Source organism: Lactuca sativa, chromosome 2 (assembly GCF_002870075.4).
Source record: "Lactuca sativa cultivar Salinas chromosome 2, Lsat_Salinas_v11, whole genome shotgun sequence".
Lineage (NCBI taxonomy): Eukaryota > Viridiplantae > Streptophyta > Magnoliopsida > Asterales > Asteraceae > Lactuca > Lactuca sativa.
The window spans coordinates 216,228,545-216,300,633 of record NC_056624.2 but is presented as its reverse complement, the minus strand read 5'-3'; the positions used below and the strand labels follow the sequence as shown (position 1 = coordinate 216,300,633).

The 72,089-nt window shown below is 36.4% G+C and overlaps 6 protein-coding genes and 1 pseudogene across 7 annotated transcripts in view; 4 read left to right on the top strand and 3 right to left on the bottom strand.

Moving 5' to 3' along the window:
* Positions 1-1,200: 1,200 nt before the first annotated feature.
* LOC111905729 (UDP-glycosyltransferase 76G1) lies at positions 1,201-2,837 on the bottom strand. The gene is made up of 2 exons (XM_023901455.3): positions 2,308-2,837; positions 1,201-2,075 (listed from the first exon to the last, which is right to left on the bottom strand). The coding sequence occupies exons 1-2, from the start codon at positions 2,828-2,830 to the stop codon at positions 1,201-1,203; spliced, it is 1,398 nt and encodes a 465-aa protein (XP_023757223.1). The 5' UTR covers positions 2,831-2,837.
* A 3,543-nt stretch (positions 2,838-6,380) lies between these two features.
* Positions 6,381-8,758, top strand: LOC111905781 (uncharacterized). Its single transcript, XM_023901520.1, has 6 exons — positions 6,381-6,834; positions 7,011-7,111; positions 7,162-7,554; positions 7,624-7,873; positions 7,958-8,505; positions 8,576-8,758. Exons 1-6 carry the CDS (start codon positions 6,381-6,383, stop codon positions 8,756-8,758), a joined length of 1,929 nt encoding a protein of 642 aa, XP_023757288.1.
* An 18,605-nt stretch (positions 8,759-27,363) lies between these two features.
* Positions 27,364-28,200, top strand: LOC111905782 (uncharacterized). The gene has a single exon (XM_023901521.1). The coding sequence runs from the start codon at positions 27,364-27,366 to the stop codon at positions 28,198-28,200; it is 837 nt and encodes a 278-aa protein (XP_023757289.1).
* Positions 28,201-31,515: 3,315 nt separating this feature from the next.
* LOC111905730 (geranylgeranyl transferase type-1 subunit beta) lies at positions 31,516-34,105 on the bottom strand. Its single transcript, XM_023901456.3, has 11 exons — positions 33,770-34,105; positions 33,380-33,455; positions 33,216-33,274; positions 32,958-33,097; positions 32,808-32,863; positions 32,643-32,719; positions 32,500-32,545; positions 32,278-32,402; positions 32,139-32,206; positions 31,982-32,069; positions 31,516-31,886 (listed from the first exon to the last, which is right to left on the bottom strand). The coding sequence occupies exons 1-11, from the start codon at positions 33,971-33,973 to the stop codon at positions 31,752-31,754; spliced, it is 1,074 nt and encodes a 357-aa protein (XP_023757224.1). The 5' UTR covers positions 33,974-34,105; the 3' UTR covers positions 31,516-31,751.
* Positions 34,106-55,186: 21,081 nt separating this feature from the next.
* On the top strand, positions 55,187-57,851 carry LOC111905731 (uncharacterized). Its single transcript, XM_023901457.3, has 9 exons — positions 55,187-55,481; positions 55,553-55,614; positions 55,772-55,862; positions 56,078-56,164; positions 56,286-56,339; positions 56,599-56,786; positions 56,862-56,944; positions 57,139-57,239; positions 57,404-57,851. Exons 1-9 carry the CDS (start codon positions 55,431-55,433, stop codon positions 57,623-57,625), a joined length of 939 nt encoding a protein of 312 aa, XP_023757225.1. The 5' UTR covers positions 55,187-55,430; the 3' UTR covers positions 57,626-57,851.
* Positions 57,852-70,064: 12,213 nt separating this feature from the next.
* LOC111905793 (uncharacterized) lies at positions 70,065-71,263 on the top strand (annotated as a pseudogene).
* Positions 71,264-71,842: 579 nt separating this feature from the next.
* The window catches only part of LOC111905732 (uncharacterized), a 1,931-nt gene continuing 1,684 nt past the window's right edge, over positions 71,843-72,089 (bottom strand). For both annotated transcript variants that reach the window (XM_023901458.3, XM_023901459.3), the window contains one exon: positions 71,843-72,089. This exon is cut by the window's right edge. In XM_023901458.3, the coding sequence (XP_023757226.1) occupies positions 72,056-72,089 (34 nt within the window). In that variant the 3' untranslated portion in view covers positions 71,843-72,055.

Below are 72,089 nucleotides of genomic sequence, written 5' to 3'. Positions count from 1 at the left end.
AGTTTAAAAATAACAATTTATTTTGATAGTTTTTGTTTATGTTTGACGATCTAACTTATAAGTTTATATATATTGTTATTAATTATGTAATTGGAAAATCTTCGTGCAATGTTCGCCGACCCGACATGTAGGGATGAGCTTTATTCGTTTTTTCAATCCCAAAATAATCAAGGAAACGATGGGAACGACGATGATGGTATGTAAGGATGAGTTTTATTTGCATATGTTGTCACATTTTGCTACTTGGTAGATTGTAAAAATTTTGTTGTTTTGCTACTCGGATATTATGACTTTTAATATTTAATTGTATTTGGATGTTTGTTTGTAATTTGCATTGACACTATTATGTTTGATATTTAATAGGATGTTTGTTTTGTAATTAGCGTCGACACTATTAGTTTTGATATTTAATCGGATATTGTTATTACCAGCGACACTTTTACCTGCAATATTATCACCGGCAACCAAAATCATTAATTAAAAAAAATTAAAAAATTGAAAAAAAATTACCGGCGACGGAAATTATTACTGGCGACACTTTTACCGGCGACTAGCTTATTAGCGGCGACAACACTCATTAGCGGCGACAGAGTCAATAGCGGTGACTTTTATCATTAGCGGCGACAAACTGATCAATAGCGACGAAGCAGTAGCGACGAGGCAGTACCGGCGACGCGTCGCCGCTATTAGTATTACCGGCGACTTTTGAGACTTTTACCGGCGACTTTTGTCGCCGGTAATGACCTTTTTCCTTGTAGTGTTAAGCCATCAGCTCCTTTCACCATATATTCCATGCATTTTAATTCTTCTTATTATTAGTGATGAGTTGTTTTGTTTGATATTTTTTTTCTTTTTTGAAACGGCAAATATAAATACTCCTAAACTACACCTTAAATCCAATTGGACAGCATCGGATACCGCTAGACTAGAAATCATTTTCTTTTGATATATTTTATATTTATTTTAGTACATTGATCATTATTTATTTCTCAAAGATCTATTCGGTGAAAAGAAAGCTAGTTATTAAAAATATTGTGACTAACTTAATCCATACATATTATATATACTATGTATCTTCTTATCATTAGCCAATAATAAATCATAATATTATATATCATGAATGATCTTATTCAAAATGTAACATCTATGTAGCTTCTTACAAGTAATTAATTAATGCGCGCATGCAACTTATACAAGTAATTACAGCAATGAAATATAATCAATCAAGCTCTTTAATGACTGATGAGAAGATCCACCTTTTTTGAGAGAGAGGTTTACCTTCTTCTTGAGACAACTTATCCTTTCACGCATTTCTTCTCCTTCTTTATCCATCATTACTCTTCTAAATGCCATCTGGATGCCCTTCCTCTCAAACCCATCCTCCAACAGAACACCAATCTTCCAAACATCGCTCACATATCTTGCATTTATTGGTTGATCAGTAAAACTAGGCGAACAAACCATAGGAACACCTTCGCATATGCTCTCCAATGTTGAATTCCATCCATTATGAGTCCAAAAACACCCCGTTGCTGGATGAGCTAACACGTCTTGTTGAGGACACCATTTTACGATATGTCCCCTATCACCCACTTCTTTTTGGAACCTTTCAGGCAAAGACTCGAGCCATTCTGAACCACGAACCACCCTTGGTCGAACCACCCACAAAAACGGTAAACCAATATTCACCAACCCATGAGCCACTTCTTGAAATTCCGACTTGGTAATCTGCGCAGCACTTCCAAAACTTACGTATATCACAGACTTGGGAGCTTGGGTGTCTAGCCATGTCAGAATGGTCTTGTCCTGTTCGATCAAACTGCTGGAGGATGATGAGAAGTACTTGTTTAATGGGCCTATAGTGAAGCTAGGACATGGAAAATCACGGCAGATCGTTTTTAGAGCAGGTTGCTCAAGTTCTTTGAAGGTGTTCCAGATGATCCCTGACGACGATTTCATCTGTTTAAGCATGTTGGTGAGGAAGTCGCCATAACTTTTTGGATTGATTGTCATTTTCATGACGTCTTTGACTTTCAGAAGCGGATATTCCGGCACTGTTGCTTCATAATCTAAATCTGCAGTAAACATTAACATTATTCATGATCCAAAAGTAAGGAAATTAAATCATACGTCTGTCATTGTACGTTTTGAGTTCGTTTTTGAACCAATTAAAACGTCAACCTCATCTCAACTGAACTGATATACTTTAGTAATGAAGAGTATATGTATATGTATCATTAAACTCGTCGCTTTTATGGATACGTACACGATGAACCTGCACTTAATTAAACATCTGAAACTGAGTACCTTCTGTTGTAAGATTAAAGCAACTATTTTTGGATTTAGAGAAAATGGGTAAAACGCCATAAGCAGTGGTGCAAGATAAACTGCCTGTTCGCAGCACCATCCGAGGGAGTTTCAGTGTGTCCGCCACTGCCTGTGTGAAGTAGAATCCGGCGTCTGTGATAAGACAAGCGATCGACCCTTTATTGGATTCAGCCAACAGCCCAGTGAGACAATCCCTAAACGGATCTACACAGCTTCTATTAAGGTAATTGAGGAAATGACCGGGATCCGGCGCCGGGATCGTCGGCAACTGGTGTTCGATCTCATGAAATCGATCGGAGATGGAGTTGAAGGTGAAGTGAGGATAGTTTGAATGAGTGGGGGCGTTGTACTCGGTGTGTATGATGGTTATTTTGAAACCTTGGGTGTGGAGAATGTTTGCTAGCTGAAGCATAGGATTTATATGACCTTGAAATGGTAGGGGAAACAATATTATTCTCCGGCGAGTTTCCCTCGTTTGTGTCGACCGGAGTCCAGTCTCCATGCTTATTAGCGAGGTTTAGAGTGGAGGGAGGGAGGCCAATTACCAGAATAATGGAAAACGTTCCATTTGTTGGTTTTTATAGAATACGAAGATGCATTTATTTTGTGCTGATTGTTATTTTTTTTGTTGATCGATCGACTTCTTTTACGTTTATATCGATATTGTAAATCAAACATGTTTATATACATAGACAAACTATTTGACAGAACATTAAGGATTATTTTATAATTATAACATTTTAAAATGCACAATTTAAACGAATTAAAATAGCGAGTATATGTTTTCATCTAATTCTGATTCGGGTTAAGGTCATGCATATAAGACATATCGTGAACGTATTAACCAACATCTGACGTAGGGGTGTTGTTCGTTTTGGTTTAATTTCTAGTTTTCGGTTAAATCGGTTCTATTTATCGTTTTTATTTTTTTTAAATCTAATCATAACTAAACCAAATAAAGTTCGGTTTCAGTCTATTCGGGTCGGTTAACCGGTTAAATTGAATAAAATTTTGCATATAAAAATAACTGAAGTAAAAAAATACTTACTAAACTATTAGCAAATAAAAAAAAATACACCACTATATCACATATTATATTCAAATTTTCATTATGTGCTGTATTGAAAAGCCAATGCAACATATAAATTGTAGAGATTGGTTAATATATTTTTAGTCTAAAGTTAATTGGCACTTGGTTAATTTATTTTTGCTTTTAATACAAAATATAAAACAATAATAAATTTATAATGGTTAAAATAACAAGTTATGAAAATCTTAGTAATCTATAAACTTATAAAATGTTAATTCATATATATATATATATATATATATATATATATATATATATATATATATATATATATATATATACACACGCACACACACGGAAGGATTAATACGGAAATACAAATAATTTGCGACAACGCGAAAACAATAAAAACATATGATATCGTGTGACATCAACATTATATTTTGGAAAATAATTCATCCAAACTTTGAAATACATGATGATAATTGATAATAGACGAGAAATTGTTTCATATAAGCAAAATATTTTTAACATTTTTATTATGAAAACATGAATTTAAAAATGATTAACGTGAAAAAAAAATTATTAAAATCGTCTTTAAATCTATATTATCATAACACCATCCAATGTAAACTTACTATCTTTAATTTATTGCTAATAAATTTATTTTTTATAGTACATGTGTTTGTTTTTTATAAGATAAAATCTGTTTTCGCGTTTTCGTAAGATATTTATGTTTTCGCATGAACCTACTTCTCTCTCTCTCTCTCTCTCTCTCTCTCTCTCTATATATATATATATATATATATATATATATATATATATATATATATAGAGAGAGAGAGAGAGAGAGAGAGAGCGAGAGAGAGAGAGAGAGAGAGAGAGTTAGGTTAATATGAGGCCATCATATTATGTGAAACATTAGGACGCAATCCTAGTCATTCATTTTGGAGATAAAAAAATATTTTTACAGTGAAGAATAAATGAAAAATTTTGAATTTTTTTAAGTATTATTTTCATCATTTATATTATTCAAAAAAAATGAAAAACAATACCATTTTTTTCAAATATATGTGAAAATATTCCAATAAAATATTGTATTGTACATATTCAAATCGAATTTTTAAGATGTGAGAATATTCTAGTAGAATATTAAACTACAAATATTTAAAAAATTCTAATAAATTATTAGAATACTCTTACAAATCTAACAATTTTAGTAGAATATTAAAATAGAATAAAGTACACGAATGGTCCCTATGGTTTAGTGTAATTTGCGCATTTGGTCTCTAACTTCTTTTTTTAACTCGGAAGGTCCCTATTGTTTGTTTTTGTTACGCGCTTAGTCCCTATCTTACCTAAAAGGACTATTTTGGCCTTGATTTTTTAATTTATATTAAATAAACACACCCCTAAACCCACCCCCTCACCTTACCTTACCTATCCCACCATTTTTTTCCTATTTAAATAATAGTCTTTTTAGGTAAAACAGGGACCAAACGTGTAACAAAAACAAATAGTAGGGACCAAGCATGTAACAAAAACAAACAGTAGAGACCTTTCGAGTTAAAAAAATAAGTTAGGGATCAAGTATGCAAATTACCCCAAACCATAGGGACTATTCGTGTAATTCACTCATTAAAATATTGTAACATATCTACCAATTTTAGTAGAATATTATAATATTTTAACATTTTAAAAAGAACTAATTACGCGAATGGTCCTTTAGGTTTTGGATTTTTCCCTAATCTAGTCCCTACGGTACTTTTTTCCCTCAAATAGTACCTATGAACCATAAGTTGCATGCGTTTGGTCCCCGAGTTGGATGTCCGTCCATTCCAACGTTAAGCTGCTCCATTTGACTTGCACATGAGGGTATTTATGTCATTTTAGCCTAAAGGACCTTTTCTGAACATATAAATTAACAGTTATATCCATTAAGGTGGCGGGGTTTAGTTTCATACATTGACTTTACACTCTATCTCTTTCCCCAAGAAAACCTTTTGATCATCCCATCTTCTTCAATCGTGAGTTCTTATTGTCGTCGGCCGTTACAGTTCAACTGATTGAACGGTGTATCGAGGAAAATGGTGCTCACATTGTGGTCTTTACGTCCACGCTACACCCAACCACCTGACCTACATAAAGAATATGGTAAGCACGGACCTTGTAATGCTAGGTTTTGACGAAATGTAATTTTTCTTTCCTCCATCATTAACATTTTATTGTTCTTGAATGTTCACAGGTTCTATTTCAAGCTTTTGCACATTCAAGATAAATCATGGAGGTTCGTTCACAAATATCTGGAAGGTCATATATAGATGGGCTTGTTGATCACTTTGATTTTGTGGACATGGATGTGTTTTCAATCCACGAGTTAGATGATATGATGGCAGTTTTAGGGTATAATGATGGTGGTATAATGTTTTACCATTTCATGATCCCAGAGACAAACTTGGATAGTGGATTGTTACCCCTTGGCACCGATTAGGAAGTCATTCAGCTGGCAAGGTATGTGCTTAATCATAAGGAAATTAATGTGTACATCAAGCATGGAAATACTAGAGTAGTCCCTTACTTTAAGTCCCCATTGAAGGTTCGTATTGAGGAAGTTGAAGGGAATGATTCTCCTGAAATGAATAGGGTTAGAATGAAAAGGAAATCAATTGGGTCATGTAGTAAAAAGTTGGATTTGAATGAGTCCACTGATTTGTCAAAGTTAATTGTACCCTATGAACTTGTAATCAACAAAAAACACTCAGTTGATCGAGAGAATGATCCCTTTAGGGGGTACAGTTTCAGGATAACCATGGTAAAAAAAAGATGTTGACACAGGGGATGAGCACCAAGCAAAAGGGGATGTTGATCCAGTGGATGATTATGAGGTAATGGGGGATGTGGACGCAGAATATGGTGGGGGAAAAATCTAAATGATGTTGAGTTTTTTGAGGATGAATACAGTGGAAGTAAGGAAAGTGTTAGTGAGGGTCCTTGGAGTGAGGGTAGTAGGAGTGAGGGTAATATGACAGATGATGAGAGTGAGGACGAAGACTTCTTTGTGGATTTAGAAAATATTGTAGATGATGTGGATGTTGATATGAAAGAATTTCATATACATGTTGATGAAGATGTTGAGTGGGTTCAAAAAACCACCAAAGAAGCAAGTGGTAGTGGTGTTGACTTTACTGAAGGTGAAGATTTGGAGGTCATAGACCCAGAATCGTTTGAGTCACCTATTGTAGATGAAGATAACAACAGAGAGAGGATGTTGAGAGACATAAGAAAGGAAAAAAGTTGCTCTGAGGGTGTAGTTCATCAAAAGGCTTTCACATTAGGACAGAAGTTCAAAACAAAGAAAGATGTGAAAGAATATATAAACAAACATGCAGTAGAAACCAAAAGGGATTTACATTTTGAAAAAAATGACAAAACAAGGATTAGGGCTAAGTGTAGAGGAGTGGCCTCAGATATGAGTGGTAGGCCATGGACAAAGTCAAGGACTGGATTCAAGGACAAAACAATAAATATCTTTGGGTTGTACTGGTGTCTAGACCTAAAGAGATAGATGACTAGGTAGTGAACACCCTAGTTAGTGAACATCGGTGTGTGCAATCAAGAACCATTAAAGCTTGCAACTACAAATTCATTGCAGCAAACATTGTGAAGCAAATTGAGAGTAATCCAACCATTCCAGTCAATGCACTTCAAGAAGATCTCATCCAAAAATTCGAGATGAACATGTTAAGAATGAAGGTACATCGGGCAAAGGAATTGGCTCAGTGCATGTTTTTGGGAATTTTCAGAAACAACATGTTATTTTGAAGGACTATGGACTAGAGTTGATGGAAAGAAACCCAAGTACTAATGTAAAGATCGATTGTTACAGTGAGCCAAATTTAAATTCTGATACAAGGACATTTAGGAGAATTTACATTTGTTTAGGAGCATTAAAAGAAGGATTTAAGGCTAATCTAAGGGATTTCATAGGGTTGGATGGTACTTTCATGAAAGGTCCCTATCCTGGTCAAATTTTGACTGCCGTAGGGGTAGATTCCAATAATGGGATATATCCTCTTGCATATGCTCTTGTTGAGAATAAAACCACCAATTCATGGACATGGTTTTTGGAACAACTTGGTGATGATCTGGAACTTTATGCTAATTCAAACTTCACTTTCATCTCAGATAGGCATAAGGTACATATACTTTAATTTAATTTGATATTGTTGTTATTTAGTCAACTAAGTATTGAAATATTTAAATAGGGTATCATTCCTGCAATTGTCAAACTTTTCCCTCAAGCTGAGCATAGGTTTTGTCTGAGGCATATTTATGAAAATATGAAAAGGCAGTGGAAGGATAAAGAGCTCAAAGATTTGGTGTGGGCATGTGCAACTGCTACTACTGTAAGGCATTTTGAGAAAGCATTAGAAGAGCTAAAGAAATTCAAAGTTGAAGCTCATGATTGGCTGATACAGATTCCTCCAGCTCATTGGGCAAGATCTCATTTCTCAGGTTAGTACTTCATCTTTCCTTTATGTTAACATTTACTTGTAATTGTTAGGATTTGTTCTCATTTTGTATTATATGACTAAACAGGGAGGGCACATACTAACATCTTGTTGAATAACGTGTGTGAGGTTCTGAATGGAAAAATACAAGGTGGTAGGGATAAACCTTTCATTTATTATTTGGAGTATATTAGAGAGTATTTGATGAAGAGAATTTGCAATGTCCAAAGAGAGATTGATAGATGCCATGGTCCTCTCACACCAACTGCCACTAGTCTTCTTGATCAAATGAAAAGACAAGCACAAAAGCACAGGTGTATTTTCAATGGGGTTAAAAATCAAGTCATTACTCATTGGGGTGATCAGTTTATTGTGAATTTGGATGAAAAAACATGCACATGTAGACATTGGGAAATTACAGGCATGTTATGCTCACATTCAATAAGTGCAATATGGGACAAGATTAAACATGGAGCAAAGAATGTTCCTGAGTTGGAGCATTGGGTCCACCCATGCTACTGGCTAGTTACATGGGCAGAAGTGTACAAACACAAAATTGAACCTATAAATGGTAGATTGATGTGGCCCAAATCACAATGCCTAACCAAGTTGCTTCCACCCAAACATGTTGTTCAGGTATGTCTTCATATATCAATATAACTGAAGTTTTTTAAGAACAACAATTTAATCTTATGTACATTTGTAGGTGGGTAGGCCCAAAAAGAAAAGGAAGAGGGTATATGATGAACCTTCTACACAGGGGCATAAACTGTCCAAGAGGTGGACCACTGTCACATGTAGAAAGTGCAACAACAAAGGGCATAATTCAAGAACTTGTAAAGGTCAAGGTGGCCCTAATGACAAAAGAACTGAAGAAACAGGAGGATAAAAGTGAGGATGGGGGTGTTGTTGAGAACCATTAGGTCTTTTGATGTAATTTGCACTTTACTTTTATGGTTATGTTAACACCTATGTTTATGTACCAAACAATACTTACTTTGGGCTCCTTATTTTGTATGGCCATGCATGTTGACCTTGAATCACTGTACACATAGGTAAACTGTGAAACATGTCAACTATTGTTGTGATATACAATAGCATTTTTGTTATATTCTTGTTCATGTCAACTAGTATTTGTGATATTCAAAGTGTTTAGTCATGCATGTTGAATTGGTGTTCTTGTCAATAATATTTGATTGCACAAAGCCATGACACAATAACCTTGTTCTGAAATTAAACCATCTTATTACAAAAAGACTATAACATTAAGACAACATTAACCAGAACATAATTTACTGCAGTCAAACTCAAAAAAGACACAAACATTACATAAACCATGGTACAATTTCTTGTCTTCAGACTCAAAGTAAGACCACCAGTACATTAACCCTATAACTACGACACTACTTCTTGCATTCAGACACCACATTCAGAGGCAACTTCGACCATGCTTCAAGTAATGAATTGCAAAAAGACCCCAACTGAAGAGAATGATTAACTTATACATCCTAGCTTGCAGTGTAGCTTGTTGAAGAGATTCTTGGAGCTTGTTCATAGACCTGATTAACCCAGGTATCACTTCCACCGATCTAGGGAACATCGGCTCATCAAACCACCCAATCCAACCACACCTTCTCTCATTATGAAGACAAGACCAAAATCGCCTTCCAGGGTTGCGATCTGACCAGGAAGTGACAATGGCTAGATCACGATTTCCACAAGCACATATCGACATTTTCCCCAGTTTTCTTTCTCTAACAGTAGTTGTGATCGATTAAATTAGGAGGAAGAACAAGAAGAAATAATGTAAGCGTTAATTTATATGTTCAGAAAAGGTCCTTTAGGCTAAAATGACATAAATACCCTCATGTGCAAGTCACATGGGGGCAACTTAACGTTGGAATGGACGAACATCCAACTCGGGGACCAAACGTGTGCAACTTATGGTCCATAGGTACTATTTGAGGGGAAAAAAGTACCATAGGGACTAGATTAGGGAAAAATCCAAAACCTAAAGGTCCATTCGCATAATTTGTTCTTTTAAAAATTCACTTTGATTATTTATAGTGTAATATTCTAATAGAATATTTCACGTATATTTTGAAAAAACGGTAAATTTTTTATTTTTATTTTTTATTTTATTATTTGTTGGATAAACTAAATAACGAAATTAATATTTTTAAAAAGAATTTTCGTATTTTTCCTTTTATTTTGTATTTTACAATTTTTTTTTAATTTTTTTGATCTCCAAGATGAATGGTTAGGACCGCATCCCCATGTCTCACAAAATTAGCATGGTTTCAAATGAACCTCTACCTATATAGGGGAGGCTTCAATTAAGAAAAAAAGTTGAGAACGAGGGATTGAATCTTGGCCACTCATTTCGAATCTCTCGCTTAAGCGCTCCCGTGTACCGGGCCGATGGAACAGATCATATTCATTTATGAATACGTATGAATATGTGTGTTCATATATTAATACGTATATTCATATATGGATAAGTATAACGAAAGTGATTATTCATATATGAATATAACAACGGTGAGTGGTGACGAGGGTGGTGGTTTGTTGTGGAGGTGGTGATGGTGGTGGAGGTCGCGGAGTTGGTTGGTGGCGACGGTGGTGGTGGTTGGTGGCGGAGGGGAGGTGGTGTATTCATATATTAATACACTTAAGTTGGTGGCACAACGTACTCAAAAGTACCCCCAACATACTTGGTTAGATGCCACTTTTCCATTAAGTGCTTATTCTATTAAGTCATTTCATCCAACACTCAGATCTAGACCCATAACATCATTCTAAGTAATAAAGTTCCCACCTTTATGACTTTCCATGTCTAGAAAAGGTCCAAAGCAAGAACCCTAACTTATAATCCATTAAGACATCATAACTCTTGCACGGAAGGGATAGAAGGACTAAGATCACATTTTTATGGTTCCTAATAGCTCCATAATGGATAAAGTTTCCAACTTTATCCATTATAATTAATGGTCCAAACCACAATGATCTAGTCTTTAAGTCTCAAATGGACCAAAAGTGCATCTTTTTCAACTTAATCCATTAAGTGCAAGTCTCAAATCTTTAGATCTAAACCAATATGATGTTTAGATGGATAAATTTTCTAACTTTATACATTACAAGATCACAAACTTTCAAGATCTAAACTTTATGCACTAAAGTGACCAAAAAATCATAAGACTCAAAAATAGCTAGATCAAACAAATGCATCATCAAGATTCTAGTTCTATACATCCAAAAGAAAGATCAAGGTGAACAAGGTATGGATCTACAAGCTCCAATGCAACTAGCACTTCTCCAATGAGTTCCTTCTTCTCCAAGATGCACCAATCACACTCCAAAGCACTCAAAAACACACCTTCTTTAACTCACAAGGCTCAAATTAGGGTTAGGGTTTCACGGGAGGCCGTTGAAGAGGTGGAGGATGAGAATGGTAAGGGTTTTGGGAGATTTAAGGAGCTTAAATAGGGCTTAAAACCCTCAATTAGGGTTTGGGGTATCATGGCATACGCCCAGCATACCATGTTGATCCCCCGCGATCCTCCTTGCCTAGTACGCCCTGCGTACATGGCTTAACCCAAAACTATCCTAACTTCAAACAGTCGTAACTTTTTCATTCTAACTCCGATTTTCGACGATCTTTATATATTCGGAAAGGTATTGAAGAGCCCCACAATATTATCTAGATATCTTGGACTAAAAACTTCTCGAACAAAAATACATATTTCATGCATGACCCTGGCCCATGATTTTCCCTTTTTACCCTTTGGCCCAAAACACAATTCAAAGGTTAAGATCTCGCAACCATCATTACCTCCTTCTATAAGTACTAAACTCCGTCTCCTTAAGGCTCAAATCCTTTGCACAATCGACTTCCAGGTCACGGCCCTGAATCACAAAATAATCCAGAAAAGGGTGTTACACCCCCCCCCCCCCCGCTTAAATTAGATTTCGTCCTCGAAATCATTCCTTACTATCTCCTCTGCCAAACCAAGTGATCCTGAATGAACTCCCTAAATTCCAAATAAGGATGGAGAAGTCATCTCACTTCGACGACCGCCCACCCTTATTGTTGTCGAACCCAAATTAACTGAAATCACAAGTCCTAACAAAGAATGAACCTCAACTTTGCCCTAAGCCAACGAGTGTCCGACCGCTATGCCTGAAACTGAAAACCCTGATCAATGTCTGACTCCTAGACAAACAGAACCATTCCAAACTGTTCCCACAATAATACAACTTCATAACCCAAACCACACAAACCTATCCGTCCTGAACAAATTTACGGATACCCGAAACATATACGCCCTGACCACTTACCGGTACCAAAAAATCCTGATTGAAAACAATATCAACTCCATAATCAAAACTGAACAGGTACGGGTGGTCCTGATCTATCTGTTAACACGACTCCATCAGTCATTCACTCCCGATGAAGTACAACTCAACCAACCATTGCACGGATGATCACCAAGTCCGCTATACCCTAGTGATGGCTACAAACCGAACCGAGTTCTCACATCACATTCGGCCCCAACCCAGCCTATGATTTTCCTAAGTATTACAAATGTTGAGGCCCACTCATAACTCTTCACCCAAACCAGTGATGATCTACATCATCCTAGAGAATGTCACGATCCAAGTCATAGACTTTCATCACTGTTACAACCGCCTACCTACCTAGTGAATGTTACGGCTGATCTGCAGGCTTACAACACTTCCACAACCACATCCTATCCTAGTGAATTCTACGGCTGCTCCACAGTCTTACATCACTCCTACAACCGCACAATAACCTGGTGGATGTTACGGCTACTCTGCAGTCTTACATCACTTCCACAAATGTATACTAACCAAAAACATTTCATATCAAAACCTCGTCCTACTAGACTTTATCAGGTGTTCGGGTCATACTTTAGACCCAAAAGCATTCATCAGACAAGAACAGGCAGAGAGGTCTTGTAACAATGAAGATCTCGACGGGATTGTACACATACATCAAAAATAACGATTTTCATTGTCATGTAATTCAACTCTGATAACATTATGATTTCAAGCAAACAAATGTCACTTAGTGTTTTAAGTTAAAGGTTTTAATCGGTTAATCTAGTTTCAAATGAAAAATCTCTTTGTAATTTTTATGACGTTACAAGCCGAGACCACCCTCGCCCATGATAAATTTGGGTTATGTAAAAAAACACTAATGTCATTTAAACAGAAGAGCACGATTGAAAACCATCAAACTCCCAATCCCAAGACCACCAGCTTCCTTAGAAAAAATAACCTGGTTCCTAGAAATCCAGTGTAGTTTTCGTCAAGAACATCCGCTCACCAAAAAAATCATGCACATAAGTATTCCAAATGCTTAAGAAACGATTTCAGCACCTTATAAATAGACATATAATAGATGGTATAACACCGCAAATTTCAAAATAATTTTTCGCATACTATAAAAACATATTCATTTAATTTTCATAAAAACATCAATGTTTGAAACTCCAATCCATGACATATAAAGAATCCCAAGATCACATAACATAAAAATCTCGTGTGTGTGTGTACTGATCAAGCTGGCGCCTTCCCACGGTCATCACTAGTACCTGAAACAAATAACACCGACACTGTAAGCACAAAGCTTAGTGAGTTCCCCAAAATACCACACATAACACATATTAGCCACTCGGGGCTATAACTCTGTGGGTCCGTGGACCCTACTCTGTGAACCCTCTGGTTCTAACTCTGTGAACCTTCCGGTTCCAACACTATAAACATGCATAGCATAAATCACATAGAAATAATGCAGTGCAACACATAACATACATATAGCATACAAATACTCTGTCACATAACTCTGATTACCAACTCAAGGTAAAATATAGTGAGAAGACTCACCTCGCGTATCTCGATAACTCGCAAATCCCGGAAATCACTCGCGCTCGATCCCCCGAGCTATAATCCTCCTATAACACAATATATCTCTAAGTAACACTTTCACAACTGAGGTTGACTACCCCTATCAAGTCAACACTAGTCAACTCTGGTCAACGGTCAACGGTCAACTCTGACCGGACTCGGCGAGTGCACTAGAGCGACTCGGCGAGTCTATACGTGTTCACTGACTCCCTAGGATCCTCTCTTGACACGTCGAGTACTTCCCTGACTCGACGAGTTCCACCTGGCATGAATCGCGGGGCCACCACGACTCAACTCGCCGAGTCTCAAGAACAACTCGGCGAGTTCCTGCTTGACTCAGTCCACCCGTCAACCCTCTCTGACTCTCCCTGACTCACTGAGTCAACCCCTTAACTCGGCAAGACCACTCGCTGAGTGGTTATGGACAATCTTCATGCTACTCGCCGAGTCTGTTCTTCGGACTCGGGGAGTCTATGCCATGCATAAACTCAAACTCACTCCCGAGGCCAGATCCGTTCCAATACTCATAGATCCAGTCCTTCCAAGCACATACATCACATAAAGTTACAATCTTGGTGCTCATGCAAAGGTCCAAAGGCCTTATTTGATGATATGGTCTCTAGAATGCTATTCTAAGCTCATGGCCTCCATTAACACTCATAAAGCTTGAGGGAAAAGAGTCTCTGGACCTCTTTGGGTCCAGATCTAAAGCACCAACACAAGAAGAGGCCAATTACTCCATGGATCATTCCACAAAGAAACCCTAACTCTAAGATTTACACCAAGGACTGAGAAAGGAACGAATGGTTACCTCAAATGAAGTCTCTGAGCTCAGAAATCACTGGATTAGCACCTTCTTTGGTCTCATCTTGCCTTGATCCTCTTCTATATGCAAAAACACCCACAAATAGTCAAGGATCTTCCTCTTCTCTCTCACAAGACGCTCAAAGACTCTTTAGGGTTCTCTCTGGGGTTGGTGGCTGAAAATGACGGCCATAAGCCCCTTTAAATAGGTCTCATACCCTGGAAATTAGGGTTTCATTAAACAGCGTGGACTCGCCGAGTCCACCTTTTGGACTCGCCGAGTCCGGACGCGAACCTGTGCCCAAACCGCGATCATACTCGGCAAGTTTGAGCTCCAACTCGCCGAGTCTCCTCACAAATCACCAAATTAATAAGAATAAATAATACCTGGGAATCCGGGCTGTTACAATTCTCCCCCACTAGAACTAGACTTCGCCCTCGAAGTCTCGCTCTGCAAATAACTCTGGATGCTGCTCACGCATCTCACGCTCCGGCTCCCAAGTCATCTCGGACCCCTTCCGATGTTGCCACTGAACCAAAGCCAAGGGTACCTCCTTGTTCCTCAGAACCTTGATTTTTCGATCTCTGATAGCCACTGGTCTCTCAGCATAATTCAGGCTCGCATCCACCTGAATATCCTCTAATGGAACCACTGTCGACTCATCGGCTATACACTTCCGCAGTTGCAACACATGGAAAGTGTCATGAATCTGCCCCAACTCTGCTGGCAAATCCAAACGATAGGCTACCCGGCCTACCCTCGCGATCACTCGGAATGGACCAATATATCGGGGCCCCAACTTGCCCTTCTTCCTGAATCGAATCACTCCTTTCCAAGGAGAGACCCTCAGGAGTACAAGGTCTTCGACTTGAAACTCAAGCTCGGACCGGCGTTTGTCTGCATAACTCTTCTGAAGACTCTGAGCGGTCAACAACCTCTGTCTGACCTGCTGGATCTGCTCTGCCGTCTGAAGCACGATCTCTGTACTGCCCATCACACGCTGTCCAACCTCTCCCCAACAAATGGGGGTCCGACACCTCCTCCCATACAACGGCTCAAAGGGCGGCATACCAATGCTCGAATGATGGCTGTTGTTGTAGGAAAACTCCGCCAAGGGCAAGTACGTATCCCAACTCCCCCCGAAATCCAGCACACATGCCCGGAGCATGTCCTCAAGCGTCTGAATCGTCCGCTCACTCTGCCCGTCCGTCTGGGGGTGATATGCGGTACTAAAATGCAGCCTAGTACCCAACTCCTCATGAAACTTCTTCCAGAATCTGGAAGTGAAACGTACATCCTGGTCTGAGACAATCGATATCGGCACCCCATGCCGAGATACCACTTCCCACACGTACATCTCTGCTAACTTCTCTGCGGAAGAACTCTCGCTGATAGCAAGAAAGTGAGCGCTCTTCGTCAACCTGTCCACAATCACCCAAATTGCATCAACTCCCCTGGCAGTCCTTGGCAATTTGGTGATAAAATTCATGGTGATCTGTTCCCACTTCCATTCGGGAACCTCCAACGGCTGCAACTTACCATGCGGCCTCTGGTGCTCAGCCTTAACCCTACGACAGGTCAAGCACCTCTCAACAAACCACGCAACATCCCTCTTCATACATGGCCACCAATACTCTTTCCTCAGGTCCAAATACATCTTAGTGGCCCCAGGATGGATCAAAAATTTCGACCGATGGGCCTCTTCAATCAAAATGGTACGCGTTCCTCCCACAAACGGCACCCAGATACGCCCCTGGAATGTCATAAGCCCCCGACCATCGGTAACGAACTCTGAAATCAATCCAACAACTCGCTCTTTCTTCTGCATCTCAGGTTGCACAGCCTCGGCCTGTGCCCCACGAATGGCGTCCAACACTGGAGCTATCACGGTCAATCTCAAACATACATCCCGCAGCGGGGTGCTCTCCGCCCTGCGGCTCAATGCATCGGCTACAACATTAGCCTTACCTGGGTGGTACAGGATCTCACAATCATAATCCTTGACCACATCCAACCACCTTCTCTGTCGCATATTTAGGTTGGGCTGATCCATCAAATACTTCAAACTCTTATGGTCCGTTTATATCGTACACCGAACCCCATACAGGTAGTGACGCCAAATCTTAAGGGCGAACACCACTGCCCCCAACTCTAGATCATGGGTGGGATATCTCGTCTCATGAGGCTTCAGCCACCTCGATGCATATGCTATCACATGCCCTCTCTGCATCAGCACCGCCCCCAACCCTAAAATCGATGCATCACAGTATGCCACAAAGTCCTCCATCCCTTCCGGGAGGGCTAACACCGAGGCTTCGCATAACCTTTGGCGAAGCGTCTCAAAGAAGGCCTGCTACTCGGGGCCCCATGAAAAAGCGACACCCTTCCGAGTCAACCTGGTGAGTGGCACTGCAATCTTAGAGAAATCCTTGATAAATCTCCGATAATAACCTGCCAACCCTAGGAAACTCCTGATCTCGGAGGGTGACCTCGGCACCTCCCAACTCATCACCGCCTCAACTTTGGCCGGGTCGACCAATATCCCTTTTTGGTTAACGAGATGACCCAGGAACTGGACCTCTCGTAGCCAGAAATCACACTTGGAGAATTTGGCATAAAGCCTCTTCGATCTCAGAACTCCGAGGATCTCCCTCAAATGCTCCTCATGCTGCTCTTTAGATCTCGAATATACCAAAATGTCGTTGATGAATACAATCACCGACCGATCTAGCATCGGCCTGCACACTCGGTTCATGAGATCCATGAACACTGTCGGGGCATTGGTGAGCCCGAAAGGCATCACCACAAACTCGTAATGCCCATAACGCATCCTAAACGCTGTCTTCTGGACATCCTCATCTCGCACCCTCACCTGATGATATCCAAACCTCAAATCGATCTTGGAGAACCAAGATGCTCCCTGTAACTGGTCGAACAAATCGTCGATCCTCGGCAACGGGTAACGGTTCTTGACCGTCAGCTTGTTCAACTCCCGGTAATCAATGCACATCCGGTGTGAACCATCCTTCTTCTTGACAAACAGGATAAGCGCTCCCCACGGCGAGCTGCTCAGCCGAATAAACCCCTTCCCCAGCAGCTCCTGAAGCTGCGAGGATAACTCTTGCATCTCTGGAGGTGCAAGGCGATAAGGCACCTTAGCGATAGGCGCAGCCCCCGGAACCAAATCGATACTGAACTCCACCTGCCTCACAGGAGGCACACCCGGCAACTCCTCAGGAAATACATCCGGGAACTCACGCACTATCGGAACCTCCTCAACTGACCTCGGTCTCTCGGAATCCACCCGCGTATCCATCACATACGCCACAAAACCCTTACAGCCCTGCTGTAGACACTGCCTCGCCCTAGCGGCCGAACAAAACGCTGATCCAGAACGTGTACCCTCGCCGTACACCGTAAGAACTCCACCACTAGGGTCTCGTATGGTCACCAACTGTCGCTCGCAGTCGATAACCGCACCGAATCTGCTCAACCAGTCCATGCCCACAATGACACAGACATCACCCATCGCAATAGGAACCAAATCAATCGGGAACTCAACACCGAAAATCTCGAATACGCACCCTCGGAGAACCTCCGTGGCATATATCACCCTCTCGTCAGCTATGGAAACTCTCAGAGGCCGACTCAACGCCTCACAACTAACACTGATATGCTGACTAAAAGCCAAAGATACAAAAGACCGACTCGCACCCGAGTCAAATAACACCAAGGCAGGTACAGAATTCACAAGAAAAGTACCTATGCATAACATAATATAAGCATAATATCTCAACATCAAAATAAATACACGAAAGAATACATACCATCCACGACATCGGGCGTTGCGCGGACCTCCTCCGCGGTCAACTGAAAAGCTCTCCCTCGTGCCCTCGGCGCCTCGGCCTTCACTGGCCGACTCTCGGTAGCTCTGATGGCGGCAGGGGCAGATCCATGAGGTGCTCCCTGAGATGATCCTCGCAATTGCGGACACTCTGCCTTCCGGTGTCCCGTCTGGTTGCAGTGGAAACACACCGCAAACCCCTTGGGGCAGTCCTTGGCCATATGTCCCTCCTTGCCACACTTGTAGCAAGATCCCGCTCTACAAACTCCATCATGACCCTTTCCGCACTTCCCACAAGTGCAGCCCTTCTGGCTCCCTGATTTGGGATCAGCGGGCTTGGCCCGCTTGGCTGTCGGCTGAGACTGCGTCGGTCGCCGATCCCTCCCCTGAGACTCCGCCTCCTCCCTGGCCTGAGTCTCTAGCTCAATCTCCCTCTTCCGTGCATTTTCCTGAAGCTCGGCAAATGTCTGGTACGAGGAGTTCGCCACGAACTCCCGAATGTCTCGCCTCAAGATACTCAAATATCGGCTCATACGTGCCTGCTCAGTGGACACGTGCTCAGGGCAGAACATCGCCCTCTCGTGGAACATCCTGGTAATCACCGTAACAGACTCAGTACCCTGCTTGAGGATCAGAAACTCCTGGGCCAAACGCTCCCTCTCCACCTGAGGAATGTACTCATCTCAGAACATGGCAGTGAACCTCTCCCAGGTCATTGTCGCAAGCTCAGCAGGCGTAAAGTGCGCCGTCACAAACGTCCACCAGTCCTTCGCTCCCAATCGAAGCTGGTTCAGCGCGAACCGTACTCTCAAATGCTCAGGAGATAAGCAAGTGAAGAAACACCCCTCTATGTTAGAAATCCATCTCATAGCCGCCACTGGATCCTGGGTCCCATCAAACTTCGGCGGTTTTGTGTTGCTGAACTCTCGGAACAGCAATGCGTCACCACCATGTGGCCTCGCGGCAGCAATAGCTGCGGTGGCCGCTGCAACAGCAGCCTCAGAAAGAGCGGCATAACGCTCGTCGAAGGTCTCAATCAACGTGGTCTTAATAGACCCGAACATCTCTGGTATCTCTTCCCTGATGGCCGCCGCCACCTCCTCATGGATGATCTGGCGGATCTCCTTATCACTAGCCCTACTGCTCTCAGGCATAAAACATGTCCTCACCATGATCTACCTCTGAAATACAACATACGATAAATTAGAATCCATTCGAGCATACTCACACTCGACAACTCATTCCTCCTTGATCCTTGGTATTCCAAAGGTTCTTACTTGGGTTGTACTCCGCCCCGGTGCTTTCAGTAGTACGGGCCCAGTACTACTGTCCGCACCGTATCAGAATACACCCCAAGTCCTCCTCTTCGGATCCCAAATTCCAAGTACTCTATCATGCATAATTCACTCTCTAACAGATCTCTCATAAGCCCCTCGCTGCTACCTACTCACTCTCAAGCATCTCATAGCAGCTCACCTCTCCCTAGGCTAAGGCATCACAAATCAGGCCACTCTAGTCCTAATAGGAGTACCTAGCCTACTCTAGCATAAGAATACATCATATCAATATCAATATCACATAACATGATGGTATTTTGGGAAATCACCATTCGGGCGCGGACTGATCGTACACACAATTCTGCTCTGCGTTTTTCCAAAAATCTTTTACTCTTTTTGAAAATACTTCTCAAATCCTCAGTTTGGGTTCAAATACGCCCGAATGTGTACTCGAATCCCTCAAACCAAGGCTCTGATACCAACTTGTAACACCGCAAATTTCAAAATAAATTTTCGCATAATATAAAAACATATTCATTTAATTTTCATAAAAACATCAATGTTTGAGACTCCAATCCATGACATATAAAGAATCCCAAGATCACATAACATAAAAATCCCGTGTGTGTGTACTGATCAAGCCGGCGCCTTCCCACGGTCATCACTAGTACCTGAAACAAATAACACCGACACTGTAAGCACAAAGCTTAGTGAGTTCCCCAAAATACCACACATAACACATATTCGCCACTCGAGGCTATAACTCTGTGGGTCCGTAGACCCTACTCTGTGAACCCTCTGGTTCTAACTCTGTGAACCTTCCGGTTCCAACTCTATAAACATGCACAACATAAATCACATAGAAATAATGCAGTTCAACACATAACATACATATAGCATACAAATACTCAGTCACATAACTCTGATTACCTACTCAAGGTAAAGTATAGTGAGAAGACTCACCTCGCGTATCTCGATAACTCGCAAATCCCAGAAATCACTCACGCTCGATCCCCCGAGCTATAATCCTCCTATAACACAATATATCTCTAATTAACACTTTCACAACTGAGGTTGACTACCCCTATCAAGTCAACACTAGTCAACTCTGGTCAACGGTCAACGGTCAACTCTGACCGGACTCGGCAAGTGCACTAGAGCGACTCGGCGAGTCTATACGTGTTCACTGACTCCCTAGGATCCTCTCTTGACACGTCGAGTACTTCCCTGACTCGACGAGTTCCACCTAGCATGAATCGCGGGGCCACCACGACTCAACTCGCCGAGTCTCAAGAACAACTCGGCGAGTTCCTGCTTGACTCAGTCCACCCGTCAACCCTCTCTGACTCTCCCTGACTCACTGATTCAACCCCTTAACTCGGCAAGACCACTCGCTGAGTGGTTATGGACAATCTTCATGCTACTCGTCGAGTCTGTTCTTCGGACTCGGGGAGTCTATGCCATGCATAAACTCAAACTCACTCCCGAGGTCAGATCCGTTCCAATACTCATAGATCCAGTCCTTCCAAGCACATACATCACATAAAGTTACAATCTTGGTGCTCATGCAAAGGTCCAAAGGCCTTATTTGATGATATGGTCTCTAGAATGCTATTCTAAGCTCATGGCCTCCATTAACACTCATAAAGCTTGAGGGAAAAGAGTCTCTGGACCTCTTTGGGTCCAGATCTAAATCACCAACACAAGAAGAGGCCAATTACTCCATGGATCATTCCACAAAGAAACCCTAACTCTAAGATTTACACCAAGGACTGAGAAAGGAACGAATGGTTACCTCAAATGAAGTCTCTGAGCTCAGAAATCACTGGATTAGCACCTTCTTTGGTCTCCTCTTGCCTTGATCCTCTTCTATATGCAAAAACACCCACAAATAGTCAAGGATCTTCCTCTTCTCTCTCACAAGACGCTCAAAGACTCTTTAGGGTTCTCTCTGGGGTTGGTGGCCGCAAATGACGGCCATAAGCCCCTTTAAATAGGTCTCATACCCTGGAAATTAGGGTTTCATTAAACAGCGTGGACTCGCCGAGTCCACCTTTTGGACTCGCCGAGTCCGGACGCGAACCCGTGTTCAAACCGCGATCATACTCGGCAAGTTTGAGCTCCAACTCGCCGAGTCTCCTCACAAATCACCAAATTAATAAGAATAAATAATACCTGGGAATCCGGGCTGTTACAGATGGAAATACTACCCATAATAGCCTTAATCAAAGTAAGGCGACCACCAATCGAAAGCAATTTAGCTGTCCAAGAAGATAACTTCTCCAAAAACATGTCAATCAAAGGTTTCCAAGAAGCTATTATATTCATATTACCACCAACGGAAACTCCAAGATACACAAAAGGCGTTCAGATAACACTACACCCAAACATACCAACAACTTATTGAACAGAGGTGAAATCATCACCAATCCCAATTAACTTACTTTTCATCAAATTAATTTTGAGACCCGAGGCCATCTTAAACACTTGGAGAATACATATAATAGGACACACATTCTCCACCTCCCAATCACATAACAAAATAACATGACCCCCTCCACCTTAAGTGTCTTGCTTGAAGCTTGTTATTCTATTTCATGTATACATTCAAGATTAGCTAAAGGGGTGTGTACAATATTTCCGATATCTCCCATCTCTAATCATTTTTATTTCATGATTTCCTAAGGGGTTGAATTCTTAATGAGGTAATCATGCACGAGACAGTCATCGGCAACTTCAGGATCTCTATCTATCCGGTTTATTATCGCTATTTGTCTGCTTGAACTTGCAATTTGTTAAAAATTATAGTTTGGGCAATTGTTAGACAAAGCGTAAGTGTTATATATGTCTGTTATAAAATAAAGACATGTCGTCGAACTTGATAATGAAAAAAAAAGTGTTAGAAGCATATGTAGTATCAAATGAATCATTTGAAATTTGTGTTTATAGGGTTGACAATCGAGAGAGAATTGATAATCTTTTTGTTAAAAGATAAGAAGACTAGATTGGTTTTCATAAAGTGTTTTGTTAAATGATAAGAAGATTATAATGGTATCCAAAGCTCTAGGCACACATACTCGGATTAGGGTCTCTCTATTTTTTATCGATGGGACGAAAAAAATTTCCAGCTAGTACTGCCCTCTCGACTTCTTCCCGTAGCCATACCCTCCTAAGATAAAATGACTATCTATAATTTAGAACAAATATATTCAAAAACTAGTTTATAACCCGTAGGAACCACGGTTATAAAATTAATTAAACTATTATAGGGAGAATTCAAAATTATCAATCAATTATTTCAAATAAATTATTAATTGAGAGATATTTTTTTAGTTATATAAAATTATAATCATTAATTTAAATAAATATGTGAAATTATATCACTTTATAATTTGTATTAATTTTGATTTAATTTTTATTCTAATGTAATTAAATTAATGTAATTAAAGTGAAAATTTTAAAATTTAAAATTTAAAATTAAGAATTAATAGGTTGATAAGTGACATGCATTAATGATGAAGACTAATAGAGTGACACATGGTAAAAATAGAATAAAATATGCATTAATTAGGAGTCTTAATAGGATAATACATGTCAAAATGAAATTAAAACTATTATTTTATTAAAATAGAGAAGAAATGGGTTGTAATTTAATTAATTTTGTCCATGTACAAAACACACATCATAGTTTCATTGATATGACAAAGCGCATCGTTTTGCTTGCCAACATTATCCTTTTCTCAGATCATATCATTATTTAAATGATTGATCAGATTAAACATATTTCTCACTTTTTTTTTCTTTTAACTTTATAATAAGCCATATTATTGTAAATGTATTATGAAAAATGGAATGATTTAAAAATATAAAATACAAATATTTATGGAAGAAAGACGGAGAAAATAATGAGGGGCGAGTCACCGTCAGTGCCGGACTGCCGTCCTTGACAAAAAGGACGCCAACTTTCTTTTGCCTTAATAAATACCATCGCCAATGCCCACCGCTGGATCTGATTATTGCGTTTTAACTTTCAACACGAAAATGAAATGAGGTTATTTTGTGTCATTTCTTGTTCTAAAACTCATGCCAAAAGACCATATACTGACATGTGACATACACCTTAAAAGCATTTGCTAAAATTGACCAATACTTGGAAAAAAGATTCACATTATGCAATATTTTTTTACATATAAAATCCTTTTTGTATTGTTTTTTGGTTGAACCACATACCCTAATCTTAATCCACCATAAAACTGAACATGGGCTTTAATTTTGACATTTTCGGTTCTGATATGAAGATTTAATCCGGGATTTTTAATTAAATCTCGTAAATTTGATAATAATCTGTATTAGGGGTGAAGATGAGTAATAATTATGAAGAAACATTAATGTAAATTAATGGCAAGAAAATCAAAATCTTTGTTAATCGCAACAAAAATAAAAAAGAACTGGATCCGGGTTATTCAGGAAAAAGAAACTATTTGAAAATACGGATCTGGATTTTGTTGAATCTATACTAACTTGTCATGGAGTCATGGGCTAATTATAATAAAGCAACTGAGACAGTAAACTTTAGCCCAATAATTGTATAGGCCCACCAACTTTGTCCCAACTCCCAAATGGCCAAATGCATACTTTGAACAGTTGACTAGTTGAGGTGTTGATTGTTCAAAGACTTGAGACTTGAGGTGTTGTGTCTTCTCTTATTATTAATACTATAATTTTAGGTGTAAAACTCATAAATTATATGGATTTATTTAAAAAAATATATGAAATTCTAAAAATTTGAGAAGTTTGAATTTATAAGAAAAAAATAAATAAATATTAAATTATTAAAATTAAATTGTTTGTTTTTCTTTTAAATTAAACAAATAATTTAGAATAAATAAAGGAAACTAATAAAACTTTAATTTGGAAAATTTAAAATTAGAAGGAAATCATTTAATGAAATTGATATGCATTTATTATTATATTTATTGCAATTATTATATTTAAATATTATGTGGAAATTAATAAAATGAAGAAAGGAAAACCTTATTAAAATCCAACAAATTTTCATCAAAGTCTTAAAAAACCACTACATAATTTTTTTGTACGTTAAAACCCTTATATTTTTTAAAAGTATGTTAAAACCCTTATATTTTTTAAAAGTATTATTTAAGGCATTGAGCTTGGTAAATCCTAGATAATAAAAATGTTATGTTATCAATTCACAACGTTTTGATTGTTACAACTCATTAGATTAAAAAAAAAAATTTAAAAATGAGGGTTCAAATGCACTACAAAAAGTTATATAATGGTTTTTTTAATCATTTCTTAAAAATAGATTAGGTTTTTCTAAGTGTAGAAAACCTTAAATAAGAATTTCAGAAAATATAAGGGTTTTTGTGCACGAAAAAATAATATAGTGGTTTTTTTAAGCATTTTATGAAAATACATTGGGTTTTTACGAGGTTTTCCCAATGAAAAAAACCACAAAATGTCATGTGGAAAAAAATTAATTCAAAATAACCATAAAATGACATATGGCCAAATCAATGAAAATGTGACATGTGACAAAAAATTCTTTATTTATCAGGAAGGATTCTTAAGTTTCTATCGATTCGAAATTGTGTAATGAATTTAAAATTTCCGATTACTGATTGACACTTGAAATTTTGATACTTGGATATTTTGTAATTTAATTCAGTTTTTAAAAAATTAAAATTTATAACGTTTATATTTGACTAACATTGGTCTCTTATCATAAATGCTTAAATTGTTATTTGTGGGTTACAATTTGGTTAAGATTAAAATTATGTACTTTAGAACATGCGGGTTATAAGCGGATCTACTATGTATTTTAGCAGTGTAATATTTTTTGGAATTTTTTTTTCTTATTGTGTATTACACGATTTTTTTTTGTCGGGATACCCCTTTACATTGATCCTGGATCCACCAGTGATGCGGGTGCAATCTGCATTTATTGTTTTAATTACATAGATGGTAAAAACTTCTTATTAGGGATTTATATAAGTATTGTTATGGATTAATGTTTTAAAAAGTTAAAAGATATTATAATCAGTAAAATGAATACGAATGTGAGTACATATATTTACGATCTTTTCAAGACATTATCTAAGTAATTTCTGAAAGACAAGCTTGTATCCATGTATATATATGTATGGGTGAGAATTTGCATAGCATGTGATGCATCATCTCGTATGCATAAAAGTTTTGGTAAAACATTCGTTAAACCTAGCTATATGTATATCGTTAGCATTTACAGTTATAAGTTGTAGCTAGACGATATCACATGGGAGCAATGTGCATAACCTACATGAGTGGATGTGCCTAACATACGGGCAAGCAATGATAATAACAACACATCTTGCAGCTACGTTTTTTGTAAACCAAATATCATTTTTTTTGTACAATAAACCCGTTTTATGTGACATAAATGCATTTCATCTTTTATGTAAAAGTTAGATTGTTACGATGAGAATGTTTTTAGTAAACAAACTTTGTAACTGGCTAAACGCTTAGTTCATCCTTCAATATAGAAATATAAGCTTTGAGGAAGCATGCATGGTAGAATTACAAGACAAATAAGATGTATATATCACAAAATCGATCTATCTAACAAATAAAAAGGTGAAAAGTAAACTAGAATTACAAGCATTTGTGAACATTTGTGAACATAGTTTTCTAAAATTTCCGGTAGTTACTAAATTGAATAAGTACAATGAATTTTAAAAAATAAATTTTGGCAACAACTGACAGTATTGAATGATACATCACTTTCTTCCTTATGTGATGCCATGTGATTTAGTGTGCATCCCTTTCTCTAACCATAAATTACTCTTTTTTTATTGGATTTTCCATGCTTTTTATCTACTATTTCCATACATCATTTATTCCTCCAATTAAAATGCGTGCATATATACAAAAAAAAAAGGTATAATTGTTACAAAAAATATCGATAGTTGTATTTTGAGGCAATAAAAACAATATCTCAAAACGTGCATTTTGCCATTTTACCTCGTCTGAAATAAAGCATACCCATCAGCCAAATACTGAACGATACTCGATTCATTTATTTAGTAATACAGTTTGGCAAATAGTAGCTCATTGATTAGATAATTAATAATCTCACTTTCAAATTTCATAAAAAGAATATTTGTTATCTTCTTGTCTTTATGTTATATCACAAAATTTGAAAACAAGAAGCAGACAAATTGTAGTCATGTGTGTTGGTTTGCTTTTTGTGGGTATAAAGTGAAAAATATATATTATGATTCATGAGTTTAATGATACATAATCATTTAAGAATTTGATTTCGAGTAAAAAAGACCACACTTTCTCTGTTTTCAGCACTGTGCTTTTGTAGATAAAAATCCCACTTTAATAGTTTGGATTGGGGCTATATCCCCTATTTTTGGAGCCAATGTTTTTATGGTCTCACCAAGCTCTTTACTTCTCTTCTGCTCAGATAAAGATAAGGGCACCGAGGCTTCAGTTCTCTATGCCACATTGATCCTGCAACATCTTCCAAAGCTCTCCTGCACACTGCACACCAACTGTTTGTGAAAACTCCTGTGAGATTCATCATGTAAGTTTCTGAACATAACAGCAGTTCCATGTGATCTGAAACAAATATGAGAGCTTCAAGTAGTGTCGGAGTTGGTTTGAGTCTCGTTTTTGGGTGTTTACTGCTAGCGCTTATCGCGGAGCTTTACTATCTGTTATGCCGGAAAAAGAGGGTGACGAACACAGAGATTCAAGAAACTTACAGCAGCCCAGCGAGAGAGTTTTTGTACTTGTTTTGTTGGAAAAAGCCTTCATCTTTAACCTCTACAGGGCTAAACACAGACACCCAAGTCCATGAACCACAACCATCGTCATCGTCGTCATGGCTCCGACCACTTGGTGAAGAATACGACGACATGACTATCGAAACCGAGCTTTTGAGGCTACAAAATCTCTCAGGTCCACCGCGATTTCTGTTCACAATCAAAGAAGAAACAAAAGAAGATTTGGAATCAGAAGATAGGAGTACGAAAAGGGGTTCAAGAGGAAGGAGTTTAAGTGACGTTGTGTTTACAGTCGAGACTCCATTTTTCACTCCACTTGCTTCGCCACCATTCTTGACTCCTCCTGTAACTCCTAGGGATTCTGTTTATAGACCCTTTAGTCCTCTTCTTCATACATCGACTGATGCAGAATTCAACAGGATTTGGGCATCACCACCTCCGAAATTCAAGTTCTTGAGAGATGCTGAAGATAAACTTCAAAAAAGAAAACTGATTGAAAGATTTGGAGTTGATGATTTTAATCATGATGATGGTGTGAAAGATGATGAAAATGGATCTTTTATCACACTTATTGTCTCTAAAGAAAAGGATAACATCTCAAGCTCTTCACAGGTACTCCCTTTAGCTGCTTCACCTCCAACATTCAGACCACAATTTCACAAGAATCCAAACTCATATTAGAGTTTCATTAGTGAAACAAAATGGGTTCTTGTTTGTACACATTTTTATGTTTAAACTTTGTATGAGAGCTTAATTTGAACTTTTAATTCAAAAAAGCCCATTAGGCCATTACTTATTGATATATTTATTTACTGATTTACTTATGTATGTTCAATTTTCAAACCGCAGATACTCATTCTAAAGTAGAATTATGGAAAGAATTAAAAATGTCACATTTTCCAAATTCCCATTTCCCAAGAAAAAAATTTCTTGAATCTTTATGCTTATTGTCTAGTGTAGACTGTAGTGGATAGAGATGATTTTTAGGGTGGTTCGGTAAACCTGTGATCATGTGAAGCTGATCACATCAAAAGCTAAAACTATGGTTGGTTAAACGATATTGGGTGCATTTGTAAATTGAAGACACAAACTTTATCCTAGTCATAATACAATAAATCAGTCAGATTTGTTATAAAAGATAATTTATCATGTGCTAAATGTCGTGATATACAGTGACTAAAAGTTTGAGTTGATCAACAAAATAAAGATATATGTGATATTAGAAAATAACTACGTTTGTACATACACCCACTCCACCCCACGACCACGACCTTGTTCACCTTATCAATGTCTGCCATGTTTTCATCACGTCTTTCGCGTGTACCCAATGGTCTTCTCGGTTATATATGTATATGTGGAAAAAAAAAACTTATATTATTTTTATATTCAGAAAAAAAAACCTTATATTAATAGTTACTTCGAAAAAGACCAAAATACGGGGTTTTAAGAGAAATTGACGACTAAAATATGATTTTGCTTACATTTTTGTTTTTTTAATAAGACATTGATGTTAATTATAATATAAACGTTTAGTCAAAGAGAGAAAAATCAATCATATAATTTCATATGGAGAACACAATTGAGCAAAGTAATCGAAATAAATGTAAGTTTTGACGGGTTTTTGCATACAATCAAGAAAATATAAGGAATATGTAAGTCATCATAATTTTTAGCCGGTTTTTTTTTCTTAAAAATTTACAATTTGATTTTATTTGAAACGTAAATAATAATATAAAATACATGTCTAATTAGTTGTGTTTTTTTCTACATGTTATACGACGAAAGCACTTTCTATCAGAAAAATAGTCAGCTTGGTGAATTTATGAGTCATTTTTTCACGAATCTAATGGTCATTGATTTTTTGCCATATTACTTTTTTTTATAGTTTAGTAATTGATTATCGCTTTGAATGTGGTTTTCAATCTCTAAAATAAATAGTTTATTTTGTGTGTGGGTACCAAGTTTAGGGTAAGGCCTTCTTTATGAGATGGATCATGGGGGACAACATTCTCTTTCAGATTACAAATTTAATCACTCATCTGCCAATTGATTGGATTGATGTTGATTAATTTTGTCAAAAAGATTGTGGATTCAACTCTCAACTCTCTTTATACTAAACACACTTTATCTACATCAATCTTATTATAATAACTTTTATATAATATGATCTCAAATTTGAACATATTTTGGATCCAGAATTTTAGTTTCAGATAAAGTGTAACTATCTCTTCTCTTTTTGTTTTATTCTCTATCAATTTTCCATTACTATCAAGAGAGTTTGGTTTCATGTTACTTATAATACTTCTTTGGTCGTAATAAAAGAATTTCATATTAATTTTTATTTTAATTTTAATTTTTGGAATCAGATGGAAACACAAAATATATACACTCCTTATTATTGAGTTCTTAAATTCAACATGGTTGGATATGGTTATATGATTTTATAATCTTATTGGGTAAATAAAACTTTTGGATGCGAATCATATGATATTTTCAATTTTTGTGGCTTGACTTGTGTGTGTGTGTTTTCTAAATTAGTAGGTAGAAAGATGAATCTTCGTTTGTTAACTCTTTGTTTTTCAAAAAATAAAAATAAAAAATACTATTTATTTAATAAGAAAGTAAGATAGGTTACTGTTTCTCCTTTTAGACCTATTTTTTTGTAGTACTTAAACTACTTATCATATTTTCTAGCTAAGAAAATATCATACGAATGAATCTGTTTTTAAGAAAATATCATATTTTCTTATTAAAAATTACACCGGCTATGGATATTGTAATACATGGAGGTGTATTTTATGAAAAAAGTTAGATGTCAAGAATGCACCCATAGACTCATAGATTATAACTTTAATGGCATAACCTAAACTAGGTTTTTGTTATAAATGAACCACGGATTTTGGACCATAGGTATAATTCACTTATAGTTCAAGGACCATGTTTATAAAGCACATATAGTTCAGGGACCACTAAACGATTGACAACTGACAAGCCAACAATGATGAATCACACCGGGTGAAAGAACATGATAATCAACAGTCAAATACTCTAGAGCAAGTTACCAAAATCACCTTAAAGATTAAACTAGTTTACAAGTAAAACCTTTAACTTCTTCAGTACTACCAAATAGAACCGTACAGTTCTGTTTTATACCTATGAGGCCCATACCATCAAATTATTTTAAATAATATCACATTTAACTGGGACCTTACACTTTTTGGTGGAAATTTCAAAACCATATTGATTATACGACAATTAATTGTCTTATTTTGTGCACATATGTTGTCTAGCTTTGTTTGCATTCTTGTGAAAACCTCAAGGGGTTGATTGAAAAAAGGGAAAGTTGGGAGAATGGAGTCAGTTAGATTTCATCCCCCACTTTGACTTGTATAGGAAAAGTAATAAAAACAAGTTGGGATTTTGTTTGTGTTTGTAATGAGTTGGACTTTTACCTAAACAACAACTGGCCACAAAGATAGCCCGTGACAGGGGCACATGTGGAATTCGCCGAAAGTTTACCAACCTCCACATCGCATTTGCACACCTATTTACCATTAACTCCCTATTCTACCCCCACTTCTTTTTCAAAACTTCGCAACACTTAAGTTTCTCGTGTAATAAAAGTTACAACGATTAATATGTAAGATTGTGGCTCTAAAATTAAAATACAATTCATGAACAATAATCAAGAAAACAGAGGGTAAACACTATCAACAACCACTTCGTACAAATTTTGATAAATATGATTATTCAAATAATATTCTAAGACGTGAAATCTGATTAGAGTTGAATTTTTTGAATTTTACATGTTCAAGGTGATTATATAAAAACAAATAAGTAAAATCAAATAATCAACTATACTACATAATATGGTACAAAAGATAAAAGTTATGATGTGATATTTTGCATGAAATCGTTATAATTGAATGTGTGAAGAATTATAACTTTGTACAATAAATAATAGATGAATAAGAGCAAATAAATACACCCGAGTAATTTATAGCAAAGGACAAACTGAAGATCCAAACAAGACCTCATATGTCCAATCATTTGTCTTTTGTGTTGTAAATTGTGATGTTCAAATGTAGTACAACGTCCAACTTCTCGTGCATGTGGTACAAACAAATCATTACAACAGTGTCGCTTTAAATAATTCCCAAGATTAAGATAATAATAACAATAAAACATTACACGATAAATAACACACAATGACACTGAAAAAGTGTCTGAAATCAGAACATACTTATACCCAATTCTACACTGAGAGAATTGAGATCAGTCTCTTGTAACATGCTAAATGCTGTAAATCCATAATATGAATGGTAAAGATCCGGAAATTGTCCAGGAAACTTGCTGAATCCACCATACTGTAAAAAAAAAAAACAAAACAAAACAAAAGGACTAAATGTGAGAAATAGCAACCTAAACTTTCATTTATTTGTGTACATTGACTTTTTTGCACCTTGGATTGACATGTGAGCAAAAATTCACGAAGGGTTTTTTCGTCAATAAATTGGTTAGCGCCTAATATCCTTAGAACTCCACCAATCCTAATATTGAACCCAAAAAGAATTTAGATAACAAATTTGAATTCCAAACTTAAAGTGAAGTGAACTCACCAAAAAGCATAACATGTGTCGCTGGTTTTATTAGGTCTTCCTTGAAACCCTCCATCAAGTGCTTGCCTCTGGAACATTGAGAAAGATGATTTGAGTTAAAATGACTGATTTGCCCTTGGAATGGAAAGTGTGGTGGTACCTGTAAGCACCAATCTAGAAGCAATGGAAGATCTATGATGCAAGAGGATGTGGATTGAGAAATTAGGTTGTCTTCAATGAATCCCATTAACCGAAGAGATGCAACAGCACAGTAAGTTGCACCACCTGTGAGTCTAGAAGTAAGAATGGTATTTATGATTAATAAAAAATTCAGTTCTAAAAAAAAATAAAATCAAGGAAACAAGATTGTTATCATTATCACCATGAGACTCTTGGCCAGGGATTAGTCCAAACCCACCATCATATGACTGCAAGGAAACACCTTCTTATAAGCCATATGCATTTATTTATTTATTCATTTATTTATAAAGTTTAAAATCAGAAATAGAAGGTGAACATATATACCTGACAACTCAATATATAATTCTTGGCTTTCTCTTTATCCATGCCACTCCAATCATCCAACAGAGATGAAATAACAGCTAAAAAATCAAAGCGGGTTAATAATGAAATATCAATCCAGAAAGGAATAATATTATTCAGGTGGATGAAAGAAGAATGGGGGATTACCAGCACAATATACAAATCGTAAATCCTTTTCTGCCCCTGTATGAATGGGCATGAAACTGACACACAAACAAATAAAGAAGCAAGAATAATCAATACAAGTTAGAGAAAAAAGATCCAATAAACCACAGATATAATAAGTGTTAGAGTTACCTCCCATCAGATTGTTGAAGACATTTCATTGACTTCAAAATTGAAGTAGAGTTGATAAGTGACAAGTCATACCCAACTGTCTTCAGTATGGCTAATGCACAGTATGTACTTGCCAAATGACTGTTATTAGGAACTGAAACCTGTAAACATATACCAGAGTAAGAAAAATACAACTGAACTATAAGAAAATGAAAACTTGATAGTTCTTTAACAGGTGAATTCTTGAATAGAATACATAGTGATAGCCTGACTTTATACCTCTTTATCAAGAGAATGAAACTGAGAACTTCTAGAACCATGAAACCCATAGAATTGTCCTGCAATAAACAACCCACGAATAGGTTTAGTGATATCTACATTGTAGTGATGAAAGAGAGGAGGAACATTGTGCAGTTTTAAAGTGGCAAATCCATAATTCATACCGTTGTTTAGTTCGGCTTCATTCTTAGGATGAGCTTGTAATGACAAAACCCAATTGATAACAGCTTCTTTATCGACCTAAATAATCATTAGAAAATATCATATTAATATGTTTGTAGAGTCAATTCCCCTGGAAATCTGTAATTTCACACATGTATTAATTAAACACTGGCCACGCCACAAGAATTATAGCTTCGGAATGCTCTTATTCAGCCAACCGAGTAATTAACTGCTAAGTCAATTGATATTGAGGAACACTCGGAAACTGAGAGTAGATTACTTCAAGCAACAAATAACCCTAATTTAGCAATATCAGTTCAAAAATCACAGCTTTTCACTAATAAACGAGAACAAATGATTACATATCAAGGAAATAGGCGACGAGGGCTCACATGATCTAGCGCATGGAGGATGTGGAGACCGGATATGATAAAGTAAGCAAGTGTAAGACGATTGATCTCTTGACCCTCATATCCTGATGGCAATATCTCGTAATTCATCTGCAGATACATTATGTGTCGATTTCTATCGAACAATCGAACTTCTGAGCCTCGATCCGTAGAAGAGCTCCAAAGCAAATCATCATCATCCGCCATTCAGATCTTTCCGGACCGGCGATTGAAAGGTTGCGGTCGCTTGGACCGGTGGTAACAGTCCCTTGATGTTGGCAGAAAGTACACCGAAGTTCTACAATTCAAAAAATATCACGACGACTTTTGACATTCTAAAGCATTGATGTTACAATTAACTTTTCTAGAATCCAAGTAAAATGCTGCTTGGGAAATTAAGTAGGTTGTTAAAATTTTGGTTTGGATCTTTGACCAATTGGAGTACATGCAAAGAAGATATCCATGGTCTAGCCGGCTACAAACTACGAATGTAAACATCACCCCGAGTGTTTAGCAGAGGATAGTGGTTGCAAGTTTTGTGGTCATTTGTAGGGTGTGCGCAGTGCATTTTAGGGTTAAAACCGCACCGCATGTGCGGTTTGAGACTTTCGGAAACCAAAAGTTCACAACACGCATCGCAAAAGTTATAAATTGTATTATGCAGTTTGGTGCAGTGTGGATGGTTTTTGTACGATTTGATAATTCAAAGAGTAAACCGATCAAACATTAGTTGTTGTATGTACAAATAGAGTCGTGGGGTGTAAAATTTTGATTCATTGTATACATATTAAGCCAGTAATTTTTAACTCGGTAATAAGGCATTAACTTAATGTTTTATTTCAATTAACTAAAAATAAAAAAATAAAAAAAACTCATGCTCCGCATGATTAGATTTTTTAGGTTTTTGTTGCATGCATCGTTAAATGAAAAGGTTAAGTAATATATGGATTTTTCATTAGGTAGTCTTCGTAAGGACTGCAATAGATACATATGTAGAAAAGAGATGAAAAGATACATAAATTAAAACTATATGCTTCATGCAACTACATACTCCAGCCTTATTCATCGGGAAGGTTCCTCATTGTTTTCTTGTAGGTGGCAATGGAGGCTGCTATATTTTCTTGCATGGCGAGCAGGTCATCTATCATGTTGGCATCCGTCCTTTTGCCTCATTCAGAATGTTCCCACATGTGACATCCCCAAATTTATGGTCATTTTAAATTTTTTATTTATGCTTGTTTTAAAACAGAGTATTTCTCTTGTTGCGGAATTGGTTCCAAAAAATATTTTTCAATGTGAGATAATATTAACATTAAACACTTCCAAAGAGACGTTCGATATTGATATCTTTTCAAAACTTGGGATGTCATAACTGATACAAGACATAAGCATAAACAAATCTTACGTTAATTTACAATAATGATCTACATCTCATTTAATCTCTCAGTGTAATGTATATTCACATCGATACATATGATACAAATAATATTGAGTGGATCAGGTTGGGATAGTGAGTACACAGGGTTTATTTATCAAACAATTAACCCATAAGTACATAGGGTTTATTTATCAAACAATTAACCCAAAACGGCGTGTTTGGTCAACATGGGTTGTTGACTTTGCTAAGACCTCTAAGGTCATAAAGTTGCAAACTTTATGCCTTTGCATGGCTACAAAGAGCCCAACACCAAAAACCTAACTTGTTCAATTCATTCCAACTCCATAACTCTTGCATGGGGACAAACCAAGGTCCAAGCTTGCATTTTTATGACTTAAGATGCCATGAAATGCCTAAAAGGACACCTTAAAGGCTTTGGAGTATCTTCTACTCATCAAGCTCTTGGCTTTAGGACAAAAAAATGAAAATCAAGACTTAACTAAGATCTAGTGAAACATAAACCAAGTTCGGAACTTTATACCTCTAAATAGTGCACAATGAAGAGGAGATGTTGGATCCAAAGTCTTGACAGCAAAGCTTACTTCTTGAGGGTCTTTTTTCGCAAACAATGAAGCACATAACTCTCTCCAAAGGTTCAAAATGCTAAAAATGAACTAGGGTTTGCAAGGAGGGTCGATCTTGCGATGGGGGTTGATAAAGGGAAAGGTCTTGAGGCAATAATGGGGTTTAAATAGTGCGCAAACCCTAGATATTAGGGATCTTAGTCTGAACCACATACGCCCCGTGAACCGGAGTACGCACAACGTACTAGCACGGGACATAATACGCTCAACGTACTAAAGTGTATACCCCGCGTACTTGAGCAACACCAAAAAGTCACGGATTTTGACATCAGGGAGCCTTCTTGCAACAAATAAAAACTTAAGGCCCAAAAGCAAATCTGGAAAAATAGATGTTACATGCACTCACCTGTTAAAGTGATGACCCGAAACTCGGACAATGTTTCACTTCTAGCAGCTAACTCTTCCTTTAACGTAACCTAATATCATTATCACTAAGTCTTAGTTTAATATTTTATGTGACTGAAAATAGTCTAGACCTATCAATCCTTCTAATGAATATTGATAGCTCTATCAAATAAGGCTTAGGGCCATATAAGAAGTATTAGAGGGCAGACCATTTTAGCATAAAACCATTTTGAAATCCAACAACCAAGCAACACTTCAAACCAGTTACCTCTCCCGTAAGTAGATCGATCAATATTATAACTTGGAATTACTGATACTTCTTATTTATAAATTTATAACAACGACTATGAATTTAAATATAAGTTACACAAAAATAAATGTGACATCCCCATTTTCACGGCCAGAAAAGACCGATTTTGTTTATGCTTTGTAAAAATCAGAGTACTTCTTTTCATAAAAATGCTGCGGAATTTGTTCCCAGAAAAACATGTTAAATACGTTATCAAAACATTTTCGAAGAAACATATTTTATTCATTTTAAAACGTTTGAGATGTCATCGTCAATACAAAAACATAAGCATAAACAGAACTTACATTTATTTACACTAGTGATCTACATCTCTTTAATCTCTCAGTGTAATGTGACTTCATAACAACACTTGTGATATAAATAAACTGATTAGGTCAAGTTGGGAAACCTGGTGAGTACATAGGGTTTTCAACCCACAATAATATAATTATTATGTTCAATCATCAAACAATTAACCCAATTACCCATCCCCATTATCTTCTTTATTCCTAAGTACCCTCCCTAAGGATTTATCCTAAGGGTCGTCTCCTACATCATATTTTACCTCTCATCTCCTCACATCGCCTCTCCTTTTATGTTTGTTCCTAAGGACTTTCCCTAAGGATCATCGCCTACATCGCCTAGACAGTATTGATTCATGGATTACTCCCTCAATACGTGCCCACCAAGGGTTAGGGTATCATCGCATGAATACGTAGTTACAACATCGCCTGAACTCGTAATTCATAGTAAGGGGTTAGAGTATCATCGCATGAATACGTAGTTACAATATCGCATGAACTTGTATTTCATCAGCTACAGGTTATGAGCCTGCTGGTGTTTCCACGAGGTTGTCTATAATAGTCTGTGGTCACCATCTATACTCTGGTAGATGACTACATCTCCAAATTGTCGGACAAGGTTGTAGTATCCTACATCACCGATTCATCATCACCTATCTATCATCACCTAATTATCATCACCTATCTCTCATTACTTTATTTCATCACGCACCAACTATTTCATCTACCCATGTTTTATCCCAACATATTAGTAGATATAAATATACAGTTTAAATCATTTAAAACATGTATAAAATCATTCATGCAGCATAGATAGCAATTATACATATAATATTCACACATAGCACGTAGTTTATATAAAATAATCCATATCTATGTGTAAGATGAAAGGGACCATGCACTCACTTGATAAGGTGGTGAGTCGGCACTCGGACAGCACTTCGTTGCTCTTAAAATAATTATCCCTTGACGAAACCTAGTATCATTACCACTAGAGTTTAGTCTAACGCTTGATGAGACTAATTTAATAGTCTAGCTATTATTACTATTATATACTAAAGATAGGATAGGTACAGCTCACTTACAGCGGGTTTTCTCGAAAACCAGTCTTCGCTGGAGCAACGCTCCTGAGCCGAAAGGCTCTTTTCTCGGGACTCTGGGAGCCTCGGGGCTTCCTTCAGGTGCTAGGTGTTTACCTAGACTTTAGGGGGCTTAAGGGGAGCTAGAGAAAGAGTTTAGAGAGAGAAAGTGGAAGAGGAAAGGTGTGAGAATGAATGGAACCCGACACATATATTTATAGTGTGATCCTGATGGACTCGCTGAGTAGGAGGACCTACTCGCCGAGTTGGGGCATGTGGTGGCCTTCTGGTGGTGCCACGTGTCCAATTCTAGTGGTGTCACGTCACCCCCTATCGCGTATCAGCATTCAAACTTAGAAAAATCATAACTCTCGCATACGAGCTCCGTTTTTTATATTATTTTTTTCAACGCGTACGTAAAATCAAGATCTACAACTTTCATTTAGACTCCATCGGCTAATTCTCGACCGGTCTTAAATTTAACAGTAGGAGGTGTTTAAACTGTTAAATGACCGCGAAGAATTCGTAACTCCTACATACGGACTCCGTTTTCGTCTATCTTTTTACCGTTGAGTTCCTATTAATGAGATATTCAACTCTCATTTAGGTCGCGTAAGCCAAAAACTGCTCGAACTAAAATTCGAGTTTCGGGTCGTGCACTGCTAAGTCGAATCTTAGAAAAATCATAACTTCCACATACGAAGTCAGATTTGGGCGTTCTTTTTATGGATGTTCTTGGTTTAACGTATACTACAACTTTGGTTTAGATCACTAAGGCTAAAAAGTCCTCTATCTTAAATTCACTATTTACGTCTCCCCGTGTCGTGCCGGTTTTGCCGTAAAATTTCGACGGACCATAATTTCTTCATTATAACTCGGATTTCGGCGTTCTTTATATGTATGGAAACCTTGTGAAATATTCTACAACTTGGTTAAGATTATTTATTCTAAATAATATTTTGTCAAAAATTCGTTTTCAACCCCTATTACCTCTAAATTGACTAGCCCGGATCTGCGAACGTTACAATAAAAGAGTGTAATTTAACTTACAAGGATTCCCTAGACAAAAGTTCGATAATTGTACTGGTAGAGTTTCTACTTGATGACTACTATTTGTCGGACACTTAAGGTCACAGGGCTTCGCCAGAATACTAAGAACTAAGGTAAAATGGCTATAAGTCGACGAATATTGAGAGAGAGGGCGTATAGGCATGTGAGGACAAAAGTTTATACGAAGGTGAGTATATATAGTCGAAAAAGCAATGTACGTTGTGCACCCTGTCGGGGCGCGTTGTGCACCCTGTCGGGGCGTGTGACGTGTCATTCATCTAACATTGACATGTGTCACAATCTCGTGGGTTGTCGATGCACGCCACACATCTTGTATGTGTGCGCGACTGCACACAAATTTTTATAAAATCATAGAAAATTCATAACTGATTCATACGAGCTTCGTTTTTGACAAGTTTAATATCCACGCGCATATAATTTTTAAAAGTTTTATTTTTTTAATAGGCTTAGACTGTTAAAGTCCATTAAAAATTCATAACTCTCTCGTCCGACTTCTATTCGCGACTGTCTGTATATCGACGGACTCCTACTAACGAGATATTCGATTCTCATTTAGATTATTTCGGCTAAAAATCGTATGATCTAAAATTCGATTTTTAAGATATACACTACTATGTCGAATTTTAGAAAAAATCATAACTTTCTGTAATGAAGTCAGATTTAGATGTCCTCTATATATACGCTCTCGGTTTAACGGCTACTACAACTTTTATTTGGATCTCTTAGGCTAAAAAGTATTTTATCGAAAATTCACTTTTACGATACACAGAGCCGTGTTGGTTTAATCGTGAAACTTCGAAGCGTAACTTATTCATACGAAGTCAGATTTTAGTGTTCTTTATACGTACGAAATATGTGTCACATATATTATAAATTTTGTAAGAATGTTTGTCATAAATAATCTTATATCAAAAGTCATTTTTAACGTTTATTATCTCTAAATTGAGTAGCCCAAATCTGTGGGCGTTACACCACATAAGGGAAACGTGTTTGCATTTTATTACATATAATAAGTTACATTAGTTGCCTATATTAGTAGCAAACTACAAGTATGCTACTATTATCATATGTACATATTGTTAGTATTGGTAAAAAGTATAAGTATGTTGCTATAATGGGTATAAAAGCACAAGTATGTTATTATAATAGGTAAAAATAAAGTGAACAACCTCTATTTGTAGAAAAGGTAAAGTATGTTGCTCTTTTAATCAATTTTCCTTGGATAAAATTCATCTTTTGGTATTGTATTAAGCACACCATTTTTTAGTAGTAGAATCAGATACATCAACACATGTATTAATTAAACATTGGCCACAAGAATAATAACTTCATAATGTTATTATTCAGCCAACTGGGTAATTAACTTCTAAGTCAATTGCTATTGAGGAACATGCAAAAACTAAGATTAGATTACTTCAAGCAACAAATAATCCTAATTCAACAATATCAGTTCAAAAATCACAACTTTTCACTAATAAACGAGAACAAATTATTACATATCAGGGAAATAGGTGACGAAAGCTCACATGATCTAGTGCATGGAGGATGTGGAGACTGGATATGACAAAGTAAGCAAGTGTAAGACAATTTATCTCTTGACCCTCATATCTTGACGGCAATATCTCGTAATTCATCTGAAGATACATTATATGTCAATCTCTTTCAAACAATTGAACTTATGAGCCTCGATTTGTAGAATAGCTCCAAAGCAAATCATCATCATCCATAATTTAGATCTTTTCGGACCGACGATTGAAAGGTCGTGGTCGCTTGGACCTGGTGGTCACAGCTCCTTGATGTTAGTATTGTAGTTTGGCAGAAAGAACACCTAAGTTCTACAATTCAAAAACTATCATGGCGATTTATGACATTCTAAACCATTAATGTTACAATTAATTTTTCCAGAATTTAATTAAAATATTATTGTTTTAATATCAAATATTTAAAACTATGGAAATTAAGTAATCTGTTGTTAAAATCTCGATTTTTGTCACAACTAGAAATTTTGTGTTTTGTAATCACTACACTCAAGTAAAATGTAGAATCAAAAAAACTCAAAGAGCATGTATGATGCTTACTCTATGACAACAGAATTTCAATCAAATACACCATACAAGTGCTACAAATAGTCAATAAGCAATTGGAAACCCTAGAAGTTCTTGTTTAGGTCCATTTTGGACTAGGACTTCCTTATTGGACTCAATGGGCCAATAAGCTTCCAATTTGACTATCATGGGATTAGAACCTTTAAATGGGCTCTAATTGGACCCACATTTATTTATTTCAACATTTTGGGCCATATTGGGCCTAGAATGAAATAAATTAAATATTATGAATCATAATTAACTCAAACTAGCCCAACAAAGTGTAAAAAATCATATTATATTTTTGTTTGGGCCAAAAATCATCCAAACTAACTATAATATGGGCTTAGGGGCAATAAAGCCCAAAAATCTTTTCTTCCTTTCCAAATCTCGGCCCAAGACAAGCCCAAGAAGAGGAAGTGGACTATTGGCATGACACCTCACTTTTGTATGGGGGATATCCAAGTTTTACACCTCAAACATCCATGCACATCTCATCTCTCCATGCAAACCACTCTCTTCTTCTCCCTCTCTCTCATTCTCGACCGATTCCAACACACACACACACAATTCACACACTTTTCTCTCAAGGAAACTCACTCATAACTCATCCATATTTCGAGATTTAAGGAGAAATCAAGAGGATTTTTACACAAAAATCAACATCTAAGGTAAGAAATCTCTTAGATCCTTAAACTAGCTACTTCATTTCATCCAAAAATCACCACTTAATTCATTCAAACTCATGATATTGCATCCTAGAAACACCTCAAGGCCGAGATCTTCATCAAAGTGTGTTAGGGCCGAAAATCACCTCATTTTCTTCCATCTTTTCTCCAAAACCGAAACCACACCCAAAGGTGAGCTTCATACCCCCTATTTTTCGGTTTTTACAATTTTTGTGGGGGGGGGGGGGAATACAAGCAAATGTGTAGATCTATGAGTATATGTATGCTTTGTATGATTTCTATGCTTATATACATGTTTATATGTGATTATGGTGTTGAAACTAGTCAAAAAGCCCTTAAAATCGAGATTTGCATTAGGATGTATGAAACAAGTGTTAAACATATTGCTATACACAAATCATTTCTAGAAAAATAGCCAACTTGGTTTAGATGAACATCTTGGGCTAAAAATCACATTTTTGGACTTAAAATGTTAAAAACATGAAGTTTAAGGGCCCAAAACGTCAAAATACAAATTCTGGAGGTTAAGATGTGTCCAAACAGTTTCATATAGTAATTTTCCAGAAATATACACTTTAGAATGTTTAAAATGTAAATTTCTAAACTTAATGGGCTAAAAGGGAACTTTTTGGCCCAATAAGGCCCAATACGCGAAAAATCCAAAGTTGAGGGGCTGAAATTGCGTTTTTCTGTAAAACAGGGGACTACTAGTGTCCCAAGTCCATTTCAAAGGTTAAAAATGCTTTTCACATTTAAAAGGGACCAAAAATGCAAAAATATTCTATTTTGGGTCAAAAGTGTAAAAACTGCGAAATTAAGGGTTCTAGCCGAGAAAATTTTCTTTTGGTGGACTAAAACTGTTTTTCAAATAACTTTGGGCTGAAAAATAACTTTTCTACAAGTTTTGATACTAAAGTGTCAAGAAAAATAGTTTGAGGACTAAAATAGAAATTATTTTATATAAAGGGTTAAATGTGTAAATTATCCAAAAGAAAAGGGGCTGCAATAATGAAACATCCTAAAGTTGTAAATAATAAATCCGTCATGATGAAATTCTAACATCTCGACTATCGGCAAATTATAATACACCTTCAACACCAAAATCGTTATCAAACGAATTGATTCGGTCTCGAATCAATAACAAATCTGAAACTACTAACGCGACGACACTTCAATACACACATGAAACTCTCGGGAACTCAATACACATGCGGGAATACACCAGACGTCGATACACCGTCTTTGGGCCCAAAAGTTTCAAATCATGTTTGTTGGGCCTAGCTAGCCCAATGGCATGATCTTTAGGCCCGAAGGAAATTTGCTTACATGTAGTTGGGTCTAATACGACTTAATTTCGTGTAAAAGGACTTTCAATGGCAAACGTGTTGCTGGTCCCCAAGGGTCCTTCGATACTGCTAGCAAAGTCGAGAATTCACCAATGCGAGTTGGGCTAAGGGCCCTTCGCATTCACTATAGCCTTGAACGACGTAGGGAATTACCGGGGTTTCGCACCCTCTTCTTTTCCCCTCGGTCGTGGGGCTACATGAGTCCGGGGGGGTTGGGTTATGTGAATAAGTGCGAGCGACGCCTAAGGGATCGTTTGTACGGTTGTCAATTGGTCGTTTTCATTAACGTACGTTACAACAATTCACAATCCACTATTAATCCAACGTCTCCGGAGCTCAACGAATACACCTGTCGTAACGAAGAAACAAAACGTAAATTATTTAATGCAAAGTAATAGGGAAACGTCGGGTTTTCCTAGGGTTTTCAATTAATACACCTCCGAATTACATACCGAGTCTTACAAATCGTATTCTTACATTTATAGAAACAAACAAGCATACTTACGGATCTTCACACTTTTTATACTAAGTTCTTTTCAGAAAATATCGGATTTTCTGGTGATTTTGAAACAATACAAACCACTATATTTCAAACATTACTTATGAACTCACCAACATTTCATATGTTGACGTTTTTCAAAATACTTGTATTCTTAGGTAACTGGTAAACCGAAGGGAAAAATGTACTCAGTGATGTCTTGTTGTTGTTTAACTAGTATTGAACAATCTACTTTTGAGAATGTAATGTTTTGAGACTATGTACTGAATGTAAACGCTACCAGTTGTAATATTCCAATGCTTGGTATTGTATGATGTTATGTTTCATGTATATTCATTGTGATGGTATTCAATTGAGTCACAACAGCCCCCGGACGTTTCCGCCGTCTGGTTCGGGGGTGTGACAATTTTAATCTTAAAAGCTTACGATTTTAAGATCCTACACGTAAAAAAGTGATCCCGTTCTCACTTCTTAAGTTTTTTTCTATACCCCGGGTATCAAAAATTAGTCTATTAACTTTAAATCAAGTACCGTAAGTTACAAAAACTCTCTTAAAGCATCATCATTTATCAATTCATTTTAAATTAGACAAAACATACTCATAATAATTCATTTGTGATCTTATGTATTTGGTTGTACATGATCAAAATGATTTTTTTTTTCAAATTAAGATGTTTTCTTCTTATTTTTTATGGTCTGTAACAGCAAAAATTATAATTCAAACTTAAGAAGTTAAAGTTGACTCTACTATTGACGTCTTAATCATCATCAAGTTATAATATATACTTCACACTAGAGCAGACAAAAATCGACCCAACCCGAACCCAACCCAAAATTAGTGGGTCGGGTTGATATTTTCAACCCATTTAAGTTAAACGGGTCAACCCGTCTAACTCATTTAATTAAATAGGTTGGGTTTGGTAAAAATTGTCAACCCGTTTTCAACCTACCAACCCATTGAAATTTAATGTATGTTTAATTTAATATCTATTTGAATATTATCATGTATTAATCGAAGTATTAGTTTATAAATTAATCTCCGATAAGGTGAACTGTCGCGCCAGCGTACCGATTGGCTCAGTACTTGCTACTGAGCCGGAACCAGAACCCGAACCCTATTCCCGAGTGCTCAACACCATACCAAAAACAATATGCAAACGATCTGAATATACCCAATAATCCTCATCCCACAGGTTTCCTAGATTCTCTAAGACTCTCCTCGATTTGAGTATGGATACTGTGCTTCCAGTAGTATGGGCCCAATACTACCTTCCACACCTATCCGTACTTTACTTACGAATCCTCCTGAATCCTCTACGTCACCTTCTCAATCCATACACCAACACTCGCTAATCGACACAACAAACCCCACTGAAGCAATCCCTAGGCTTTCCTAGGTTCCCGGCCTCACCTTGCCATCACTTGTTAAAGAATTCCTCATAATGTCAGTTAGCTAGCTCATGAACACAATCACATACACCGAAGTTTAGATTATCCATCAAGTAACAGAATCATCCTTACAACAGTTAGACTCAAACGAGAGTTGCGCAATAGGGTCAAATACTCAAATCCATCACTCTGAGATTATCCAACCTATGCCACACGTGACCAGACATATGCAGTCAATAGCTAACTTACATCACTTATGAGTTCCACAAAGCACAAAGCAAGCAACATTCGTGTAGTAACACTCAAAACCACAGAATAATCACGAGCATTCAATCCCAAATACTCAAACTAGGAGCTCCCACTCCCGATATTGATTGCCTTACGCATACAAATTATACCCAATCCAACATCCCATGTTTCCCAGACTACCAGACATCACATATCATGCCAACCTATCCCTGGCTAATCAGAGCTAGCATGCAAGCCTATGAGCTCAAACAATAGGCATACAAAGACATTTATCCTATCATTCTACCATACAAATATGAGCAGATCCTTAGTCCTAACTAGCATTTGATTCATAGATTCATAAATAAAATCGTAACAGATATCGTGTATGGGTATTTTGCTAGAAACTTACTTGAGTTCGGCTGATTGCACGCACCACACCCTTTCTTCTTTTAGAAAAATCCCTTTCTAAAAATATATTTCTTTTTTGAAAAACTTTACCAAATCCTCAGGTTGAGTTCAAACACACTTGAGGGTGTGTCCGGATCCCTCAAACCAAGGCTATGATACCAACTTGTAACGTCTCAAAAGAAATGACATAAATTTTCGTTTGTAAATTAATAAATCATTAATCCATATCATTTCCATGAAACCATGGTTATCAAGATTTAGTAAAACATCATCAAATCAAAGTAAATCACAGAATGCAGAAACATGTGGTGTGTGTGCCCTGCAACCATCCCGAGCTCTTTCGTTTGAAAACCAAAGTACCTGAAACATAAACCGAAAATCGTAAGTATAAAGCTTAGTGAGCTCCCCAAGATACCTCATACCACACATACATAAATCACATATTGGGCCCCCGCCCTCCATCGGGCCTCGTCCAGTCTTTAGTCCCACTCAGCCTTGGGCCCCGCCCGACATCGAGCCCCGCTCCGGTTACAAATATCTTATTCTCAGGCCTCGTCTATCACTGGGCCTCGCTTACTATACACATACAATATATCACATAATCATGCTAACATATAAAATGATCATAAACACTAACATATGTTCCAGTCATCGGGCCTCGCCCGACATCGAGCCCCGCCCGATAACCATATAACCATATAAACATAAAATCATACTAGCACATGCAATAATCACAAAGATTACAACATACCATACATCGTTTGGCATCGGGCGTCACTCGGTATTCATAAAGACACATACTGATAACTAACATACGATATCCTCATTAGGCCCCGCCTGGCATCGAGCCTTTCTCGGTAGGCATATCATCATATACAACGTGCAAGAGTCTAACAGACATCTAGCATCCTAACATAAAACCGTTGGCTGGCATTGGTGCCTTCGACCCGCTAAACATAGTGAGGAGACTCACCACGCACTACCGAATCACACAGATGATCCTTGCCTGCTGGCTGACAGCTCCCCGAACTGTCATCATAAAAAAAAACACCCAATTAACAATTGGGTTCCAAGTCTATAATCCAAAAATCCATACTTGGGGTAAAAAAATACCATTTTACCCCTAACCTAGCTTGGTCCAAGACTGAGGCCTAAACTCGAAATCTAAAAGGCCCAAAACCAATTAATCTCTCAAGGCCCATACTTGGCCCAACTTTCCAAATTGGGCCCAAACCCCTTATACGGGCCTTACCCTAATGCCCAAACATAACCCAACATAACTCATGGTCAAACCTGATCAAACTCCTTGTCAAAGTCAAAGTCAACAACCCATGTTGACCAAACACACCGTGTTGCCCCTTGGACACGTTGTGCTCTTGTATCCAGATAATCGGGAAATCCCTAGCCAACATGTCGTGTTGGCTTGCAAACACGCCGTGTTTTCCCGAGATTCAACAACTCAGCCATTAAGCACTTAATCCATAAAGGCATGGCCCCAAAACATAGATCCGACCTCTTTGAGCTGGATTATCACGTAAAGTTGCCAACTTTATGTCCCTACATGACTAAATGAAGCTCTTAAGCTAAAAAGGGACTCAATAGAGGGCTTGAAGCATGCATGACACCATTCTTCACATAAAGCTTGCACCTTTATGCTTAAGGATACCAAAACAAACTCATATATGAAAGAACAATCCCTTAAACAACCCAACTCGTCCATACATCTGAAAAAGGAGACCAAAAATCATAATAACTAGCCAATAAGAGAAATCATCAAACACAAGTCAAGATGAAAACTTGATACCTCAAAGAGACTGCAAGAAGTGGAGAGATTGTGGATCTATGATCTTCCTTCCAAGCTAAGCACCTTCAATCTTCAAAGCTTCTTTTAGAAATGAGAAAAATAACCACACGAATCCACTCAAGGCTCAAGAACACCACCAAGAAAGCTTAAGGAACTAATTAGGGTTTGAGTGGCAATGGAGGCTGGTAAGGAGGCTACACATAAGGACTTAAGACCTTTAAATAGGATGCAACACCCTAAAATTAGGGTTTCCTTCCTAGCTGCCAACACGCCGTGTTAAGATACCTGTAACACCGTAATTTTACAAACAATTTTTCACATTTTAAAAACATATTTTCATTCATAAATATTATAAAATCTCATCGTTTCACATATCAATCCATATAACACAACCCAAGACCGTAAAGTATAAAGACTCCTCATGTGTGTACTGATCATGCCGGCGCCTTCCCGCGATCCTCACTGGTACCTGAAACACATAACACCAAACACTGTAAGCATAAATGCTTAGCGAGTTCCCCAAAATACCACATGTGTAAAGCCCCGTTTATTTATTAAATCAATAAATAAAATAATGAGCGAATAGTAGCCCTAAAATCGATAATTATTTAGCAAGGTGTTGATCTCGTGGATCTAATCGTTATAATTTTAGAGATTTGGGGGTTAAAATGTAAGTTCGGGTTGATTGGGTATGTATTTGTGAAGAGAAGGACCACTCGGCAAACTATTGGGACTTAAAATGGTAAATTCCGGACTCAATTTGAGGAGAATTTGGGGCTAAGGGGCTATTTGTTAAATTAGGGATCAGATTTGAGTGGAAATATGGAAGCAAGGGTATAATTGGTAAATATTGTGCCTAAGATGAAAGGATTTTATGAAATCAGGGGATGTTTTGTAAAATTCGGACTTATTTAGTAAAAGTCTTCAGGGGCAGGGTTTAAATGGTAAGTTTCGGACCTTAGTTGAAAAGTTTTGCATGGGGAAGGACCAAACTTGTAAAGTGGGCAAAGGTTTGATTTGGAGCGGGATTTAAACCCGACGCCTTCTTTCTTCCTGTTACATTCCCTTACCCTAAACCTAATTGAACAAGAGCAGCCGCCACCATCCTCGTTCTTCGTCTCCGATGTTGTTACCACCTGACCCCTCCCCTCTCCTTCTCCGATATGGTGAGGTTTTGGACGACAGCCAACGTCCCTGTTGCTGTCCGGAGTTGTTGCTTCTTCGGTCGTCGTCGGGGGCTCATGCAGCGCCTCCTTCTTCTGTCGGCGTAGCTCCAAGCGATTTGACGCTCCGGTTACTCTCCATCCGTCGGATGCCACCATAACATAAGGGGTGGTTGGGTCCACTTCTAGCCAGCCGGGTGTACTGCTGCCACCTTTCCGTGTCACCACCGCCACCGTACGCCGCCACTTGCAGGCAAGGAAACGCGCATGTGTGTGTTTTCTGTGAGTTTGTGTAGGTGTGTGTGATTTCTGCTTCAAGATTTGCATGGGGGGCTTTGCTGCTTGACGGGGAATTGAGAGAAGCCACCGGCACCACCGTGAGGTGGTGGCTGTCGTCCTAAAACTTCTGATGTCGCCGTCGTAGGCTACCGGGAGGGTGGATGGGGTGTATCTCGCAGATTAGAAGCATCGATGTGGGTGTTTAACTTAATGGAGAGGTGTGGGTGTTTATTTGGTCGGAAAAGGCATCACCACCACCGTGAGGTGGTGGCTGCCACCATACACCACTGTGTTTATGTGTGAGTGTTAGTTAGTGTGTGTGTTTAGTTTTGGATAAAAGTATTGTAATTGTAACCGGAAAGAAAAATAATGAAAAGAAGCTAAAAACCACCACCGTAGGGCAGTGGCTGCCGCCTCCTGCCGCCACCGGCCGCCGTGTCGGGTGGCGGTGTGCTTTGATGGTGTTTGGACTCGTTTGGATGATTGGACATGTGACTAAAACCCTAATGGGCCTAATGAAGCTTAATGGACTCTAATGGACCTAACAAAACCCTAATGGGCTTAATAATATTTTTAGTGGGCTTAATAGGCCCAATAAAGCCCTAATCGATCTAAAAGCCCAACAAATTAATAAATGGGCTAGTATTGGGTTGGAAACCCTAATTAGGGTTTGGAAAGCCCTAATGCCAATGAAACCCTAACTTTAAGAATTAATCGGGTCACACACACAAGAATTATTTAATAACTTGAGATATTAAATAATAAACTTTGGCAAAGATTAATCTAAGCGATAATGGACTTTATGGATTAAGTCCTTAATGGGTTAAGTAGGAAACCTAACCCCAATTGTCATTTTATGTGAAACCCTAATCTCATTTGGGTTTATCGTTGGGCCCTTCTTTCGGACCTTGATGATTGGGTTATTAAATGGGCTATCCAAGATCAAGCAGTTAGACTAGAATAATTTAATGGGCCTAGGGTAAGGCCCATGTAAGGGGCTTGGGCCCAATTTGGAAAATTGGGCCATAGATGGGCCATAGTTTTGGCCTTAATGATTATATGACGTTGGGCCTCAGAATGAGACCATGTATATGCCTAGGCCCAATTTGGAAAATTGGGCCATGTGTTGGGCTTTGATTCCTAGTTGACTTTGGGCCTACGGATTGGGCATTGGGCTTAAATAAGCCAAGCTTGGGGGAATGTAATTATCCAAAGTAAGTGTTTATGGTTATGTATTGGGACCCAATTATTAATTGGGTCTTATTTTGGTGTTGACAGTTCGGGAATCTGTCAGCCAGCAGCTGGGATCGAGTCTGGGGGACTTCAGCAAGTGTGGGATTGTGTCTTCGGGACTTCATCAGTGTGAGGTGAGTTACCTTCCAGTAGCGGTGGGTCTACGACCACAATGCCGGCCCACCAGTAGGAGTTGTATGTTAGATGATTGTCTTTGTGATATCATCTAGGTTTGCTACTACCTGATATGTTATATGCTGGCAAGATATGTTATGTGTGATAGTAGTAGAGTTCGGTTGTTAGGACCGAAGGGTAGTCAGACACCCCAGATACGTCTGACAATATGTGATGTTATGTTTATATGTTAGCATGATTTGTTATATGAGTTAGAGGTAGTAGGAGGGCAGCAGTCCCCTAGTTCGGTTGTTAGGACCGAAGGGTAGTTCAGACACCCCAGATATGTCTGATAATCTGTTATGTTATGATATGTGATAGTAGTAGTAGTAGTAGTAGGGGGTGAAATAGTCCCCGAGGTTCAGTCGTTAGGACCGAAGGGTAGTCAGCACCCCAGAATGGCTTGACATGGGTAGTCAGCACCCCATAATGGCTTGACACAGGTAGGTCGGCACCCCAGAAAGGCCGTACCGGGTAGGTCGGGCACCCCAGAAATGCCTGGCAGTATGTATGTTATGTGATTGTGTGGTATGTGGTATGATGGGGGAACTCACTAAGCTTCGTGCTTACGGTTTTCAGTTTGGTTTCAGGTACTTCGTGTTTAAAGGAAAGGAGCCGGCTTGATCGCAGCGCATCACACTATGGTTTTCCGCACATGAGATCTTTGGGATTACACTCTGATATTATTTTATGATAACACGTTTGATTATTTCTACTTTGGTTTTGACATGACATGATATTACAGATGTTTTATTACACTGTTGGTTTTATAATGACGTATTTAAAAATGAAATTTTTGGCCTGTATTTTTGGGATGTTACAACATGCAACACATATTAGCCACTCGAGGCTATAACTCTGTATGACCTTCTGGTCACAGTTTCTCAGTGGGACCCTCCAGTCCCATAACTCTGTGGACCCTCTGGTCCTAACTCTGTGGACCATTCGGTCCTAACTCTGTGGACCATTCGGTCCTAACTCTGTAAACTCCGAATCACATATAGCACAAAATAATATAGATAACACATAGCATACAATATACTCTTTCACATAACTCTAATTACCACTCTAGGTAAAGTATAGTGAGAAGACTTACCTCAGATAACTCGATAAACCTCGGACTCTGAAATAATGCACCAGCCTGCGCCCACTCACATAAATAATTACTCTAATTAATACAACTTCTAAAGGCTAGGCTAACCCCTCTCTATAAGTTCTCTAAGAAGGGTAAAAGACCATTCTACCCCTCTAATGGCTCATAAGTCCAAACACTGACTAAACCCTAAAAGTCAACAAAAGTCAATGGTTAAACTTTGACCAGACTCGTTGAGTGCACTCGTGTGATTCGACGAGTTCATGCGTGTCCTCTTTGTCCCTGGTCCTCTCTCGACTCGCTGACAACCCCACACTCAACGGGTTGTCACAGGCCGCGAATCGCGGGGCAACCCGACTCGACTCGTCGAGTCCCTTATGGGCTCGACGAGTTCCTCCCATGAAAACACTCATCTGACCTCCTGAGGTCAGATCTGCTTCTCTAATCTATAGATATGACTTCCCCATGACCAATAAACACGTAAAGGTCGAATCTTGGTGCACATGCAAGACACTTTAGGCTTATTTTGGTGAAATCTCTTCTAACATGGCAACCTATGTCCATTTCCTCCATAGAACCACAAAAAGCAGCATGGTTCAGGCTCTCTGGACCTCAAAAGGTCCAGATCTGGAGTTTAGCTCTCAATGGGACACTATACTCATCTAAACAAGCCATAAAAGGGTATAGAAAACCCTAAATTCAATGCTCTTAAGCAAAACAGAAGGATAGGATCGAATAGCCACCTCAAACTTGAAGATCCAAGCTGGAAACCCCCTGAAATGCAATCCTCTTGACCTCCCCTTGCTGGAAACACTTTCTCCTTTGCAAAAACACACCAAATATGATCAAAAAGGCTCAAACTCTCTCACAACTCGCTCACAATCGCTAGGGTATCTCTCTTTGGACTGGTAGCCGCAAATGGAGGCCATAAAGGCCTTTAAATACGGCACATACCCTGAGAATTAGGGTTTCAATCCACAGCGCGGACTCGTCGAGTCCATCCTTCCTGACTCGTCGAGTCCGTTCATTAATCTAGTCAGCATTCACGGTCCTACTCGACGAGTCTGCGACTCAACTCGTCGAGTCCCTCCCTTTTTTCTCAAAAATAAATGATAAAATATAATACCTGAAATTCCGGATGTTACAATACCACAACACACAGTGTTGGTCCATTAATTTTCGCGTTTCTTCAAATATAGACATGCCATGTTGGTTCCTCAAACACGTCGTGTCCAACCCAAAAGGGGCTTTACTCCCAACAGTTCTCCTCAAGATTCCGGGTATTACATATTTTTTGAAAGAAATATTTTTATATTTTTTTGGGATTCCGAATGCTACATTTCAAAGTGTTTAATGTTACAAGTTTCAATAAAATGTATAATTTTATGTACTAATATCATATATAATTCACATTACTATGCATTTTTAGAATTTATGTTACATTCAACTATTCAAGTAAAAAACAATTTTTTTCTCGGAATTCTGAAACTGTTTATCGGATTTTGAACTTATCTTTTGAAAATTGTGAGTATTTTTTATCCGAAATTCAAAATTTTAGTTTGGAATGTTGGGCTAGAATTCGACATGAAATGTACGTTTTTATTAGAAAAAGTGTTTTTTTTCTTGGTCTGAAATGTTAATTCCGGACCAAACGGTTAGTAAATACTAAAAATAATTATTTTTAATTTTTTTATTCAAATACATTAAAATATGGTTAGATTACTTAATTTCTCTTAAATATATTATTACAAAAACCTTATATAATTTTTTTACGACTTAACATTGTGAAAAATTACTTTTAGTAAAATTTACCGTATATTTTATTTTTTATACCCATTGAGATAAATTATTCTTGTATATAAATATAAGGGAAATTGAGTAATCTAACAATTATAAACGATGTTTTCAAATAAAGAATCAACTTTTTTCAGTTTTTGAAAAATAATTATTTTTTTTGGAATGTCCTCATTTTAAAATAGTGTTTATATTCCGGAGTTTTTATTATATTTATTTATTTATTATAAATAATTATCAAAAAGATTATATGTTTTTTTAGGATTCTAAATGTTATATTTCGTAATATTTTATGTCACAGTTTTTCAATAAATATTGAATTTTATGGACTAATATTTTATATATAGTTTATATAACTATGTTTGTTTAATTTATTGTTAACTCAAGCAAAAAATGATTTTTTTTTCAAGTTCTGGAATTGTTATTTGGATTTCGGAATTTTTCTTAAAATTTGAAAGTTTTTTTTTTCTTTTCCGAAAGCCAAAATTTTGGTCCGGAATCCGGAATGTTGTTCCGAAATCAGTCAAAAAAGTGTTTTTTTTTTTTTAGTTCGGAACGCCTACTTCGGACAAAGGGTTATTTTTGTTAATTTTTTAGGAGTTTAAATACACGTTAAAAAAGATTAGATTTCTTATATTCCCTAAATATAAATTTATTGAACTTATCAATCCTCTTTAATAAACGAAGGTTTTTTTTGCCAAATGTCAATCTATCATGAATTTTGATAATTGTCATTTTGTGATATTTTTGAAATAAATATTATACACTTGTCGATTTTTGGTTTATTTCAATTTTTAAAATTAAAGTCATATACTTATATATGTAAATTATTAAATATCATATAATATGTGTGATATTAAATTGCAATAAATATATTTTTTCCTTATTTTAAAGTTGTACATTAAAAATATTTTCTATTTACACTTTAATGTTTAATCTTTTTTAAATTAACCCGTGTAATAAATGAGTTTCACACCTAGTTATAGACCTGACAATGGGGCAGGTTTGGAGCGAATCGACCTTGATCCAAACCCTTTTAACAAATTTCAAAATCCGATCCAAACCTGCTCCGTAGCCCGTAGGGTTTTGAATAATCAAACCCATACCCTTATCCACCTAATCAGCAAATATCCAAACCCGCCCCGTAACCCGTAGGTTTTTTGAATAATCAAACACATTTTAATTAAATCATAAAATCACATTTATTAAATAAAACTAAGTTTTGATTTAGAAAACACATTATGTACTCGATGACTTTCTGTTGGAATTAAAATCATTATTTTAGTTACTTCCAATTGGTTTTTGATCGTCGATTGCATTGATGGAGAATAACAATTACAAACTTTCTTTCGGTTGATAAATGACATTATTGATTTATAAATAAAATTGATAATTACATGATGAAATATAAATGAATTGAAATCATGACTCTTGGGAGAAGACTGGAAGTCTAGAAGTTGAGTCGTCGAGTCCTATGTAAAAACAATTTAGTCTTTGGCCTTTTCTCTTTGGACTTGTGATTGAAATTTAATGTAAACTTTAGGTAATATAAAATATAAATTTATATTTCCAAAATTTATATGGGACGGGTTATAAATGGAGCGGATCGGTGATATCCATACCCGACCCTTTTAATAAAAAGGTTAGCGGGTACGGATCGTTAACGGGTAAACGCATCAAAAACTATGCTCCAAACCCATATAATTGTTAAGGGTTTGGATCGGATCAGGGTCAAAAACCCGCTCCATTGGCAGGTGTTTGGGATAACTTTTCAGACCAAAAAATCATTTTTAGAAAAGAACTTTTTGATTCATATCTTTTTCCAAAAGATGGTTTTAAAATGTATTTGTTTAAACTTTTGAGGGGGGAAAGGGAAAAAAGGCAAAAGTTGCCAAAAGTCACACATACCTAACTTCTTAAAAGCCTCATTTTTCTTCTTCTCAAAAAACTATTTTAAAAGATATTTTTCAATTGCCAAACAACTTTTTAAACTTTGAACTTTTTAGAAAAATCAAAAGTTCAAAAAGTGATTTTAAAAGCAAAGCCAAACACCATCCTCCTAGTTATCAATAAATCAGATAAATATTTGTTAAATTGTTGTTTAATTATATGATTACGATATTCTCCTAGAGGGCTTTGTGTCCGTCGACACCCTGCTATGGTGCTTATTGCAAAACCCTGAACCCTCATCTCTCTCTCTCTCTCTCTCTCTCTCTCTCTCTCTCTCTCTCTCTCTCTCTCAAACGCACACTTCCGCGGAAGACTCAACCCCCCAGGCCTTGCTAGCTCGGTTTAGTCAGTGCATGTTCGTTGCTTGCTTTCTCCGAGTAATTATATCAAACAGTTGGTGTGCGTCACTCGCTTTTCAATATGGTGAAGGGGAGCCGAACTACTGTTCTAACATTCGCTGAAAAATGCAAGGTATAAACCAAAATTTCTCTCTACACCACACCTGTCAAATTGGTATGAGAGTGATGATCGTATTTTTGCAGAATATATTGGCGTCAAACTGGCAAGGTAGTCTCAATACAGTTAAGGCTGATGCTACTGGAAGGTACCGATCTAATTTTATTTGTTTTGATTATTAGGATTTTGTTAGGTAATGCAATCTTATAGCGATCATATGAGTGTATATATCCTAATTTTTAAGTGTATTAATCAATCGTTATGGCTTTGTTTGTTTGTGTGCGTGCGTGTGTTTCCTTTTACAGCAAGGAAGAAATTTACAGTTCAAAAGTTAAATACTTTGTGAAGAAGGGGAGGCCTTACATTTGGGTACCTGAAGATGACTTGCATAATGTGGTATGAATCGATTAGACCATAAACAATTCGTTTTCTTACCACTCTGTACTTGTTTGTCAATAAAAGTTCCTTATAACCTGTCTGAGTGATATAATTTACACTAGAATAGGGCTGGTAATCTTTTCTACTTTCTTTGAAAAATGCATAATCTGAATAATTGTACATCATTAGATATGCCCTTCTAGTGTTCTTATTTGTGTATTTTTCTAAAAAAGAATACAGTTATAGATGAACGTGGCTCATTGGCTGTCACAAGTCCCTTACCAGGGTCACTTGCAAGTCTGCTTCATTCTTTGAAGAAGGTCAGTTAATTTTCTTTAACCTACAAAGCTTTGTGATCTGAGAGTTAAATGAGAGTGCTGAAAACCAAACTATTTTGTCTTAATCCCAATTATAATGACCAAAAGCCTCTTACGTATACAGCCTCCTAATCGGATTGCTCTTATTGGTGAAGTTCTTCCACTTGGTGATAAAAAGGTACAATTTCATAAGCAAAACATAAGTTGTCTATTTATCATTTCTCATGCTTCCTTAACTATACTAGTCCTTGATTCATTTTTGATTCTATGACATTAACAGAATGTTTTATCAGTATTGTGTAATATAAAAGCTGAAACAAAATATGTTAATGCAACTAATTTTGCATGCTTTCAAGAATGATAAAAACTTTAGCCAAGACAAAATTTTTTGATGGTCTTTATGTTTAAATCTAGTATTATTTATGGAATTGTGTCAGGCAAATTCAGCTGCAGAGAGCCTTCGAGAGATGATAATATCAGAAGCAGAGGCAATAAAAGAGTTCAGTTATTCAGTTTCTGGTATATTGAGTTCATCTAACTTCAGATCTACATCTCGTGCTGAAAATCTCCAAGACTTATTGAATGAAGAAGATCAACAATACAGGATTTATAAGTTTAATCCAAGGTAAAAATATGCCTTTAGATACATATATTGCTGATGTGGACTTGCATTTGATAAAATAAGTCTTTTTTCATGCAGTTCAATCAGTTACATAGAAAGCAAGGGAAACAGTCATGAAGTGGATTTGAAGGATATGGAAGAATCAAAGGCTGACCCCTTGTGTAAGTGTTTTTGTACACATGCATGATATATTGATATTTACATGTGCATTTATTCTAAGGAAATTGCAACCTACGTGTATAGCAATGCACTTATATGGGTAAAAAATAAAATACATTGCTATTTGAGTAAAGTAAATTATATATATGGGATAAGGAGAATGTAGTTGATTTTTATGATTATACTATTTTTGTAGCGGTTTTTTCTGGAAGCTTGATTGATGGAATTAATCAAAGTGAAGCCAGACGTCGAGCCCTCATAATCTTTTGTGCTACATACTTGAATAAGAACGTGAAGGTACGTTACGTATGATCTCAAACACCATACTCATTCACGTCTTTCTAAGAGCTATTTCTCGATTATAAGAATGAGAAGGGCATTCACGTCTTTTTGCACAGATCGAAAGACAAAAAAAAAAAAAGCAATTTCTGTTCCGCGTCTCTGATGTTTCATGTGTGCAGGATGCAGTGGTGGTGTCTGTAGATAGGAAAGGGCTGGACTTGTTGGGGAAGGTGGTGGGACCCACGATGGAGGAATACGAATGGAAGGAGTTGAGATTGGTTTTGAAGGAAGAAGCAAGAGATGTAGAGACATTCTGCAGACGGCTGGTTGAGATGGAAGAGGAGTCGATTAAGAATATTTCAGCATTCAGTGGTCTGCCACTGGAAGCCAATGATAGTTAATTAGTTAGGCTGTTGAAAGGTTTCTCAATCGAGCTCTGTGTGTGTGTGTGTGTTTTGGTTGGATTTGTGCCTTGTGTATCAAGAAAAATCCTAGTAAAAGACGTGAACCACACCACTCAAAAATGATCTCTATTGTTGCAATATGGGTTATTTTTGCAATCTCGATAATTCGTTATGTTTAGTTATTTTCTCAAATTATCAGATACATTTCATACCGGGTTTCGAATTGTGGGGTATTTTCCTAATATTTAATATTTCATATCCTCTGTTATTTGTTTTTTTTTCACATTTCAAAAATGACATTTGATTGTGGCATGCCGCAACAATCTTCCACCGGCGGAGCATCCATAAGACCATAACCAATGTAATCGTTCTGACGGTGTTGACTCCAAAGCAAAATCCATAAAATTGGCAACATTTCAATTTGTGTACAAACAATGATTTGGTTCCTTGTTAGGATTTAATTTTGTTTAAAATATAAAATTACATATTTTTAGGCTTTCGAACCTATATGGGATGTATTAAATATTTTTAGGAATACTTGTATCAAATCTAATGCAACTTTTCGACCTATATACAAACAACGAGTTGGCTCTCTTTGTTAGGATTTAATCTTGTTGTAAACGTAAAATCGAATATTTTTAGGATTTGGAGCTTATAAGAAGTATTAGATAATTTGGGAATTGTAAGAATCTAATTCAACTTTTTAATCTTATTTTAAGAGGTTATTTGGATTAGGGTTAGTTAGGTTAGATCTAGTTAAAAAGATTGTTTTGACTAGATACCAAAAATGATATTATAACTTGTTAGTATTACTTGGAATCAATTTTGGTTAAAAAAATATCTAAACATCAATTCACAATTGATCGTTGAAACAAGCAAGGAACGATAATTTTTTATTTTTTTTATTTTTTTATTTTTTTTATTTTTTTATTTCTTTTAATAACCCTCCTCTTTTATTTTAATTGTCGTTTATTTTTGGTTCACGACTAAACCTTATACCTTGCACATAGATGTATATATAACAATAACTGTGTCTTTGTTACCAAAGGGCCAATGGCCTAACGGTATGGAGTGACCATCTTATTTGAGAGGTTTAGGGGTTCAAGTCTCGGTAGAGACATAGGTATAAAATAATTATTAATTTCACTCTTTGTTAATAATCATAAAAGTGAGTATATATATATGGTTCATGAGTTATTAGATTGTATATACGGATAACGGATTAAGAGCATTATGAGAATGACGAACATGTATAATGGTTTGAAAAAAAATGGTTTGAAATACAACAACCCACACAACGAATAACGAAATCTAAGAAATATATGAAAGAATGTGGAGTGGAATCAATGAAATGTTTATGTGGTGATTGTTCTACACAGTGTAACTCCACTTACAATTTATTAAAATTGTCTATGGCATTAGAAGGGGTCCATTAGTTTTGCATGGATCCATTTTGTTTTCACATGAATCCATGGGTATTGTATTAATACAAGACAAAAAATAAAAAAAAGGTTTTCATCAATCACTTTTTTTTGTTGTTAGATATTTCAAATGCATGTGATTTAGGAAGAGTCCCCAAAGATACGAATTTTAGGGCGTGCAAGGAAATAGTCGTGTTTCTTAATAAATTCAAAAGAAAATCTGAGCTTGTATCACACATATTTGTTTTTATAGAGAAATATAAGATGTCGATACTATGGAAGTGGGAAGCAAAACCTCTACCGGGTTCAAAAATGCACAACAAGTATGACAAGTATTGGGGGGATTTTAAGAAACTTAACAACTTCATGTACTTTGCAGTTTTCTTAGATCTGACAACGAACGAATGAAATCCTCCTTTAGATTTGGGGGAGTTGTGCGGTAGAGGAAGTGCGGTTTCGCCACCTAGGCAGCGAACACCGCTCCTGGGTGCAATTTAGAAAGCAATGTGGTAAAAAATGGCCGTGATTTGTGATTGAGTGGGGAAAATTTGACCGTTTTGTGAGTCTTGTTATTGAATGGGGAGATTTTTTTTATTTAAATTAATTTTAAAAAAAATGTGACACCACTCTTTGGGTATGGTAAGGAACTACACTTTTGTGTTAAAAAATGATGTGGAACTTATGTGGCAACGAAGGGAATGCGGTTTCGGTGGCACCACTCCCTTCAGCCTTATTGAACATGTTTTTCAAAAGTTGATTAAATACAAGAATGTAAAGAATGACTAGGTCGAACCGAAAGTAGCATCTAGTTGTGGAGGTTGAAAACAATTATATGAATAATTTGTTTAAAATGTACGAACAAAAGTTTGACACCGTCGAGTTTCATGGAGCGTCTCAAGAAGATAGGAATAAAGATGTTTGTAATGATGTCGGTCATTGCTGATCTTGAGGATTCAAATGCTCTTAGGACGAGCTGGAAAAAAAGATCCTTAGGTTTTAACGTGTAACGAATTAAATTACCATTCTTTACCATTCAACATTATGATTTCTCATCTTCTATCATAGAAATCTGGTTGATAATAGATTGCATTAATAATAGCCATTCTTTGCGATACTTAGTCATGGAGTACATTATACACTACAATTCATCACCGACCATGATGCAGGTATCAATTTTTATTTTTATTTTTATTATTATTTTTTTTGGAGGGAAACAACTTAATTGCAACGGAAACCAAGCTAAAAAGATAATTGAAAGAGCCAACTGTTGGAGTAATTCGAATGTATGAAGGGTAGTTTAGTCATTTATTGTTTTCTTTTAGGATAGAGTCAAAGACACGTGGGTGCAGGTGGCAAAGACCTAGGAATGGGTTGTTATCTTTTCCTATTTTGTTGGTCAGTTTAGCTATTTAACTAGGTAGGAGTCGTATCTTTCAGTGTGTGTATTTCTTGAAGGTTTTCTCAGATAATAAAGAGGTTATGGTTATGAATTCTTGTATCTTCTTTTGCTCCTTTCCCAGTTACATTACGCAGTAGAAGAGCTGCACCAATCTCTCTCGTTTTTGAGTTGTGTATGTAGGGGGTTGAACCCAACACTTGGTATCAGAGCATAACCTGGTGAATGCCCAAATATCAACCCCGTAAGAAAGAGATGAGTGACAAAACCAATAAAGATGGTCTGATTACACTTCAATATCCGCTGCTATCCAAAACCAATTACACAGCATGGGCAATTAAGATGAAAGTTTTTATGCAAGCCCAAGGTGTGTGGGATGCTGTCGACCCCAAGAATCCCCGAGAAATTGTTGAAGCCTGGAAGGACAAGATAGCACTCACTGCTATCTACCAGGGGATACCGAAAGACATGTTGTTGTCCATCGCCGAGAAGGAAACAACAAAAGATGCTTGGGAAACCCTCAAGACGATGTACCTAGGTGCGGATAGATTTTGGACTGCAAAAAGTGCAGACATTGAAGGCTGAGTTTGAAGTGTTGAAAATGAAGGAGACGGAAACGGTATATGAGTTTTCCATGAAGGTGAACAATGTGGTGAGCAACATACGGGCCTTAGGTGACAAGGTTGAAGAAGCGTATGTCGTTAAGAAGTTACTCAGAGCTGTCCCAACAAAGTTTTTACAAATTGCTTCAACGATTGAACAATTTGGAGATTTGGAAACGATGATCGTTGAAGAAGTCGTCAGAAGATTAAAGACTCATGAAAAAAGAGTCAAGGGACATGAAGATAATGAGGAGCAACGACTTCTGCTCACACCTGAAGAATGGCTTGAAAGGTCAAAGTAAAGAGGTGATGACTCGAAGTCACCACAAAAAAGTCATGGTTCTGATGATAACTCTTCCAGGGGACGAGGAAGGGGCTGTGGACGAGGTGGAAGCAGAGGAGGACATCGGGGAGGTGACACACATAATTATCGTGAAGGTGGACAAGGATCATCAGGAGGTCGCGATAAGAGTAAGATCAAGTGTTTCAATTGCAATGAATATGGTCATTATGCTTATGAATGCCCTGAACCAAAACAAGACAGAAACCAAGAGGCTAACTTGGTTCAAGCTCATGAAGATGAAGAACATGCATTGCTATAAAAATAAAATCCATTGGTATGGTGAAGCTCGAGGAGGTACTGGTGCAAAGAGTCAGCCAACATTCAGATTAGGGGGTGAATGTTGGAGTAATCCGAATGTATGAAGGGTAGTTTAGTCATTTATTGTTTTCTTTTAGGATAGAGTCAAAGACAAGTGGGTGCAGGTGGCATAAACCCAGGAATGGGTTGTTATCTTTTCCTATTTTGTTGGTCAGTTTAGCTATTTAACTAGGTAGGAGTCGTATCTTTCAGTGTGTGTATTTCTTGAAGGTTTTCTCAGATAATAAAGAGGTTATGGTTATGAATTCTTGTATCTTCTTTTACTCCTTTCCCAGTTACATTATGCAGTAGAAGAGCTGCACCAGTCTCTCTTGTTTTTGAGTTGTGTATGTAGGGGGTTGAACCCAACACCAACAACTCACAATAATGGCATTGACACTCTAAATTGGTGGAAATACAATGACATGCGTTTCCTAATCGTTTCTCAGACGGCAAAAGACGAAGTTTTATACATTTCTTGTTTTTAATTTTTTTAGTTATAATTTTATATATTTTCCATGTTAGATATTTTGGGAATACAAATAATGAACATGACGTCTGGGTAAATGTTTAGCACTAGTGGGCGAGTAGGACTAGGTTGTCAACACCGCAACATTGATTTGCATCAAAGATTGGATAATGAAATCAGCAAAACCGATTATAGACGATGTTGATTACTTTTAAATAATGATTTCTTTAGCAAAAGTTAACAATTAACAACATATTTTTTGTTTTATTTATAACAATTTATAAAATTCTATATTATTTTGTTTTCTAGATTTTTATATGAAATTAAAGAGCCAACTACGTGAAGATAAGAAAAAAGAAAGAAAAGGAAAAAAACACATGTGGAGTGAACGATGCATGCATTTTTTTTTTCTTTTAGCAAGATATGTGGTAGAATATTTAGATATACCCGGTGACGTTTTTTTATTAATATGTTAATCTTTTAGCTAATATATTAACATGAAGTTTTTATAAACTTATAAACAATTAAACCAAAGAAAGTATGATAACTAGTTGACTGAGATCCCAACATATATTTCAAAGTATTTTTTTAAGTAAACTTGTAAGTATTATTAAGTATATTTAGTCATGAGTAGTATATTTAATATTATTCGTTTAGAATAAATTTAAGTTGGTGTACTTAACATGTAGTTTTTTAATGTCATTTGACATTTGTTAAAACTAAGGAATATTTGAGAAAACGAAATGTCCAAAAGATATGCACATTACAACAACGGGTGACCAATGTCCAACTCGGATTGATAAGAACAAAGACTAAACGACCCACAAAACTCGGCGAAAAGTGACATATACATAATAAATATATATGTAATTATGTAAATTGGTCAGTATAGTATAGTTAGTATGCCTATTTTTGTTTACACTTTCTAGTATTTTTTTTATTGACATGGAAAGCACGAAAGGTATTATGTGATAAGTTTTTTAGATGATTTATATAGTTTAAGAGGTGATATTCGGTTCTAAATCTTGGTTCCAAAAATCCAAATCGAAACTAAAACCAAAACCAAATCGACACCATATATAAATATTCGGTCCAATTTTTGGTCCATATAAAATGTTAATTCTGTATTGGTCCAATTCAAGTAAGCCTGACAATATCTGACACATTACGACAACCCAACATAAACTAAACATGTTTAGATAAGAGATTTCGATATGTTTAAATAAAGTGGTTGACATGGCACTGCAAGAAAACTAAACGGATATGGTTAGGTCAAAACTTTCAACTCGAAGATCATCCGTTCAATAATATATAATTTTTTTATAAATTTTATATTTCTATAAATATATTATATAATAAAAGAAAAAGATAGAAAATTAAGATTTAATGTGCCTACAATTGAATTTTATTCCCATTCTCATCCCACATGAAAAAGGGTGTGTGGTGCTTCATTACAAATATCTAAATAGTAAATACTCTTAAGCATTTTAGCATAAGAATAGTTTTGGAACCTCATAACCATATTTGTATCAGACACGTTCTAGCTTGATTTTAGTTAAAACTTGGGAAAAATCCCGTTTTGCGGGATTCGATACGCCAAATGAATAGACAAAACAAGACGATTTTATTGAGTTACATTGAACTTATAACATTAAACTTGTTTTCTAGTCACACATTAGAAGCATATATGATTCTACTTTCCTTGTGAACTGTCTCTCCATACCTGTTGGATAGGATCAATAACACTTCATACATTACCTTTTTTAGTACAATCTAATTAATTTCATTGTAACTAAATGCAAATTTAACTATCAATAACACTTTATACATTACCTTTTTTAGTACAATCCAATTAATTTCATTGTAACTAAATGCAAATTTAAGCCATTAAATTTATGAGTTTATAGCCATTAAATCTATCAAAATAAATTACCTTCTTGAAAACTAACCAAATCTTTATACATAAATTGGTCCAAAATGAAAATGCTCAAGTGAAATCAATGAAAAGTATAATGTCTTATCTTGTATTTACTCGTTTCTTGTATGACTGTTAAACTAACTTCCATATAATAAAAGTAATGTCATGCCTTGTTTTCGACCAAAAGGAAATCGACATATGCTAACCGAAACAAATTGGCAAAGAAAATCTCAAATGAAGCTTTTGGTTAAATGGTTTCAACGTCAATAAAAACACAAAAATGGCGCACATACATACGTGCAACTGGCGAAATACATATTAATGAAAATTAAAGAAAATATGTTTATACCAGTTTGAAGTTCATTGTCAACAGGTAATTATTTTTAGGATGCTAAAATTGGAAAAACTGGTTATTTTAGGGTCAATATAGTAACATACTTTCAGAAATGGTATAACTTTGAACTTAATTTCATAAATGGTCAAAACAGTAATATAATTATAGAAATGATCATAATGGTCTTTTTAAATGGTAATTCTTCATTCATGCATGCTATCTCAATCTCACTAAAAACAGATAATTATGATCATGATTGAAGCAACTATCCATATGTTCGTATATATAGCAAATATGATCATGATTGAAGCAACTATCCATATGTTCGTATATGTAGCAATACACAGGTTCTATATTTTATACAATAATTATAAAGACATTGGTTAACGTAAACACTTACCAAAATATAATGTAAAAACGATTTATTAGGCCATAAATAATGGAAAATATATTTAAATGGTACAAAAATTCGTTAAAAAGAAATCAAACTTTTCAGAACCATTGAATCCTTCGTCTTCATCAAACTTTTCAGAACCATTGAATCCTTCGTCTTCATCTTTACTAGCCTCATATTAGGTCTTTGTTTAGGTCATTAAGTCATAAAAATTGGATTTTGATGAGTACTATTCTTCCATGCAAGAGCTAGTGTAACAATTGGTAAAAATAGTAATGATCGTACGACACTATGTTTTAATTATTAAGCAATATGAGTATTTTATCAAAAATAGTTGAAGGAATTTAACCTGTTTTACTTAGATAAGTTCTTGTGAAATATAAAAACAAGTAACTAATGATAAATTTCGTTACGACGTATGACTACGAACCATCACCGGCTTGTGAAAATTAGCATATAACGTCGTTGGAACGCAACAAACTTAATTTCTGTATCAACATGTCTCCAGTTGATGAGTAAGTTAATTTATATATAGAACAGGTGCTTAATAGTGGTGAAGGATCTAAATTTGACAAATATACGAACCAATGTGACGAAACGTGTTTAACGACATGGTTAACCGGTTAAATGTCACGAAATTATACCTTGGTCAATAAATTTTATATTTAAATAAATAAAAATATAAAATGAATTATTATAAGGCATAATTAGAATATATTTAAGTATTTTTGAGTAAAAAGAATAAAACATAAACATTTAAGTTCAAATACACAAAAACTACATTGTTATTTTATACTAAGTATACATGTATGTATTTATACATATGTATTATTATCTAGTGGATGACTAGTTATGATTCATGACTTAAAGTGATTTCATGTAAGGAATATAGTGTCTAAATCAATTAAGATAAAAAAACGGTTAAGAGAAGTGCCAACTTAACTAATAAGTGCTTAATCACTCAAGACATTTTACTAAAAATGCTTCTTAATCCCTCTTCTAATTTTCGAGATTAACACCTTCCCTCTCCATAACTAGAACTTTTAACTAATTAACTAACTAGTAGTTAGTTAGTTAACTAACCCTATCTCTAAGCAGCCACCCAAGCAAGTGGCTAGACACGATCACATCACTTAAACTCACATCACATCACAAGCTAGTCTAGGTTTGTCTCCTTATCTTCTTCTCCTCTCTCCTCCTTCATAATCTCGAAATATCTTCCTTGTTATTCATTCATTTCACCAGCCAATAATCCAGGGAAATACTCTCAAACTTCATCTCATTTTCAACCATAAGAAATCCCTTTCAAAGCCACCAAAAACCGTGAACCTTAAGGGTTGTTGTCCCTTGATGTTTCAGCCACCATTTCACCCACATACACCTTTCTTTTGCTTGATATTTTAACCAAAAAATACCCCTAGAAGTTAGTTGTTATGCTACTCAAAATTAGAGACTCAAAACAGTGAGTAAACTACCTTTTTCTTACCCTTTTGCTGTGAAGTTTTCGTGACAACAACATAGCCAAAACAGTGACTGTTTTGGAGCATCAAACCAACACCCAAAAGTTCTTCATTTTGCTGCCCATTTTCGAGATTTAAGGTATACCATATGTAGCTAATTTCAAACACTTAAAACCCCTGAGAAAGTTACCCTTTACCTCTCAAAAAGCTTGTGTTATTCCACCACCTTTTGGCAACATACTTTAGATCTAAGTTAAAGCTAGGTATATTCTTTATTTCTACTCTTCTTTTTTATCATCAAATCCACTGATTTTAAATGATTTAAGAAATCATAAAAGTCTAATATACATGTAAATATATGTCTTTATGTGTTAATACATTCAAAAGAATACTCAAATCGCAAACTTGAGTGGAACTGGAAACCGCACAAACCATTCTCAACCCGAATAACTCTACGTGACAAAAGTGAGTTTTTTACGGACCCTCTTTTATGTTTTACAAGTTTTGGGAAGAATACACATTAAAAAAAAATCCTATTTGGATGATTTAAAAGCTTTGCTAACTAAAAATGCAAGTTATGTCACTAAACATATCTAAGCTTAAATTTCAGCTTTTTACAGAAAAGTTGTGGTCTGTTCACAGACTGTTTTTCCTTTCTTAAACTTAATGGATTTCAAAAATGTACAATATGAAAATATTTCAGGTCTATAACTTTTCAAGGACCACTCACACGCGTTCATACAATTTTTCTACAATTTATGACGATGTTTACAAAACTGCCTATCATTTCGGAACATTTTCGGACCAGTTTGTAAAAAGGAACATTTTCACTCTGGTTAGGAATTACTTAAGGTCAGGTGGATGCTGAAACATAGGATTCCTATCTATTCAAACTTTCTCAAAAGAGGGATTGCGGTTACTTTAAGTCTATGTCCTTTCTGTAAGGTGTGAGAAGAGAATATAAATCACAATTTTTTTTCTCATGTTTTGCTGTTGTAGAGGTGTGGATATGGCTGGTAAAATAGTCCTCAGTTCTTTATCATTTGCCTTCTTCTACTGTTGATCTTAAGGAGATGCTCAATGCTAGTGATGGCAGTAAGAAGATGCAAAAGTTGAGGTTTTCTCTTGTGTATACCACTATATGGATGATATGGAAGGAGCAGAATGCTATTGTTTTTTCGAAACACTAGGCGAACGTTTATGCTTATTGGGGATGACATTAGTATTTGCACTTTTAATTGGATTAAGCTTATGTATAATTTGAATTTGATTGATTGGCATAGTTGGTGTAATTCTCCAATCTTAAACATTTTCTTGTAATGGCTTGAGCTCTTCTCTTAAGTTTTTGTTTTGTTTGCTAATGTTATTTCCCTCGCCGTTCCAAAAAAAAAATGCATTTTGGATCCTTCAATTTTTTCCAAGGAAAGGATTATGTGTAACTAGTATTTTGTGTCGATTTATGAAGGGAATTTTAGTGGCTATAAAGACCCACAATTACCTTTATTAATACTTACGCTCCACCATATATTATTAAAAAGAAGAGGTTGTGGAGTTAACACCTATATGATATTATATGATATTGATAGTTGGTTAGGGATCATGAGTACGTTATTTTTGTTGAAAATGTGGAGTTATCTCCTATATGATATTCATCATGGGTTAGGGAGTATGTTATTTTTTGGTGGTTGTAATGATGTTCACATAGGATTAGAGCGATTTGGTTTAGTCCTTTGTTAGGTAGGGATAAAGTTTGTAACAAATTTGTTGTAGATATAGACCTTACAGATGTTCAAATTGATGGTAGGCGGTTTACTTAGACTTAACAAGTATGGTTCAAAGATAAGTAAACCATATAGATTTCTAGTGTCTCGGTCTCTTTCTATATGGCTGTGTGCTTCTTTAATTACTTTGGAGAGAAACTCATTGTATTAATATCTTTCTTGTTTAGAAAGGTGTTCCGTCGATGACAATATGATATCTTTTAAACATTTAAATGTGTGAATGAGTATGTATGCCGAAGTTTCTATTACAAAAAGGCCATTTAGTGGCATATATTTTTTAGTGACACTTAGTTTTTGTGCCACTAATATAGGTTTATAATGGCACTTCACATATGCCATAAAAGAAAAAAAAATATCTCACTCTCATATCTTCCCTCTTTTCCCCCTTTTCTTAGAAATCGATTCTTGCTTTATAGACCGTCTCCTGAATCTGCTTAACTAAAATCCTTTGTTTCAAACATAACCTAACTTTCAAGTTACAAAAACTCTTTCTCGAAAAATCATTGATCACCAGCATTTCACATTCTTCTATTCTTCCTACCGCCTTCTCCATCATCTACAATGACCTCGTCACCTTCTCCACAACCATCATTAACCCTAGCCATTACAGATGACCTCGTCACCTTCTCCACAACCATCATTAACCCTAGCCATTACAGATTTCCCCCAATTTAAACAAACGATGGTCAATCAACTGAATTGAAAAGAATAAACACACACCTCACTAGTGATTTGCTCATCCTACGGTGTTTTTCATGATTTGAAAGCCTTTCATTCTCCTCCAAACGGTGGATTGCTGTTTGGGTGGCCCACGGTGGTACTACTAGGTCATTCTGATGCGCTACTACGTCTCCATTGTTTCTCCATTGTTGTCTCCGAACTCTGTATTTTTATTTGTATACATATATTTGTATAATCATAGATGGTAAGGACTTTCTAGGTCCTCCACGTTTAACTAAGGGATTCTCTGTCCGCAAGACCAAGAGGATACCACCACATCATCCGCTGCAGCCCGCTCCTTCGTCACTTTTCGACCATCGTCTCTACTCTTTTCAATTCTCTGGTACCTTTCACGCCTCTTTCAAAAATGGAACTAATGTCTTCAATTACTTGTACTTTTAGTTTGTTCTCATGCTAAATTTTAAGGCTTTCTGTTCTATTCTGTTTAACAAAATTCATTCATACATGCATATATGTATATATAGATAAATTTTCCTCTGTGTGTTAACTGCATAAATGTTAGAATTGTGTGTTTGTATTTGATATTAACCCTTTCCTCATTTCTAGCTTTAATTGCCTTGAACATTATGATTTCAGTCAAGATTCATGGAAAACAAAGGTTCTGCTACATATGATTATACTTCACTGAAGAGCACAAATGAAAAATGAGGCTTTTGGGGCGTTATAGTATGGAAAGCTAAATCCATTTTTGATAATGCAAGCCTTAAACAATCAAATGCTCATAGCAGTGCGAAGTTAGAAGAAGTTAGTTTCTCAACAAGTGACCAAGTGAATATCAATTTTTGAATTTCTTATTAGCTTTCTGTAGTTTCATTATTTGTTGATTAAGGTATACAACATTATCAATTAGTATAAATTCTTCATATAACAGTAAGTAAGATAGAATGTTGGTTTGAAATTCGTTGTAGTTCAATGGTATTCAATTTGAGCTTTCAAAGAAACATGGAGGGTGCTCCAAGATTAGAGATGTAGGGTTTGGATGGAGTCACATCTTGTCCCCTTAATCAAATTGGTGAGACAATTTGGAATGCTTTGGAGGTAAATTTTTTCGATTGAAGTTTCAAATCCTTATTTTTAATTATAAGTAATCATGATTTGTGTTATTAGATATCAAAGTAACTTGGTTTTGTTACATTAGGAAAAAACATGAGAGAAGAAAAGTGAAGATATGATCATGAAAAACAAAAGAAGCAGGATAAAGAGTTGAAGGAAAACTCATGAGAGACAAGAAAAGTGAAGATATGATCACATCTTCTCTCCTTAATTCCAAGTTTCTCAAGATGCATTTAATGTCAAATGACAATCCCAGAGAAGGCTCTTTAGAAACAAAAACCATAGTAAATGAATCTAGAAGTGATGAGGGAGTTGACAACCATTCATCTACATTTGAAATAAGAACTAAAGGTATCAATGACTGTTCTATAGCTGTTGAAGATTCGGAAAGTTTTGATGCCAATGAACTACTAATATGGTTACTTCAGACTAAGCACAATACCGATATGCCTTGATACAGAAGGTTTGTAACTCTATCTTCTTCAGTAAGCTTCTGAGTTGTGTTGTAAACAATTTTATGGATGTGAATCATGTGATTAAGAAGATTTATATCCTTTTTAACTAATTCACAGGAGAATATTTGATTGCACCATGTTATTGAAGAGGCACTCATAAATATGTCCACATGTCATGTCTAGACAATTGGAGGTTAACCAGGTTAAGTTCTAAAATATGTTATATCAATAACTTGATTCTATTGATGTACAATTGTTGATGTGTGTCTACAATTGTTGCAGGAAGGGTTTGCTTTCTCTCATTGCATAGAATGTAGAGCAGTATTTATACTACGTGTAAAAGTCTTCATTTTTGTCATTGTTCAAATGGTATGCATTATGCAACTCATTTATCTTATCTACTGTATTGTTGTTAAATTTTATTTTCTTGATCATTTGCGATGATAATATAACAATTTTGTTTGGACACTTTGAACAAATTGTGGCATTCTTAGGTGTGCTAGTGAACAAATTTTATGGAGATGAACTCAAAGACATGTTTGGATATGAAGTGCACCCATATGCGTTTTATACAATGGCTAATAACTTTAATTCTATCTCTTTGTTTGTTTTATATTTTGAGAAAATTAATTTTTAGGCTTTATATTGATTATTTAGTTTCAAATTCTATAATTACATTGTTAGCAATTGTTTTGGTGGGATTGTAGTATGGTTTCTTTATAGCTATAATATGTGGACAACGAATCAATGAAAGCCACTGTCACATTCTTGCCAAACAAGAACTCAAAATTGTTATATATTATTAATTATGATTGATTTTTTGTATTTGTTGAATTTGTTGACTTTTTATTGACGAAAGTTGGTATAATATGAGTACATTGTAGAAGATAAAGAAGTGAACAAGGGTCTTAATGTCTTATTGAACTTGACCCAACCATGTTACAGAGTTAAGAATGTTGGGTCTCTATTGATTAATTCATCTTTGTTTGGAGTGAGGCTCGTCTATATCCAATTTCACCTGCCTTCAAAATTTTGAAATTAAACCTCACAAATCACAATTATAGCCGTTTATTTATTTTTGAAATGTTTTTGAATCTCATGTGTATTTACACGCTCAAAATGTGCCACAATAATTTTTTGCATTATATTGAATAAAACATACCACTAAAATCTTAAAACATGTAATTAAAAATAGCATAAACTTTTGAATCAAATGAGCATTAGGGGCACAAAATATGTGCCACGGAAAACTTTTCTTTTATCGTGACAATTAAAAAAGTGTCACGAAAAGTCTAAAAATTTGCAGCGGCAAAAGCAAAATGTAAAGAGTTTTAGTGGGAGCGTTTCTAGTGTCATTTATTATGTGTGCCGCACAATATCTAAGAAGCCTTTAGTGTCATTTTTTTTGGGTTTTTAGTGACATTTTTGTATGCACTAAATGAAATATTTTTTGTAGTGTTAGGAGGGGTGTGGTGAATGTCATTATATGGCATGAAAGAGTTTATAGAAATAGTAGTTATTTAGATGGAAATTAGAAATCAATATAGAAATAGTGTATCAAAATATAAGATTTATTGGTTCCCTGGGGGTTAAGACTTAAGTGGCCTAACATCCCCAAAATGGCTCACAAGTCACACACAGTACCCTAAAACTACGTACAAAGGTACAATGAAACAGCAAAACTTGAAGAAAATTAAAATGAGTCCAAGATCAATCAAAATAAAAGAAGACATTACAAAACTGAAGGATCAGCTGGTCACTGGTCACATGATGGTGCAAGCGCAATCTGGATAATCA

Bases quoted from the DNA above. Each gene is read 5' to 3' on its own strand.
- LOC111905729 (XM_023901455.3), bottom strand. From the start codon at position 2,830: ATGGAGACTGGACTCCGGTCGACACAAACGAGGGAAACTCGCCGGAGA. The intron at 2,076-2,307 runs GTACTCAGTTTC...TGTTTACTGCAG, and splicing joins CTTTAATCTTACAACAGAAG to ATTTAGATTATGAAGCAACA.
- LOC111905781 (XM_023901520.1), top strand. From the start codon at position 6,381: ATGACAGATGATGAGAGTGAGGACGAAGACTTCTTTGTGGATTTAGAA. The intron at 6,835-7,010 runs GTAGGCCATGGA...AATTCATTGCAG, and splicing joins AGTGGCCTCAGATATGAGTG to CAAACATTGTGAAGCAAATT. The intron at 7,555-7,623 runs GTACATATACTT...ATATTTAAATAG, and splicing joins TCATCTCAGATAGGCATAAG to GGTATCATTCCTGCAATTGT.
- LOC111905782 (XM_023901521.1), top strand. From the start codon at position 27,364: ATGAGAGCTTCAAGTAGTGTCGGAGTTGGTTTGAGTCTCGTTTTTGGG.
- LOC111905730 (XM_023901456.3), bottom strand. From the start codon at position 33,973: ATGGCGGATGATGATGATTTGCTTTGGAGCTCTTCTACGGATCGAGGC. The intron at 33,275-33,379 runs GTATGAATTATG...TGTTTATTGCAG, and splicing joins TGAAGCCGAACTAAACAACG to GACAATTCTATGGGTTTCAT. The intron at 32,403-32,499 runs GTGATAATGATA...CTAGACTCACAG, and splicing joins CCCTGGCCAAGAGTCTCATG to GTGGTGCAACTTACTGTGCT.
- LOC111905731 (XM_023901457.3), top strand. From the start codon at position 55,431: ATGGTGAAGGGGAGCCGAACTACTGTTCTAACATTCGCTGAAAAATGC. The intron at 55,482-55,552 runs GTATAAACCAAA...GTATTTTTGCAG, and splicing joins CATTCGCTGAAAAATGCAAG to AATATATTGGCGTCAAACTG. The intron at 55,863-56,077 runs GTATGAATCGAT...TTTCTAAAAAAG, and splicing joins AAGATGACTTGCATAATGTG to AATACAGTTATAGATGAACG.